General features: G+C 45.9%; 3 protein-coding genes across 3 annotated transcripts; 2 read left to right on the forward strand and 1 right to left on the reverse strand.

Annotated features, from left to right (window-relative positions):
* LOC8057110 (transcriptional corepressor SEUSS) lies at window positions 32,954–41,131 on the forward strand. The gene is made up of 10 exons (XM_021461154.1): window positions 32,954–33,294; window positions 33,740–35,058; window positions 35,157–35,276; window positions 35,422–35,470; window positions 35,548–35,762; window positions 35,852–35,920; window positions 36,033–36,127; window positions 38,619–38,712; window positions 38,947–39,016; window positions 39,424–41,131. The coding sequence occupies exons 2-10, from the start codon at window positions 33,874–33,876 to the stop codon at window positions 40,341–40,343; spliced, it is 2,817 nt and encodes a 938-aa protein (XP_021316829.1). The 5' UTR covers window positions 32,954–33,294; window positions 33,740–33,873; the 3' UTR covers window positions 40,344–41,131.
* Window positions 43,069–47,570, reverse strand: LOC8057111 (F-box/LRR-repeat protein 12). Its single transcript, XM_002450476.2, has 2 exons — window positions 47,271–47,570; window positions 43,069–44,801 (listed from the first exon to the last, which is right to left on the reverse strand). Exon 2 carries the CDS (start codon window positions 44,443–44,445, stop codon window positions 43,285–43,287), a length of 1,161 nt encoding a protein of 386 aa, XP_002450521.1. The 5' UTR covers window positions 44,446–44,801; window positions 47,271–47,570; the 3' UTR covers window positions 43,069–43,284.
* On the forward strand, window positions 47,445–50,697 carry LOC110435872. Its single transcript, XM_021461958.1, has 4 exons — window positions 47,445–47,534; window positions 48,494–48,840; window positions 49,223–49,319; window positions 50,176–50,697. Exons 1-4 carry the CDS (start codon window positions 47,445–47,447, stop codon window positions 50,215–50,217), a joined length of 576 nt encoding a protein of 191 aa, XP_021317633.1. The 3' UTR covers window positions 50,218–50,697.

Here is a 71,690-nt window from a genome sequence, read left to right on the forward strand (position 1 = left end):
TGCAGGTAGCCGCCCACAGAAGTACCACCAATGTCTAATGTTCCAGTGTTTTATATAACTCCACCAACCACAAGAGCCAAACAACTCCTTGTAAACGACCTTTGCTTTTGACACATTGACTTTTTTTTAACACAATTCTAAATGTTGAATTGTGAAACATCCAAAGACCTTGGCACTAGTCTCCGGCAGGTACATCAAATGGAACCTTGTACTATTTTGGGGTTCCAGATGGGGATCCTCAAATTTAAAGGATACTGTACGTGTATAGCATCTAAGAAATTAGAGGTTGGTTGGGGGGAGGGATTTAAGTAGAGGCTGGGCTCCACATAAGGAATCCAGTCTGATCTGTGATTACTGATTAGTGCTCCTAGCACACAGTAAGAGGCATTAGCGTACGTGTAGCATTAATTAACTATGAAATAAACATTTATATTCTTGGTACTGGAAGACGTGGCACACCGCATGTTTGGAATATCATAATCTCTTTTTTGGCTGTTCCATGTGGGCATAACTCATCCACACCCATCCGGAGATAATGCAGAGGTACACAAGCTGGTACCGCGCATGTTCGCTTCTCTTTGCAGCGTATTTTTTCTGTCAGCCAGTAGTATTTTCTTTCATAATAAATTAACTAACAGTAATTTCAGCTTTGATTTTTCAGATCATAGCTTTTGTCTGAATTAAAATAACACTGTCGAACACGAATGCTTAGAGTGGTTTTGAGGGTTGGCTTTGACTGAGATGTGGCATCTGGTCCGCACACATCTTCGGTATTTTTAGTCATGCCATATGTCGGCGTCTAGACTCGTGGTCTAGACACAAACGAGTATACGTATGCGTGACTGTCTAAGCCTGGATGCTGATGCAAGTGGAACACAGAGGGTTTATACTGGTTCGGGCTAAGGATGCCCTACGTCCAGTGAGATCGAGGGTCTGTATTGTCTTGCACCCAAAGGTGCTTGTAGTAGGGGCGTACAAGCAGGTTGCGAGAGAGGGTTAGGTCCCAAGTCTCGACTTTGTGGTGTGGACAAAGCGCCGGTCGCTGCTCTGTGGGTGGACTAGCTTGGAGTCGTGGTGTGTGTATGCTGTGTGTTTGGGCTTGTTGGTGAACCGGTCTTGGCTATGAACCCTGGCTCCCCTTTTATAGCCTCAAGGGGAGGCAGAGTTTTACATGAGTGATTGGAGATTTTCCCTGCCGAGAGGTGGATCTACAGTCCCGACCCTACAGAGACTCGCCCATCCCGTCCTCGAGGTTTGGCTGACTGTGGAGGGTTACCGAGCCCTGTTGGAGTCGTGGGGGTCGGGTCGGCGATACTGCAGCCTGTCATGTTAACAGTGAGAGAAGACAACAAATAGTGATGTTGATTAACCTCTCCCATTCCTCTTTTACTGTGAGGCGGTGCACCACAGTGAAAGAGGTAAGGCTGCACAGTGAAAGAGGGAAGGCTGCATAGTGACCAGGGTGGTTGGAACAGTCGCCACCATGCTCTGCTGCGATATGGGAGTCACTGCGCCTGTCACGTCGTGGTACGGGCGCCGTGCGTTGGAAGCCTTGTCCGGACCGGGTAAAGCGGCGTTGGCGCCCGAGCCCTGGAGGGGTCGGGCGAGACGGAACTTACGTCCGAGGCCGAGGGGGTCGGGCAAGGCGTCTGTGTCCGAGCCCTAGGGGGGTCGGGCGAGGCGGAACTTGCGCCCGAGGCCAAGGGGTCGAGCGAGCCGCGATTTGGGGCCGAGATCGGGGAGACAGATATGCTGGGGCCCGTGTCACGGTGATTGCGGATGGTTCAATCCGTCTTTTGCGATTTTTATTGCTCTGATTTGGGTATACCTTTTTATGGTACCCAACAGTAGCCCCCAAACCTTTGGAGAGGTGAGTTTACCTCTTCGAAGGTTCTCTTTTCGGGAGCTTTTTTATTTCCTCCGGAGGGTGCACGCGAGCGCACCCGCCGGGTGTAGCCCCCGAGCCTTTTGGAGGAATGGTGTTTATTCCTTCAAAGGCTTTTACCCCTAAGCGATATAGTCGGGAGTATAGAGGGGTAGGTTGCGTGTTCTTTACACGTAGTGCCTATCCCCTTTGTGCGTGGAAGCCCCCGAGCCCTTTCCCCACTAGGGTCGATCATGTTCTTTCTCGTCTTTGTAATTACGTCCCTCATTCATCCTTTCGCTCGGAGGAGGGGTGGGTCGCGCCGCACTACCCTCGATGGGCGAGTATCGACGCTCTCCGGGAGCTGCAAGCGGGTAAATCCAAGTGGATGTCCGAGCCCTATTCGATAAGGGTCGGCTAGTGGCCTTATGGGCACATCTCAAAAATACCTGAGGGCAGTCACGCTGGATGTCGGAACCGTTCGCTAGGTTCCGAGGGCTCGGTGCCTCCCTCGATGGGATCCCACTCGCGTGACACCCGTATGGGTTTTGGATATGACTGGTAAAGATGCGCCGACTCCCTGGGGGGCTCGGACCTTGGCCTCTATTGTGCTCATCTTCAATCACCCCTCGCTCAGTCATCCTGTGGCGACTGTTCGAACCTGTTTTTGCAGGTCAGTCTCGCAACCTCTGGAACGTAGGTGGCCATAGCCTGGGGATTTGGGCCTCGAAAGGCTTTTTGGGTTTGTTTGCAGTATCGGGGTCGGGCGAGACAGAATCTGCGCCCAACGGGAACCGCCTTGCGATTTTTTGCTCGGGGTCAGTAGGGGGTCAGGCGAGACGGTAGCCCACGCCCTACGGAGACCGCCTTGTGACCTAGGTCAGCAGGGGGTCGAGCGCCGCTTTCCCTAGAAGGAACCGCCCTGACATAGCTCTGCGGGGCGCTCCTTTTGAGGCGCGGCGCATGGGGAGTTGGAACGGCCGTGCCGTTGTACCCTGACCGGACAGGACATTTCACCTACGAAATCAATGTGCGCGTGCGGCAGGCGTGAGAACCGGAGAGAGCGGGCGCTTCGAATTTTTCACCTGGTGGGGGAGCGGGCGACGGTTGCTCTTTTTTCCCCTTTGGTCTTCTGCGCAGGCGGTGTGACCGTGGCGTGCTCCCTCTATAAAAGTGGCCGCAGGAGACTCGGTTTCTTTCCTCCTGCTCTTGCGCAAACAGCTCTCGCCTCCTGCTCTTTCCGCCGTCTTCTCCTCTTTTCTTCCAAAAAGCCCTACTCCGCTCAAAGCCATGGCCGGCGATGATGTGTGGCCGCCCAGCAATGTTACCAGGTTCGCGCTGGATGCTCAAGTGAAGGCCGGGATCCTCCGTCCCCTCACGGACGTCGAGTTGCCGGAGTGGATCGTCCCCCTAGCGAACGACAGGGAGCCAAACCCGCCGCCAGGCTATGTGGTTTGCTTCCTGTCGTTCTTAGACTGGGGATTCGGGACTCCAGCCGGTCGCCTGATCCAGGTGATTCTTCACTACTACGAGGTGGAGCTGCACAACCTCAACCCCAACTCGGTGATGCAGGTAGCCGTATTTGCCACGGTATGCGAGGGGTTCCTCCCCATTGGAACCTCTGGCTTCATCTCTTCAAGGCGGATATGGTCGCCCGCTACGAGGGGGAGAAATTTCCCTTGCGGGTTGGCGGTTGCACGCTGCAGCTCCGTCAGCAGCGATCTTCCTAGTATATCTGGAGCGTGATGCCTACGTCGAACCGGGGGTGGCAGAGCGGGTGGTTCTACCTTCGGAATGACGGCGGGCTGCTCCCGGCGTACACCGGGAAGATGGTGACGGAGTGCCCCCAGAAATGGGTGTGGGGCGCCCCTTCGGAGGAGCAGAAGAGGCTCGCCCCACTTCTTGCGGGGCTCGAGAAGCTATGCGACGCCAGGGTCACTGTGGCCACGGTGGCGATGGCGTTCCACAAGAGGAGTCTGCTCCCGCTCGCGCAGCGGAGGGCGTTTATGTTCGAGATGACCCGAGATGTCCCTTGGGCTGGGACGAGGATGTTGGCGGAGCCGGTGTCGGCGTCCGACATAGCTGCCCGGGTCGCAAAGACCACGCACCCGGACCTGAAGAACTCCCGGGTGGTGCCGATGCGCCCTGAAAAGGGCTACATTTCTCTGGTGAGAGGCTATTTTTGTTTTGTCTTCTTGCACTGGTTTCCTTTTTTCTCCTGTCTCAATCCCTTTTTTCTGCCTTACAGAAGATGGGGATCGTCAGGGATTCCCTGCCCCCAGTCCTAGAAGACAAGGAGATCCGGGCCAAGAATCAGGCCCGGAACGAGGAGCAGAAGAAGGCCAAGGAGGACAAGAAGGCGATGGCCACGAGGAAGGCGCAGCGCCGAGAGATCTCCGCCAAGAACCACCGCGAGGCCGAGAAGGCGGGATTCCCTCCGCTCGATTCTCCTGAGACATCGGTCTCGAAGATAGAGGGCGGAGGAGACAACGTGCACTGGCTTGACGAGCTGGTGACGGAGGAGGACGACATGATTCCCCCTGTCGACGGGGGGATCGAGATCCCGTAGGGGTCGAGGGCCCGAGGGGGGTCGGAGGCCCCCGAGGGGTCCCAGGCGCCGGGGGGCGGGCAGACCGTCCCCCACATTATTGTAGACGACGATGACAGCGCCCCTCAGGAGGGCTCAGTCCCCGTGGGTTCCCAAGAGAGGGAAAAGGCATCGGGGGGCGAATCCGAAGTGCCCCCGCAGCCGATAGCGCCGGAGGGCCCATCTGAGCCTCGCCCGGCGTCCGGAGCGGAGGCCGGCGACTCGGTGGAGGCGTCGCGGACCGAGACCATCGTCGAGGTCCTTGCGCCATCCGCTGGAAAGTCGGGGCCCCGGCCAACGGCCCCTGGTGCTTCGGGAGGCCCCCAAGGAGCTCCAAGCTCCTAGAAGAAGTCTGCCCCCCGAGCAAGGTACGTATATGATTTCTAATCTTTCTGCTGATTTTTTGTTTTTCTTTTTCTTCTGAATTGCGTTATCTTTTCAGCCGGAAGCAAAAAGCGGCGCCAGTGGCGCTGGCCCCCCTAAAGGCCGTAAAGAGGGGGGCGCATTCGACCCCTGGGTCGGCGAGGCCCAAGTCACCGCCCCCCTGAGCCGCGAAGAGGTGGAGCCCCGTCGGGAAGGAGAGGGGCAGGAGATGGGGACGCCGAGGCCCCAAGGGCCGGAGGAGATGGCCCTTGCCCCCGGGGCTACGCCTCCTTCGGAGGATGCCGATCTGGGAGGCGCGGTTCGTTCCGTGCTGATCGAGGAGGGCCGGGCCATCGTGGCGTCCCTCGGGGACCTGCCTAACCTGAGGCTCCTGTGGCTGGGGGAGAAGGCGACGCTGCATGGGGCAAGAGCCCCGTGTTCTGGCCCGACTTCGATAGCGCAGAGGGAGGGGCCAGATTTGTTCTGGACGACCCGTCGGAGGTTTACCTGTGGCAGGGTCTAGACGCGTGCGGGCGTGCCAGCGTTGAGGCCATCAACCGAGCCTCCGAGCTCGTGAGCCGAGACATGTATAAGTTGGCCCAGGTGAGGCTTCCTCCCGTGTTGTGAGATGTTCTTCGCTCTATTTTGCAGTACTGACTCCATGTGCGACTTCTGATTTTGTAGGCGCTCAAGGCTACGTCCCTGGAGAAGTTAGTTTTTCTCCGCAGGGAACGAGACGCCTGGGCGACCTGCGAGAACGAGAGGGCTGCTAGGGAAGCGGCTAAGGGAGAGCTCGCGAAGGAATGCGAGATCTCTGCCGAGCTTCGGCATAAGTGCACGGACCTCGCAACTGAGGCTCGGGAGGCCCGGGAGAAGGTTGCCCCCTGGAGAAGAGGGTCGGCGACCTTACCTAGGAATCCAAAGAGCAGAGGGCGGCGGCTGAGGGGTACAAGGGCGAGGTCGCTCGGCTAGAGGCTCTGCTTGCCGAGAAGGATCTTGCCCTAAACCAGGCCCAGGCCGTCCTCTCCGCAGCTCAGAGTGAGGTGGTCCGCTGGCACCGGAGCTCGGCGGACAATGAGAGGCGGGCCGAGGGTAAGAATCATGTCTTTTCCTTAGCTCTTTTTACATTTGAATTGACTTTCCTGACTTCTGTGTTGTTTTTTTTTGTTCTGCTTTTGAACAGAGTCAGAGAAGAGGGTGGCCGAGGTTACTTCTGCCGCCGATGCCTTGCAGAGGTCCCTTGACGCTGAGGTGTGTTGGGTATTTTAAACGCAAACAGAAAAATCCGCAAGCGCACGGATACCGATGTAGCTTTCACCCGGGAGTATTCCAGAGTATCGATTTTCCACAGGAAATGTGAGTGTACTAATTAAGACAAACATTCCTTGTGGAAAATCGATACTCTGGAATACTCCCGGGTGAAAGCTACATCAGTATCCGTGCCCTTGCGGATTTTTCTGTTTGCGTTTAAAATACCCAACAAGCTTTCTGGAGCCGTTGCCGGGGAACGGTAGCTGTGCTAGTTTCGAACCAAGTCGTCCGTGTATCCTTTTTCTTTTCCTTTTTTTTACCACACTCACCTTATCATTTTCACCATACCACATGGATTTCGCTCTAAGCATTAATGAGCATGGAATTTATTTCATAGCCACTTCATTTACTCCATGCTCATATGCAACATCTTCACAATCCATTGGTCTCTCCAACATCACCACATTCGAGATCTCCAGCCCCCTCATCCTTTCTATTTATAAAAACTTTAAAAGGGCGGTTGTCGATGGATATGTCTATATTAAATATTGCAGATCTCGTTGAGTTGATCTTGATATAGGTCAGCGTTGGAGGGGAAACCACTTCGCAGACATAAATTGATGGTTTCCCAAGGACAAGCTTAGTGTCCTAAAACAAGCACTGTTTAGATTGTAACATGAGTTTTTAATTATTTACAACATTACCTTGTGTGTTGAGCATATAAGGATAATTGTAGAAATATTCCTTTGGGTATTCTTGTCACTAACCTTTCTAGGATTGGAGCAAGAAGATCGGATGAATGACAAGCACAAGGTATGTCCAACCAATCATCATACAACATTGAATTAAATTCATCCAAACTTGAATTTTGCAAAATTCAAGCTTGGGGGAGTACTTTACATAAAAACATCCTTTGCCATGTTGCTATGTTGGTTGTCCCTACCTTTGAGACAAGCTCAATTTGTTAATACTAATCACACTACTTCATCTCCACTTGAGTAGATCTCTATTAATGCTCTCATGCTACCTTTATTTGCTTTAGTATATGTTTAGGTTTGGAGTAGTTTCATTTATCTCTTATTTAAGCTTGGTGCTTAGTTTAGGAATGATGATCTTACTTCCAAGGGGTTTTAAATTAAGCCTGGTGCTTAGGTTAAAATGCCCTCCTAAAGCAAATTAGACATGGTGTCTAGGTTGATCTTTGAGCCGATAGTATGCTATAGTAGATATTGGATATTTTGTTGGACTAACCCCTGCAGGAAAACTTTCAATATCGACCTGGGAAGTCCTAAGATAAACTCACATTGGAGACAAAGAGAGAGACACATGAAGTTTAACAATTTGCACGAGGAAGGCATAGCTCACAAGAGATGATCCATGGAGGGTGCCACAAACACGATGCACAACCGCTAAGAAAGGAAAGCTTCCACAAGGAGATACTGTACCATCACTCTTCAAGTAAGGTAACATCTTAAGGTACTTGACTATCACTTTTATAAGCTTCTCCTTGGTTCTGACGTTCACATGAGTAAAAGAGACAAACATGTATGATTTACAACTCCAGATTAACCAACCCAGCTGATTCAGCATGTTTAGTCCTTTAATCTTTGTTTGTAGTACTACCTTTGTGATCCTACACTCTTATTCATATAAGCTAAAATATTGCACATTCAATCTCTGGAAGATATAAACAAAACATAAGTATATATAGATTATCATTCCATTAGGTTGAGCGATGTGATGTGACAAATGTTTTAAATGTTACACTCATGATCTTATTATCCATCAACTTTGTCTTGCACAGTATGCTTAAGGATAGAGAAGAACAAATACACTTTTGGTTTTGTTGGTGTTTCCCACCAACAGGGCCCATGCACTTGATCTCTACCTTGTCTCTATGAGCAGGTACACTTTGAGCAAAATATGATGGACTTTTACAACTCCTAGACTCCAACAAGTGAAGAACCTAGATCTACGAGCACAAACACACTGGAGATACTAGACACTCAGGCAATCACTGCCCTGAGATGCCTGAGGACGTAAACTACATCAACAACTACTACTACTACTACTACCGTCCTCAACAAAATCAAGGTTGGAATCAACAGAGGCCTAACTACTCACCTTGCAGATCAGACACTCAGTTTCCCAAAGGGAATATTGAAGAACCTCTACGTCCGAGTTGGTACCTTATACGCTCCAGCAGACTTCATGGTGATAGAGACTGATACTGATAAGAGGGCACCCATCATCCTAGGGAGGCCATTCCTGAACACCTCAGGAGCTGTCATCTACGCTAGTGCTGCCAAGATCAGTTTCTACATCAAGGGGATGAAGGAGACGTTTTCCTTCAAGCACAAGACTACACAAATCTCAGAGCAATCCCGACATGAACCAAGGAAGAGGACCAACAGGAGGAACAGGAACAAGCAAATGTGGACCAAGTCAGTTAAGATGGTCACTACAGTTCAAGAAGGTCAAGATCATCAACTTAAGTCACCATTCCTGACCAAAAAGGACGATCCAATCACCTAACAGCTCCTATTCGGAACCATGCCCCTAAAACCGACATACATTCAGCTCCAGACGGCACATCAGACATGCCAAAAGGTTGAAGGTTATTGACAGGGAAGAAGACGAGTATGATCCACTCATCATTCTTGGGAGACCGTTCCTCAGCACCGTTAAAGCAATCATCTACATTGGAACTGGAGAAGTCCACAAGCACTTCCCCTCTAAGAAGGTACGCCGCTATTTTACTGACCCAAACTATATAATTGAAGACTCTAAGCAGGTCAGGGCAAGAAGAAGACGACACAACCGCGACCAGAGGAGGCAAATCATCAAGGACGGATGGGCAGACTATGAAGGAGAAGTCGTAAGGTCTGAAGACATACAGCTTGAACAGAACTGTCCTGAGGAGACCATAGCACCGAGTCAGGTGTGGAGAGAGAAGATAGTTATACACGAAGAAGAAGCATCGCCGGAACCACCGACTACGCCATTCAACGAATCCCAGGACGACTGAGAAAATAGAGAGTCCAGTTCGGAGGACTTAAAAACACTAAACGCCTTGCCAAGAGGTAAACTTGGTAGTTATCTTTTTCCTTTCAATTATTTTAAAATAGTTTGCTTAGTTAATCAGGTTCATATCATCTTGAAAAGAAAATAAAAATGTTAAAAATAGTAAGCCCCATGTGAGTATCCTCATGGCATAAAACCCATAAGTACATTCACTGTGGTGGCATAAAAATAAAATAAATATATTCCTATCCTATAAAAATGAAAATATAAAAATAAGATTATGATCCTAGTAAAGAGAGTAACATTTATTGAGGACGCTCAACATGATAAAGGCTAGATATTTATGCTAACACTTAACTAGTTCCACAAAGCTTTGTTGTCTATTTGAGCTTCACAGAATTCAAGGATCAAAGAAGACTAGCAGACGGAGGACATCCTAATCGCTGTCAGGGTACTGCCGACATTCAAATACACCTCCACCACCTACAAGCTACATCAGAAGAAATTACGTCAAAATCCAGCTTGGGGGAGAGCACCCCCACTTATCCAGCTAAGTGTTTTTACTCGCGTTTATACTTTACTCAAATAATAAAAAGATGCATAATCATAAAAACCTAAATAAATATTTTGTGCTTATATATATCCTTGCTTAGTTTGCTAAATAAATAAATAAATAAAGTTAGCCATGAACCCTCATGATAAGCTCTCACATGGAAATGATGAATAGTTGCTCTACCATGACTAGTTCTCAAAATTGAAATCTCTCTCAAGTTTAGGCATGACTGTTATTAATTAAGATTTGCTCTAAACCTGAACTTGTGGGAAGAGTACTTGATCTAAAGTCTAAGTCGTTAACGTATATGATATGAGAAGGTTGAGCTGTTGTTTATCTGTTCCTAGAGATGCTAGAATTCTGGAGAATTTTATCTTTGAAAATCTTTAAAATATTGCATGATGAGTTTCTGTATGATGAGAGTTTAAATTCCTACCACAGCCATATATACATGCTTGCTAGACTTTGAGCCACACATTTACTTTTTACTGCTTATGAGTATTGAGTGTGATCAAGCTGTGTAGACCCTTAGGAGCTTGTCATGTGGTTAAGTCAAGATTCACTTGCACGTTCACTCACACATGCTGCTTCTACTCCGAAAGTACGCATCCACATATATCCACCCATTTCCATCTCCAGAATCACCTAAAAATATTCTACTCCTAATCCGGGAGAGAATAGCCAAAAACATTTCTGTTTTTCCCTATGAAATAAATGCTCAAGTTATCTTGGTTACTACCACTTGCTATATTATTTCAGGAGATGAGTGCTCTAAAAAAAAGAGAAAAAAAAGATACGAGAAAATAAAAAGGGGCAAGTTCCCGGAACCTCGAAAGAAAAGAAAAAAAAAGTGAGACGAGAGGTAAAAATAGACAAGTGTCCGACAGTAGAATTAGGGGTACAAGATACCCATCTGAGAGAAAAGAAAAAGAAAATATAGAGCATCTCATTCTCTCCAAAAGTGTCAAAAGACCAAGAAAGGTTTGTATCCTCTCAAAAGAGCAAAAGTAGAATTAGACTTTCACCATTGTTATCACCATCATTACCATACACCATTCATTCGCCACACATGCACATCTTGATTTGACTTATTGACTTGTTCTTCTGGATCCATGGTTTGACTATGCAATAAATGTCTTGTAAGTATGTATTAGCTGTCTCCCACCTATGAGCTCCAGATATCAAAAGCCTTATTAGAGTAGGGAGAGAAGGCAATGTCACTATGCCTCATACCAAAAAAATACCACATACTTTGAGAGAAGGCATATACCATTACTGCCTTGATAAGGATCCAAAAATACCACAAAAGAGAGACTAGAGAGAGTCATACAAGGAATCTCTGAGTTTTATTTGAAAATCTACAAAAACTCCAGAGCTATAGTTAATCAAAGAACAAGAGACATGGCGCTTGACTAGACCGTTCTATCTTTTAACTGCCCAAGACACAAGTGACGATTGCAAGCCCCATGGTGGAAGGTAATATGAGTAAGTTTAAATTTTAACAATTTACCCTAACCCAGAGATGACATCTTGTTTGAACGCATGTGTATCTTTATGGCATGAAACCATTGCAGAAACTCTTGAGTTCATCTTTGCTCAGGGACGAGCAAAGGTTAAGCTTGGGGGAGCTTGTTGACGGTCCTTAATGCTCATATTTAACCATCAACTAATCATGGAAAAGGATCCAAATGCAACCAACACCTAGACTTAGGGTTTTATCTGACAGAATTCCACGAGTTTTGGTGTTTGTCTATTTTTGCAGGGGGTTATCAGAAAATACGGAGGAAAGGCCCACACGTCGGGTTTACATAGAGATATTAACGTGCCGTGCAATTTTCTATCATCTAGAAGACTCCAGAAGCCACGGGACCGAAGTGGAGGCCGAGAGGACTCAGAGACAGGGCGCCCGCCCAAGTCGTGAGGGCGCCCGCCCACCTGTTCTGCCCAATCACGTCCAAACTCGCGGATCGTGCTCCACCGACCTAAAGGATCAAGGATAACCGTTCAATCAATGTCGGTTTGATCCAACGGCCCATATTCACTTGAACGGACTATAAAACCAGACCCCCTGGCCCCTGGAGATCATACCTCTTCTACAGAATCAAAGCTAGGGTTTCAATTCTTCATCCAAGTAGAGAGGATCCCTCTAGTTCTTCTAGTTCTACCTCTAGTTCATCTAGATCTAGTTCTAGTTCATCTAGTTCTAGTTCTAGTTCCTCTAGTTCTAGTTCTAGTTAGTTCTAGTTGTAATCTAGAAAATAGGGAGAGAGAAGAGGAGAGCAGAGGAGGAGCCGGATCTGTCGGATCTTCCTCAACATTATACTTTTGCAGCAACTGGTTCGTTCTTCATCGTTCTCCAAGTTCTTCAATTCATAATTCCTGAGTTCTTTAATTACTTTTTATTTACATTCAAGTTATTTATTGGATTGCCGCTTGCATCAAGTGCTCTAGTCTTTATAACGCTAGAGTAGTAATTAATAGATTAGACGTGGTGTTCAGTCTTGCAATTTCCTGGAATTGCACCCAATCCTGTGGATTGTTGTGGTAGCCTTAGGGTAGTGACAGCCCTAACGGTCGACGTATTCCACCACGTTCGGATTGGTGTTTGTAGGACCGTAGTCAGACCTTCCTAGCCCCCTTCTCATCTCTTTCTGTGGTTAGTGCTCTGATGTCCCGATATAGATAATCTTGAAGTAATTCTTGATTCTTAGATAAACTAGAGAACTCTCAGGAAACTTCCTCTCTTCTCACTAAAAATAATTATATAGTTATCCTTGGGCGATCTTGATTCTTAATTAGTAGACTCACGTTCCCTGTGGAAAATTGATACTATGGAATACTCCCGGGTGAAAGCTACATCGGTATCCGTGCGCTTGCGGATTTTTCTGTTTGCGTTTAAAATACCCAACAAGCTTGTGACGACCTTTGTTGCTTTATCTAAGCCTTAGCACCAAGTTGCCGACTTGAAAGGCCCGGCCTCAGACTCGTCGCGCGTGGTATCGGCGGAGGGCCTGCTGGTATTTGGCAGAGTGTAGGAGGGCTACGTCTCTGGCTTCATCCAGCTGGTACAGCGTGTCTTCTTGGAACATCTTGCAGCTATTTTCGTCATAGGCTTGTACTCTTGGAGACTCGTACTCGAGATCCGTGGGGAGAACGGCTTCTAACCCATAAACCATGAAGAACGGGGTGAAGCCTGTGGCTCGGCTTCGGGAAGTCCTTAGACTACAGACCACAGCCGGTAGCTCTTTGAGCCACCTTTTTCGAACTTGTCCAACCGGTTGAAAATCCTGGGTTTCAGACCCTGGAGGATCATGCCATTGGCACGCTCCACCTGACCATTGGTCTTTGGGTGAGCCACCGCTGCCCAGTCCACACGTATGTGGTGTCTGTCGCAGAACTCCAGGAATTTTCGCCCGGTGAACTATGTGCCGTTATCTGTGATTATGGAGTTGGGTACTCTAAACCGGTGGATAATATCCATGAAGAACAGCACTGCTTGTTCGTCCTTGATCTTGGTGACGGGTCGGACCTCAATCCACTTGGAGAACTTGTCGATTGCGACAAGCAAGTGGGTGAAGCCCCCGGGCGCCTTTTGTAGGGGCCCGACAAGGTCGAGGCCCCAGACAGCAAAAGGCCAGGTGATGGGGATCGTCTGCAAAGCCTGGGCGAGGAGATGGATCTGTCGAGCGTAGAACTGACATCCTTCACAGGTTCGCACGATCTCGGTGGCATCAGCCACGGCGATGGGCCAGTAGAAACCTTGTCGGAAGGCATTTCCTACTAGCGTCCGAGGCACGGCGTGGTGGCCACAAGCCTCTGAGTGTACGTTCCTCAGAAGCTTGATTCCCTCCCGGCTGGGGATACAGCGCATAAGGATGCCCGAGGGGCTGCGCTTGTACATATCTCCATCGAGGAGGACGAAAGTCTTGGCGCGACGAGCCACACGCCGTGCCTCTGCCTGGTCTGAAGGCAACGTGTCGTTGACGAGGCGTTGCAGCAAGGGGTAACGCCAGTCTGGCGAGTCATCAGGGGCAGGGGGCTCGGGCTCGATGTCCATGGCCTCCTGCTCCTGAGCGGTGGAGACCTCGGGGTCGGGACCTGGGTCGCTTGGGCGCTCATCCGAGCCCCCGTCGTCCTTGTAGTCGACAGAAGGCTTGTAGAGGTCGCTGACGAAAACATCCGGGGGGATCGTGGCCCGCTCGGACGCCATTTTGGCGAGCGTGTCGGCGGCCTCATTGTATTTCCTTAACATGTGGTTAAGTTCAAGGCCGTCGAATTTTTCCTCCAAGCGTCGGACTACTTTGCAGTACGCGTCTATCTTGGGATCGTGGCAGCTAGACTCTTTCATGACTTGGTCGATGATGAGTCTAGAGTCGCCTCTGACGTCAAGCCGTTTGATCCCAAGCTCGATCGCGATGTGGAGACCATTGACGAGGGCCTCGTACTCCGCCGCATTGTTTGAGGCGGGGAAGTGGAGTCGGATTGCATATCGCATCCTTACCCCGAGGGGTGAGATGAAGACGAGGCTAGCGCCGGCCCCGGTTTTCGTCAAAGACCCGTCGAAGTACAAGGTCCAGCACTCGTGCTGGATCTGTGGTGGAGGGAGTCGAGTCCCTATCCACTCAGCGACAAAATCCGCCAGGACCTGGGATTTTATAGCTTTCCGAGGCTCATAGGTGATCCCGTCACCCATGAGCTCTATAGCCCATTTGGCAATCCTACCATTAGCCTCGCGGTTCTGAATCACTTCCCCTAGAGGGAAAGATGACACTACCGAGACCGGATGAGACTCAAAATAATGGCGGAGCTTGCGTCGGGCCAAGACTACCGCGTAGAGTAGTTTTTGGATTTGGGGGTATCGGGTCTTTGTGTCGGATAGTACTTCACTAATGAAGTATACCGGTCTTTGAACTGGCAGGGCGTGCCCTTCTTCCTTCCTCTCGACCACGATAGCTGCGCTAGCCACCTGATCAGTGGCTGCGACATAGAGAAGCAGTGGTTCCCCTTCGGCGGGAGGTACCAGAATGGGAGGGTTGGTGAGCAGAGCCTTGAGCTTGTCAAGGGCTTCCTGGGCCTCGGGGGTCCAGGAAAAATGCTCGGATTTTCTAAGTAACCTATACAGAGGTAGCCCTTTTTCTCTGAGGCGGGAGATGAAACGACTTAGGGAGGCAAGACACCCCATGACTCTCTAAACTCCCTTTAGGTTACGAACTGGGCCCATGTTTGCGATCGCCGAGACCTTTTCTTGGTCTGCCTCGATCCCTCGCTCAGACACAATGAATCCGAGGAGCATGCCTCGGGGGAGCCCAAAAACGCATTTTTCGGGGTTGAGTCTGATCCCTGTTGCCCTGAGGCATTGGAATGTTCCTTCTAGGTCAGCAACTAGGCCGCTTGCCTTCCTGGATTTGACAACAATGTCGTCTACGTAAGCCTCTACCGTTTTGCCTATGAGGTCCCCAAAGACCTGGAGCATACCACGCTGGTATGTAGCCCCCGCGTTCTTAAGGCCAAATGGCATGGTTACGTAGCAATACATTCCGAAAGGGGTGATGAAAGAAGTCGCGAGCTGATCGGACTCTTTCATCTTGATTTGGTGGTAACCGGAATAAGCATCAAGAAAAGACAAGATTTCACATCCCGCGGTGGAGTCAACTATCTGATCGATGCGAGGTAATGGAAAGGGGTTCTTAGGGCATGCTTTATTTAAACTAGTATAGTCTACACACATACTCCACTTCCCATTTTTCTTTTTGATTAGTACAGGGTTAGCTAACCACTCGGGATGGGATACCTCCTTGATGAATCCAGCTGCCAGCAACTTGTGGATTTCCTCCCCGATGGCCCGGCGCTTCTCCTCGTCGAGTCGGCGCAGGCGCTGCTTCACGGGTTTGGAGCCGGCTCAGATGTCCAAGGAGTGCTCGGCGACTTCCCTCGGTATGCCAGGCATGTCCGAGGGACTCCACGCAAATATGTCGGCATTTGCACAAAGAAAGTCGACGAGCACCACTTCCTATTTGGGGTCGAGGCTGGAGCTGATCCTCAACGCCCTACCCTCAGAGGTCCCGGGGTCGAGGAAGACAAGCTTGGTCTCCTCCGCCAGCTCGAAGCTCCCGGCGTGCCGCTTGGGGTCGGGGACGTCCTGGTCACCGTCGCCGAGGCAGGTAAGAATGGCCAGAGACTCAGCAAGGGCCTCGGCCTGCTCAATGCACTCGACGTCGCACTGATAGGCATGCTGGCTGGTCGTGCTGACGGTGATGATGCCCTTTGGCCCTGGCATCTTGAGCTTGAGGTAGGTGTAGTTGGGGACGGCCATGAATTTGGCGTAGCATGGTCGCCCCAAGATCGCGTGGTAGGTCCCTGGGAACCCGACCACGTCGAAGGTGAGAATCTCGCGTCTGAAGTTGTCGGGGTCCCGAAGCAAACGGGCAAATCAATCTGCCCGAGGGGGTGGGCACGATGTCCTGGCACCACTCCCTGGAATGGTGATGTGTCGTTCCTCAGCTGAGACTTGCTGATGCCCATGAGGGCCAGAGTCTCGGCGTAGAGGATGTTGAGGCCGCTACCTTCGTCCATCAGCACCTTGGTGAGACGAGTCTCGGCGATGATGGGGTCGACGATCAAAGGATAGCTCCTGGGATTGGGGATCCGATCCGGGTGATCGTGTCGGTCGAAAGTGATCGCGCTCTCGGACCATTTGAGGTACGAGGGCGCGGCGGTGGTGACTGCGCAAACTTCTCGAAGTTCGCGCTTCCTCTGACTCGCGGTGAGGCGAGCCGCACGTCCCCCAAAGATCAAGAGACAGTTCTTGACCTTGGGGAAGCCTTCCCCCTGAGGGTCGTCGTCCTTGGGGGGCTCTTCAGCGCCCTCCTTGGTTATAATGTCGGTGTAATACCGACGCAGGACAGTGCACTCCTCGAGGGTTTGCTTGGTTGGTCCCCTGTGATAGGGGCATGGCTTCTTCAACATCTCGTCGAAGAGACCGGGTCCAGCAGGAGCCCGCTTGGGGTTCTTGCGATCTGCCGCGGCGACTAGGTTGTCGTCCGACTGACCCTGCTTCCCCTTGCGACCCTTCTTCTTCTTCTTGGGGTCGTGTGAGCCCGAGGCCTCGATTGCCTCGGCCTTCTGTTTCCCCTTGGCGGTGCCGTCGGAAAAAACGGCACCAACTGCCTCTTCGCCTGAGGCAAAGTTGGTGGCGATGTCGAGCAACTAGCTAGTGCTCGTGGGGGTCTTGCGACCGAGCTCGTGTACCAGCTCTTTACAGGTGGTACCGGCGATGAAGGCTCCGATGACGTCGGAGTCAGTGATGTTGGGGAGCTCGGTGCATTGCTTGGAGAATCGCCTGATGAAGTCTCAGAGGGACTCGTCGGGCTTCTGCCGGCAGCTCCTGAGGTCCCAGGAGTTCCCAGGACGCACATATGTGCCCTGAAAGTTCCCGACGAAGATCTTGACCAGGTTGGCCCAGTCGTGGATCATGCGCTCAGGGAGATGCTCGAACCATGCTCTGGCCGTATCGGCCAGGTGCAGTGGGAGGTTGCGGATGATGAGCAGGTCATCGTCCGCTCCACCTAGCTGACACGCTAGGCGGTAATCTACCAGCCAAAGCTCAGGGTTGGTTTCCCCTGAGTACTTGGTGAGGTTGGCGGGCTGTCGAAATCGCGCTGGGAACTTGGCCCTGCGTATGGCCTCGCTGAAGACGCGGGGGCCCAGAGGTTCTGGCGACGCGCTGCAGTTGTGGTCGGGGTCGTACCTTCCGCCTCAGCGCGGTCGATAGTGTCGAGACTCGGCCTCATCCCTATCACGCCGTCTGGCCTCGAGGGTGGCCTGGACGTCTGCGTCGGCGCCGACGTGTTCGTGGACAGATGGGGCCCTATTGCCCCCTTGCTGGTTAGGGGGCGGCGGACCTTGCACCGTTGGCACCTTGTTCGGAGGGGGTCGATCCCCTTGGCGTCTCGTGCTGTGGGACTGTGATGCAGAACTTTCTGCGTTCTGCACCACGGCTTGCTCCAGGAGGCCACGTAGCCCCTGGCGCACCCTTCTCCCCTCAGGATTCGACGGCTCGGGCATCGCTCTGAGGAGGAGCGTGGCAGCCATCATGTTCTGGTTGGCCGTGCTGAAGACTGGGGGTTATCGCCCCCTTCGTCCTCGATGATGCGTCGGTTGACGTCCCGGGCACGGCGTCTAGCCTCGCCCCCGTCCCCGCGGCTGGACGGATCTTGGACCAGGGTCTCGCGGAGCTGGCGGAGGCGTACGCGCTCTTCTTCAAGCCTGGCTTCCAGCTCATTGAGCTGCTCGAGGTCAGGGCGCTGTCCTCCAGGCGGGGCCGAGGCTGTCCCGCGGGCTCCGGGGTGGATCCCGGGAGTCGGGTTGGGAGGCGGAGTGGCGTTCCGCTGCGTGGAGGGTCCTGCACCCCCTTGAGCGTGGGGGGGCGCTCCTTCGACCTCGAGGTTGAAGCATTCTCGCGACGGGTCGTATCCGCCGTCGTCAGAGTCGGAGTAGCCGAGGCAGTAGTTGCTGGCCTCCAAGAAGCGCATGAAAGTTTCCAGGTCGCCGCACCCAGAAAAGTCAGCGCCAGCCCACTCATCGTCGCCTGAGGTGAGATCCTCTGGGTACGATGAAACGGGCGGTGTAGCGATAAGGTCCAGGGTAGACCTCAGGTGGTGCCCTGGGAGGTCCGCGTACGCACTTAACGAAGTGCTCACGGAAGAGGCGTAAGTGGCGGTTGTGTTCCTAAGCCCAAAAGAGAGCTCGGGAGGTGCCGCTGTCTCTCCTCCATCCGTAGGTGGAGGGGGACGAGATGATGAGGCCCCTTTGTCCCCCTTTTGGGGAGCGGGCGGGAGCCGTGCCTTCCCCTTTGATCGGGGCGGAACAGGAGGTCGTGATGATCCCCTGTTGGTCCAGGGAGCGGAGCTTGATGCCCCGCGATCCCTTCCTCAAGCGCCTGTCGGGCCAGAGGAACGGGCGATCTAGTGAGGAATATGCGGGGGGAGGACCGGACGGACCCTCGCCTCAGTGGTAGGGTCAGAGATCCTGGACCTCTAACGCCCCTGCCGGGCAGCCCCCGCATGGTGTCCCGAGCGCCTCCCACGCACTGACTGTGGTGGGATCGGCTCGGGGCGAGGCTCGACGTCACCACGTGGCGGGAGGAGGACCATGTCATAGCCGGAGCCGAGAGACATGAACTCCAAACTCCCAAACATCATGATGGTGCCGCGGCGGAGCGGGTGAAATCCGTCTGCCATCGAGGCCTTTTCCAGTAGGGAAAGATAAATGCCACGCAAAAGGCCCCTACCTGCCGCGCCAACTGTCGGCGTCTAGACTCGTGGTCTAGACACAAACGAGTATACGTATGCGTGACTGTCTAAGCCTGGATGGTGATGCAAGTGGAACACAGAGGATTTATACTGGTTCGGGCTAAGGATGCCCTACGTCCAGTGAGATCGGGGGTCTGTATTGCCTTGCACCCAAAGATGCTTGTAGCAGGGGCGTACAAGCAGGTTGCGAGAGAAGGTTAGGTCCCAAGTCTCGACTTTGTGGTGTGGACAAAGCGTCGGTCGCTGCTCTGTGGGTGGACTAGCTTGGAGTCGTGGTGTGTGTATGCTGTGTGTTTGGGCTTGTTGGTGAACCTGTCTTGGCTATGAACCCTGGCTCCCCTTTTATAGATTCAAGGGGAGGCAGGGTTTTACATGAGTGATTGGAGATTTTCCCTGCCGAGAGGTGGATCTACAGTCCCGACCCTGCAGAGACTCGCCCATCCCGTCCTCGAGGTATGACTGACAGCATGGATGCTCCTGTGGAGGTTACCGAGCCCTGTTGGAGTCGTGGGGGTCGGGTCGGCGATACTGCAGCCTGTCATGTTAACAGTGAGAGAAGACAGCAAATAGTGATGTTGATTAACCTCTCCCTCCTCTTTTACTGTGAGGCGGTACACCACAGTGAAAGAGGTAAGGCTGCACAGTGAAAGAGGGAAGGCTGCACAGTGACCAGGGTGGTTGAAACAGTCGCCACCATGCCCTGCTGCGATATGGGAGTCACTGCGCTTGTCACGTCGTGGTACGGGCGTCGTGCGTTGGAAGCCTTGTCCGGACCGGGTAAAGCGGCGTTGGCGTCCGAGCCCTGGAGGGGTCGGGCGAGACAGAACTTACGCCCGAGGCCGAGGGGGTCGGGCGAGGCGTCTGTGTCCGAGCCCTAGGGGGGTCGGGCGAGGCGAAACTTGCGCCCGAGGCCAAGGGGTCGGGCGAGCCGCGATTTGGGGCCGAGATCGGGGAGACAGATATGCTGGGGCCCGTGTCACGGTGATTGCGGATGGTTCAATCCGTCTTTTGCAATTTTTATTGCTCTGATTTGGGTATCCTTTTTATGGTACCCAACACCATATTTCATTGGATTCCTAAATGACCTCCACACAAAATTGTTGAAATTTTGAAAACATAAATTCTATAATAAAAATTAAAATAAATACTTGAGCATCTAAACAATCTTAAATAAAAAGGTTTTCAACTAAAAAGTTGTAGATTTCACTGAGATTGTCTAAAACTTTGGATATACCATGTAAATATCCAATGTCATTTGGATAATTCAAAAATATTTTTTTTAAATATGAGAAATTAAAATGGACATTGGGGCATCTATTTATATAAAAATATTGTCGGCTACAGATTATAGATCACACTTAGAACTACAACATTGGTATTGGCCATGTCAACAACCTAGGTTGTTTGAAAATTTCAAAACTTTAAATTTCAAAATATGATAACTTAAAACAAATATCTGAGCTCTATAGTTTTGATATAAAGTTTATATTCAACCTTACATGAAAAAGTTGTGAGTTTTTATATATAAGACAAAAGAGAGACTACTTGAAATGTGGGACACACCGCTGCGTTAACAAAACCACTCAAGAAACCACATTGAAATGATCGAGGGGGATATTTTTATCTAGTTGTGAAAGTTAAAATGCTGTCATCTAGTACTAAAGTTTGATGATGCTTTTCAAATGTAGTCATCGACCTATATCTAGGCCTAGCCCGAAGCCCTTGACTAGGAACACAAACCAACATTGAAATACATCCATCCTAATAAAGAAAGATGTAATTCTAGATCTGGTCCGAATTAAACTATTTTAAGTTTGACTAGATTCAACATAAATAAAAAGAAAATATGTCTCATGCCAAAAATCTAGCGGTAGCTATTTAATTAGTTCAATAAGTGTTAGTATTTTCTAATTTAAATTTATCAAACTTAGCATACTTTAACGTAGAACTATGCTACTTAGGCCAGTCTCAGTGGAGGTTTCATCAGGATATCATGCACATTTATTAGAGCGTCATGTCAGCAAAACTGCACTTTTTGTATGAAATGAAGAGGAGAGAGAAGGAAGTAGTTTCACCATGGTAAAACTCCACGGGCGTTGTTTCCCACGCGGTGAAACAGGATGAAATCCCCACTGAAGGTCAAATCGTTTCACCATCTTGCATGTGATCCAATCATTTTGGAGCAATTAAATGCTTTGCTTAGCCTTGGAAACAATAAAGTGAAATGTTCTATTGCTGGGGTTATTTCATAGATGGTTTCATTTCAATCTCGATGACGTGTTGGTACGTGAAACCGTGCAGCGACGCTATCCATTGAGACTGGTCTTGGCACGGACGGAGCGTGTAATGGGAAGATCAAACGTCCATAGCTGTAAATAATGAGCAAGCAAGCAAAGCAAGGGCAGAAGGCTGATGACTCGGGTTTTGAGTTTCCGTGACGTTTCCGTCATCAGATTAAGGCCTTGTTTAGTTCACCTCAAACACCAAAGACTTTTCAAAATTTCGTGTCACATTAAATATTGTGACACATGCATGGAGTATTAAATATAAATAAAAATAAAAACTAATTGTATAGTTTGCCTGTAAATCGCAAGATGAATTTTTTGAGCTTAGTTATTTCATGATTAGAAAATATTTGCTAAATATAAACGAAAGTGCTACAGGTCTCGAAAATAAAAAATTTTGAGAACTAAGGGCCTTGTTTACTTCAACCCAAAAACCCAAAATTTTTCAAGGTTCCTCATCATATCGAATCTTTAGACGCATGCATAGAGTATTAAATATAGACGAAAATAAAAACCAATTACACAATTTGATCGAAATTTACGAGACGAATCTTTTTAGCCTATTTAGTCTATAGTTGAACAATAATTACCACAAACAAACAAAAGTACTGCATAGTCGCGAAATTTTTCCCCTCACCATTAAACACTGCCTAAACAAGGCCTAAGGAGCGGCCAAAAGCCCAACCCCGAAAAAGTAGGGCCTTGTTTACTTCCCAGAAAAATTTGCAAAATTTTTCACATTCTCCGTCACATCGAATCTTTAGACACATGTATGGAGTATTAAATATAGACGAAAATAAAAACTAATTGCACAGTTTGGTCGAAATTGACGAGACGAATCTTTTGAGTCTAGTTAGTCTATGATTGGACAATATTTGTCAAATACAAACGAAAGTGCTACAGTGTCCATTTCCCAAAATTTTTCGGAACTAAACAAGGCCCTAGAGAAAACACTAGTAGAAGCCTTGCTAAATTCCGTTTAACAGTCCGGATTTGACACCCGTCCATCCGACTCCAACTGGAGCTGGAGTGTGACTCCTGGCACACTGGCAGTGAGTGGCAGTGGCATAGCAGGGACCTGGGCCCGGCACGGAGCACGACACGGAGAAGGCAGCCATCCCCCCGGCCGGCGACGTGAGTGAGCTCCTGTACGTGTGCGCGGTGCACCTGTGCCGAGCCGACGACGACGGATCACTGGCCGGAGCCGGATCGATCAGGCCAGGCCGGGGTGCCGCCACGCTGCGCGGCACCCGGCGCCAATACGAAGGTGGCTTTTTTTTCCCATGGTATATATCTTTATGTTATGTTAACACATATCTTAAAATAATTTTTATATTGATATATGTGTTTTTAAAACGAATCTAATGGATAGGAGAATAACCATATATGTCCTCAAGAACGACATGAACTTTACCACGCCAATACTATATGCATGCATGCGTGTGTGTCTGTGATATGATATGATTTGGAAATGAAATGACCCGCGGCCAACTGCACATCGATCGTGTCGTCATCCTGTTGTTCATCTTGGCTCGCTCCGCGCTGCGTTGCATTTGCATGCATCAGTTTGTAATAACCGGTTCGGACATTCGTGTCCGTGCAACCTGGACTAGCCATCTCTCACGGCCACGCCAGTGCCTGCTGTACTAGTACTCTAACAGGGATCGTGCCGCTTTGTGACCAACAACTTCGTGACTGTAAGAGCATCTCCAACGCTTTACCATTCTAGTTTGGCATTTGTGTTTTTTGGCAAAAAGGTAAAAAACACTCCTTCAACGGTTTTACAAACGGGTTTGCCATTTTAGTAAACTTAGCATTTGAGAGGCTCCTCTTGGCATATTTGCGAGTTGGCTTAGAGCATCTCTAAAGGCTTTGGCAAATTGACTTGGCATTTGTTGCTATTTGCAAACTCCCATAACAAAATGCAAAGGATAAAAATGTATCATCTCCAAGGGAATTGGCATTTGGACTTGGCAAAGGATAAAAATAGAAGGTCTCCAGGCGCGCGCGTTTTTCTCGCGCGTGACTTTGCTCGCGCGATCGGGTTTGCAAAGTCGTCCACAGCTTGACACTTTTGTCAAGTTTGCTCCCTCATTTGCCAAGTTGCCCAAATTGTAAACTCCAAATGCAAAACCGTTGGATACCTCTTTTGGAATTTTTTGGCAAATTACTCAAATGCAAACCTCAAATACAAAACCCTTGGAGATGCTCTATTGGTTTGGCAAACACTCGCGTCCGGTTTTCCTGCACCAAATCCGTACGCGGCCTGGTCTCTTTGGCGTCGTTTCCATCGTAGGTGGGAGTCCTCGCGCCAATAGAGTTCGCGCCGCCCTTCGTTTCCCGCGATTGAAAGACCAAATTGAGTAGAGTTCTGCGTCGTGGGAGACTGCGAGCGGCCAGAAGACGCGGACACGAACCAACGCCGGTGCTCCTCCCACCTTCGCGCGACGGACAGGAACTTCTCCCTTCGCGCCGGACAGGATCGTCTACGACCGGCGGCCAAGAACGTCTACGAGCGCCGGACAGGAACGTCTACGAGCGGCGGCCCCTCCCTTCGCGCGACGGCAAAAACGTGCGAAGAAACAGCGGCGTGGGACAGAAAGACGCGGGCAAAGATTTTGTCGGGTCCACTAGGTAATTGCCAAGTCAAAAATGCCAAACCCTTGGGGATGAACATATTATTTCTTTGCATTTGCAATTGGGAGTTGGCAAACAACATCAAATGCCAAACCAAAATTGCCAAACCATTGGAGGTGCTCTAATAACCAACTCTCCCTTGTGTAGTTGGCAAAAAATTTTAATTTCAATTACTATAGCATTTTTATTTGTATTTAATAAATATTGTCTAATTATGAACTATCCAGGCTTAACAGATCTGTCTCGCAAATTATAGGCAAACTATATAATTAGTTTTTATTTTCGTCTATATTTAATGCTTCATACATATGGCGTAAAAATTTGATATGACAAGAAATCTTGAAAATTTTATGTACTGTTTTTGGAACTAAACAATGCCTGTGTGTCATCGGTGGAATGGAACTGTGTGTACTGCATGCTTGCGATTGTTGTAATAAAAACAACATTTCCCTCACGCTGCCATCCCTGTCTCTCGCTGGAGTATTGGAGCGAGGCTTTGTTTAGTTCATTCCAAAAACTAAAAACTTTATTTTTCATCGCATCAAATTTTGTGGTACATATATGAAGTGTTAAATATAGATGAAAAAAAAATAATTATACAATTTACTTGCAAACCACGAGATAAATCTTTTAAATCTAGTTAGTTTATAATTAAATAATAATTGTAAAATAAAAATAATAGTGTTAAAGTACCGAAAATCCAAAAAAATTCGAAGCTCTTGTTTAGTTCACCCCAAAAACCAAAAACTTTTCAAGATTTCTCGTCACATCAAATCTTGCGGCACATGCATGAAGCATTAAACATAGTCAAAAACAAAAACTAATTATACAGTTTGCCTGTAAATTGCGAGATGAATTTTTTTAGCCTAGTTAGCCTATAATTGAACAATATTTGTCATAAAAAACGAAATTGCTACAGTGCCCTGTTTAGTTCCTCACCTAAAAAATTTCATCCATCCCATCGAATCTTTGGACACATGCATGAAACATTAAATGTAGATAAAAAATAAACTAATTACACAGTTTGGCTGAAAATCGCGAGACGAATCTTTTAAGCCTAGTTAGTCCATGATTAGCCTTAAGTGCTACAGTAACCCACATGTGCTAATGACAGATTAATTATACTTAATAGATTCGTCTTGCAGTTTCCTGACGAGTTATGTAATTTGTTTTTTAATTAATTTCTAAAAACCCCTCCCGACATTCTTCTGACATATCCGATATGACACTCGAAAAATTTTCATCTTCAATCGGCCCTGTTTACTTCCAAAATCTTTTGCAAAATTTGAATAGTGACACTTTTGTTTGTATTTGACAAATATTATCCAATCATAGACTAACTAAGGTCAAAAGATTCATCTCGTCAATTTCGACCAAACTGTACAATTAGTTTTTATTTTCGTCTATATTTAATACTTCATACATGCGTGTAAAGATTCGATGTGACGGGAAATCTGAAAAATTTTGCAAAATTTTTTGAAACTAAACAAGGCCCCCTAGACAGCGAACTGCCCAACGGGGAGGAGAATTCGCGATGGGATTGGGCACTGGCCACTGGCTACTGGCTGGTCGACGAATGAGAATTCCTCTGCACTGCACCACCAGCCAATCCTCACGACTACGCGAGGGGAGGTGGCCCAGCGGCAGTGGCTGCGGCTGGCGAGCCGAAGAACACCTGTTTACTTTTCAATTCCTACCGTGCCAGTCAAACTTTTTAAAATTTAACGAACTTTATAAAAAAGAGTAACAACATCTATAATATAAAATACACATTATATGAAAATATATTCTATGATGAATCTAATAATATTAATTTGATATTATAAATCTTAGCATTTTTTCTAAAAAATTAAGCAAAGTTTAAAAGTTTGACTTAGAACAACTCTAGAAATTGACTCTTTCATGGACGGAGGGAGTACTGTTTATTATTTTTTTATAAAAGAAAAATACTGGTAAATGAATAAGTTGCCCATGCTACCGGGCTCTGTGTTTCAATTTAATTAATTGTAATTAAAGCTGCCACATCATACGGCCGGAACTCATCTTGAGGTGCGGAGATCAATTTTTTTTTATTTTGACACCGTAGCACTTTCGTTTTTATTTGAAAAACATTATCCAATCATAGAGTAACTATGCTTAAAAGATTCGTCTCGTGATTTACAGGTAAACTGTGCAATTAGTTATCTTTTTTATTTATATTTAATGTTCCATGCATGTACCGCAAGATTCGATATGATGGGAAATCTTGTAAAGTTTTAGGTTTTTGGGTGCATCTAAACAAGGTTGAACACGTTTCAGCTCAAAGGTACATAAGAGCAAGGTCAGTAATAAAGTCAAGTGTTTGGCTATAAATCAAGTGATGAGCCAAATTATACAATAAATTGTCTTATATTTATCTCTAAAATATTTTCTCTTTTCTATTCCTTTTCACAACACTTACTATTCGGGCCCCACCGTCACCTATGTATCTGTGCCCAGTTTGGTGCTTAGATAAGAGTCAAGCTATCATCTCTCTCCTCTCTTCTCTCCTCAACATCAGCATTAGCTTGGCTATAAACTCATTATTGTACCTGCTCTAAGCTACTCCAAAGCTATTTTCTCCCTTGAGATATGTGTCGACGAAAGCTAGTCGGCAGTCTACCTTGGGGTATATCCACGGTAGTAGTTTATCGGTTGACGGTGCGCAAACTACGAACTCGATGGTGACGGACAAGCTTTTTATCTAGGTTCGGCCGCCGAGTTGGCGTAATACCTACGTCCTGCGTCTGGTTGTATTGATTTGTGTTGAGAGAATCTGATGTATGATGTGTCCTCTAGGGGACCCCTGCCCCTCCTTATATATCGTGAAGGGACAGAGTTACAAGCAAAGTATCCTATTTGGTACAATATCTTGTAGCCTTGCGGTGCACGCCGACTAGTCGTGCGCCGCACGTCTTCATCCTGTGGGCCGAGCCACCTCTGATGGTGCGGCCCATATAGGCCCATGAGGGTATAGGGGTTTATACCCCCACAGCTGTCCCCGAGCACCATGTATTGTGATGTAACACGCCGTCTTGAGCTTCTTCGATCAGTGAGGCTTGACGTCTTCAATAAGTAGGAAAGTCGCCCAAACAGTTGCAACGGTATTTTGACCAACTCAAAAGACAGTTGATCAACATTGACATCGAAGAAGCAGGTTGTTCGAAGAATGCATGGTGCTCTTAATTAAAAAAGATTTCTTTCCTGGTGAAGTGTGCTCACTTTACTTTTCTAAAAAGTATAGACCTCAAAAAAGCAAGCATATTCACCGCAAGGTGAAGTGTGCCCACTTAGTCCCCGAGCCTGGTAGTAGGTGACGTAGGCACGTGGTGCCAGGGTCTAAAAAGAAAATCATAGAAATTCTAAAACTGAGATGCATCGCCAGATGCATCGTACCGATGTAGTCCCCGAGCTTGCTGGAAGGCAAAGTATGAGCCTTGTAGCAAGGTCTAAAAAATTGAATTTACCAGTCCCCGAGCATATCATGCTCGTCTGCAATTGAATAGACTAATCGACCAGTCCCCGAGCATATAACGCTCGGTGGTCGGTATAGTCCCCGAATTCTCAAATTGGTGGGCTGGTCGACCAGTCCCCGAGCGTATAGTGCTCGGTGGTCGGTGCAGTCCCCAAACTCTCAAATTGGTGAGCTGGTCGACCAGTCCCCGAGCGTATAGTGCTCGGTGGTCGGCACAGTCCCCGAGCACGGCGTAGGAACCGGTGGACAAGTCCCCGAGCGTGGTTGGGAACGTAAACGTGCTCGGTGGTCGGCACAGTCTTCGAGCACAACATAGAGAGTAGTCGACAAGTCCTCGAGCGTGGTTGGGAACGTAAACGTGCTCGGTGGTCGAAGCAGTCCCCGAGCACAGCGTAGGGAATAGTCGACGAGTCCCCGAGCGTAGCTTGTCGACTGGGCCAAACTCCTGAAAAATAAATATAAAGAATAGGTAGTACATGATGTATAAATAAACTTTAGATAAAAAATCAGTACTGAGATAAGTTTTGGATTTTTTGTTATAAAATTAGCACAAGTAGTTAATTCATCCTAGAGCCTGTACCAGCTCTGGTCTAGGCAACAATCAGCATGAGGTGCGGAACCTAGACACGCGTGGGATTGCCAGCCTCGCCTGAGAGCTACTGCCGACCACCCGAAACGCAGAGGACGGATCTCATGCACGTGTAGGGAGGAGTCGGAGACAGTACCGGCTCTGGAAAACTCGTGTAGGAGAAAAAAATAGTCGGCTAACCAAAAAGTTGTTTTGAAGGATAATAAAAATATTATGCCAAAAATAAATAAAATATTTGAAGTGAACTTATCTTTGGACAAAAGTCTGGTCGGAGGTGACAGAATTGTCTGGCCCTCGAGCTTTTTGACTTGCTGTCATGTCGGTGGTCGCGGTTGTCGTAGCGCCGTTCTTCGCGGCGATTATTATTGCGAGTCGTGGTCAGAGCAAGTAGTCCAAACAACTTGGTCGATAGCCTGAGCAGGTCGGTGTCGTCGATCTGCCTCCCTTTGTAGCAGAGAAGCGGCGACGCGTTGTCGGCGTGGTCGGAGACGTTGCTGGTGTGGTCGAAGCCGTAGCCAGCGTGGTTGGAGCTGCAGCCGACGTCGGTGAAGAAGTGGTTGGCGCAGATCGGATCTACACCTCCTCTGTGGTCATGGCGGTGAAGTTGTTGAAGCTGACGGTGAACGTGAAGTCGCCCGCCATGGCCGCGAAGTCGGGGATGATGGTCATCTTGTTCGTCGGGAGAGCTGTACGCACACCCCCTACCTGGCGCGCCACTGTCGACGAAAGCTAGTCGGCAGTCTACCTTGGGGTATACCCACGGTAGTAGTTTATCGGTTAACGGTGCGCAAACTACGAACTCGATGGTGACGCAAGACACGGACAAGCTTTTTATCCAGGTTCGGCCGCCGAGTTGGCGTAATACCTACGTCCTACGTCTGGTTGTATTGATTTGTGTTGAGAGAATCTGATGTATGATGTGTCCTCTAAGGGACCCCTGCCCCTCCTTATATATCGTGAAGGGACAGAGTTACAAGCAAAGTATCCTATTTGATACAATATCTTGTAGCCTTGCGGTGCACGCCGACTAGTCGTGCGCCGCACGTCTTCATCCTGTGGGCCGAGCCACCTCTGATGGTGCGGCCCATATAGGCCCATGAGGGTATAGGGGTTTATACCCCCACAATATGACTACTTAATTAGTTGTATCCGTGAAAGCCCTAGTTTGGTTTTGGATAATTGATGAAACCCTAATGCTAACCTCTATACTAAGTGTGTGTAGACTTAATGAGGTTGGTACATGCCAAGTGATGGAGCAAGTGATGATCATGGTGATGATGGTGATGACCACGAGATGATCAAGTGCTCAACTTGGAAAAGAAGAAAGAGAAAAACAAAACCCTATGGAGTTCAAGGCAAGGTTATTGCTTAGAGTTTTGGTTTTGGTGATCAAGACACCATAGAGGGTGTGATCACATTTAGGATAGATAGCCGTACTATTAAGAGGGGTAATCTCGCTGTGAAAACGGTTGTCTAAGTGCCACTAGGTGATTGGATTCCTTGCATGTGCATTAGGACCTCGCGAGCTTTTTAAGTTAACCCTTGAAAACTGTTTTTGAAATATGCTAACACACGTGCACAAGTGTGGAGACACTTTGGTGTTGGCACATGGAAGCAAGGGAAGAAGTTGAGGATCTTTTCGTGCAGCGCGTTCAGGTCGGACGCGTCCGGTATGAGGTCGGACGCGTCCGAGTTGAGGCACCGGACTCAAGAACAGTAACCTCGTGGAGTCCGGTGTATTTCGTCCGGTGAGATCGCTTCTCGGTGAAAACTCTCTGAGTTTGCGTCAGACACCGGACGCATCCGAGTTAGCGTCTGGTGCAATTTCTTCGTGCGAAGCTCCCTGAGTTTTCGTCCGGTGCACACCGGACGCGTCCGGTGTGTGCGTCCGGTGTGACGACCGGTGTTGGGTCAGTTTGCGACCCTTCTTGAGTTTTCGTCCGGTCGCTCGTGAGACCGTCTGGTGCTTGAAAAAGGTAGAGTCCGGTGCCCTGTCAGTGTCAGAGGCAACGACTACTTTTCTAACGGTCAGGAGCACCGGACGCTGGTCTGGCTCATACCGGATGCGTCCGGTGTGAACTAGGACGTGTCCGGTGTGGACGCAGACTGTGGGGTAAACTGCCAACGGCTAGTTCAAGGTTGGGACTTCTATAAAACGGCCTTGGCCGGTTCTTGCTCACCGTCTTGACTCTTTAACTTGTTGATACACCTTGTGAGCATACTCCCACACATCCCACTCACCTTGTTCAAGTTTTGTTCATCCAAAGTGAGATTGGGAGAGATCCTAGTTGCATTTGCTTAGAGTTTGAGCATCTAGTGGCACTAGTGATCGTTGAGCAGCGGGTTTGCTTGTTACTCTTGGTGGTTGCCGCCACCTAGACGGCTTGGAGCTGCGAAGGAGCTTTAGCACGAGTTGGTGATTGTTCGTGGCCATCTCCCGGTGATTGTGAGAGGTTTGTGCCTACCTCGGCAGAGAGCCAAAGGCAACATTAGTGGATTGCTCGTGTCTTTGAGCTACCTCACTTGTGGGTAGGCTCTTGTGGTGTCCTAGTGAGGACGAGGTTCGTGCTACACCTCTTAGCCACCGAACCACCAAGTGTTGGTCTACACAACGGGGACGTAGCGTGCCGGCAAGCACGTGAACCTCGGGAGAAAATTGTGTGTCTCTATTGTGATTGTTCATTGGATTTCTCCCGGTGATTGGACTCCATTTTATTGATTGGTTCATCCCCTCTACGCGGCGGTATAAAGATCAAACCATCTCTTTTACATTCCCGCAAACTAGACTAGCTTACTTACTTGTATAGAAACTTTATGTAGCTCTCTAGTGTAAGTAGTGACATAACTCTTGTGTGTCTAGAGATTATATCAACTAGAATTGTTGAATAGGTGGCTTGCGAACACCCCTTTAGAGCTAGAGCAAAAAGCTTCGCTTTGTTATTTACTAACCTCTTGCTCTAGTGAGTTTGTAGAATTTTTAAATAGGCTATTCACCCCCCCTCTAGCCATATTAGGACCTTTCAATCCATCTCTTTAGAGTAATCAAAGATTTGAATATAAAAACAGAGCAATATTATAATAACGTAAATAAAACAAAAGAAAAAAAACAAAGCCACAAGTTGCCACTAGTTTTGTACAGGTCATATCCGTCAAATCTATCAATTAACACCTCTCGACTTATAGAGCGAGACTCATCGAGGTCTACTTGCGTACAGTGGCGGATATGGGCCTAGGCCTGCTAAGGCTATGGCCTAAAAACTCTACTTCCTCTCTCTAAGAACGGATGGCTCAGCCCATCAGAGCACAACTAGCAGCGAGTGCCAATACATTGAGTGGCCGGTCCTAGGCGTAGATTTCTGTCCCACTTCGCGCAAGGCTTGTGTGCTCGGCTCTATCTACATCATCTTCTTAGCTAACCCCTCTCATCAATCTTTAACCAATTTCGTCGTATCTTGTTGCCATGCCTATCTATTCGCTTACTTGCCATGTTTGACCTTTGCCACACTACACGACTTAATTTTGCTTTCGTGTCTGACCACCTATTCTCTTTTGCACTGACCTATTCTTCTACCCTATACTTGCGATATTGTGTAGATTTTTAGTAGAGATGTTCCTAAAAAAGATTTTCATAGAGATATATCCAAACTCAACGAAACAAACCAATGTGCATACATTCTAGTTAGGTAATATGCGTCCGATCTAGCAATTAATACTGCTTAACTCTTAACTTTTTATAATTTTTTCATATCTACATGTCACCATGTTGCTTCTGCAATGCGGGCCTCGTTGAGATCTAGCTATGTGCCCACCTATCCGCTTATTTGCCACGCTTGACCTTGGTCAAACTATACAACCTCGCTTTCACGTCTGACCAACTATTTGTACACTTGTCATATTCTCGTTTAGATTTTTGTAGAGATATAACTGGACCCGATGAACAAAAACCCATAAGTATACTCAATAACCATAACTGATATCAATGTGAGATATATATATCAATATCTACACATTGATCCGTATTCGGCTCTTAGATCCGAGAAAGAAATATGAGATAGAATTCAAGATATTGATCTGTATCCGGCTCTTAGATCCAAGAAAAAAAAATTGACGCCAATTATAATCAAAACAAGGCCCTAGTAATAACCTAATCCACAAGGCTCAAGTAAGTTGCCTCTTGTGTAAAAAAAAGAACAACCGCAATTCGCAGAAAAAAACACTCTGATTACAAATCTTGTCCAACAAACATGTGGTATACCACAAAGAAGTTCACAACTAGGGTCTTGTTTAGTTCACCCCAAAAACAAAACACTTTTCAAGATTTTCCGTCACATCAAATCTTACGGCACATGCATAAAACATTAAATATAGATGAAAACAAAAACTAATTGCACAATTTGCTTGTAAATTTGCGAGACGAATTTTTTAAACCTAGTTACTCCATGATTGTTTATAATATTTGTTAAATAAAAACAAAAGCGCTACAGTGTCAAAATTCAAAACCCTTTTTAATCTAAACAAAGTCTAGCATAAAAAAACATAAAAAAAATACACTATTTGGAAAAAAACCCCTAAAAAGTACACTACTTGGAACACAAACAAAGTAGACCTAGACCCGGAGGGCAGAGTCCCCTCCTGCCTGCTGCCATACCATTGCCAATTGCCATACCAGCGGCGTCGGGGTCCTCCCTGCTTCCTTTCTGACTTCCTTTCGCGACCCCGGCACACAGGAATATTAAAAAACTAATAACAATAAACAAAACCCGAGCAGCAAAAAAATAAATAAATCCAGCCTTCCTAATCGCACCCTTCCCCCCACGCACCCACTACCCGCCACCCCCCCCCGTCTCGCCTCCACGCGGGCCCCGCGCAGCCTCCTGCCCCACTCGTCAGCCACCGGTGGGCGGGTGCCGTGCTGGTGCGGCCGCCGCCGCTCTTAATCAAATCCAATGGAATTCTGACGTCCGCAGGGAGGGAGGGACAAAGTCGCTGCGTTTTCTCCTCTCTCTCTCTTTCTCTTTCTCTCTCCTCTCGCTGCTGCTAGTAGGCAGCCGCTTCTTCGGCTTCTCTCTTCCTCCCCAAATCCCATCGCGAGATAACAAAAACCAGGCCAACGGATTCTTTTGGCTGTGGTGGCCGGTGGTGGTGGTGGTGCCCAGGCTGTTGCTGTGCCGCCGCCGCCGAGTTCCCGCGGCCTAAACCCTAGCCGGGAGCCGGGGCCGTCCGGCTGCTGCTGCGTGCTAAGGCGGGCGCCCCGCGGCTCGACTGTCTCGGCGCGCCGCTCGATTCGCCGGATTCCGAGCTCCGGTGCGACGGGGAACGGGCCCGTGCTGCGGCCAGGTGAGTCTGTTTGTTGGCAGTGGAGCTGCTGCTGCTGCTGCGGCGGCGGCGTTCTGTCGCGTGGTTTGCGGACGACGGCGTGGGAGGGAGGGGGGCTTAATTTCGCTTAATTTGCCGTCTCGGGGGGTGTTGGTGCGCTCGGGGTGGCTGCAATTTGGTTGCTATCTGGTGCTCGGGGGCGAGTTCATGGGTGGATGGATTTCGCGGGTGTTGCGTTGCTTGGTTGCCGGGGGGTGGATTTGGGGGGAGGGAAACTCCGCTCTCGTCTCGCTGCTTCTTCGCGCTGCCGCCCTTCCCAGCTGGCACTGGCAGCGCTCGACTCCGGGGAGCGGTGCGGGAGAGACGAGCGTGTTCTCGCCTAGCAGATTTGCGCTGTGGGGGGTGTAATGGCGTAGATCCCACACTTGCGTCGCTCGCTAACTTGCAATCTCTACTTTGCTCGCAGGGGATGCTCCGGACACGTCCCTGCTAGATTCCCGCGGATCTCGCGGGCGTGCTGGTTTGGGGGGTGAAACGATGGCCAGGTGAGTACGATCTCCACCTAGTGGTTGGTGCGAGTGGTGGACGACGACTGCCAAGATGATGCCGTCGGGCCCGCCGAACCCGATGGGGCCTGGGCAGCCGGTGGGCGGCGCGGCGGCGTCGCTGCTCCGGACAAACTCTTCCCTGCTCAGTGGTGGTGGCCAGCCGGGGATGATGGGCGGCGGCGGCGGTGGTGGCGGTGGCATGCTTTCTTCGCAGTCGCCCTTCTCCTCCCTTGTCTCCCAGCGCACGCAGTTTGGCAGCAATGGTCTGCTTGGAGGCGCCTCGAATGTCTCCTCGCTGCTGAACCGGCCGCCGTTCGGGAGTGGTGGCCCTATGCAAGGTCCAGGGTCGATGCAGGGTGGTGGGATGCAGATGAGTACGCTCCAGCAGAGAGCTGGGCTGGATGGTGGTGGCGATTTCATTAGTGCGGGAGGGTCGGATGCTCTGTCGTTCCCATCTTCCTCACAGGTCAGTTTGGGCAATCAGATGGGATCAGATAATCTGCAGGCGACTTCGCAGCAGCAGCAGCAGCAGATGGATGCTGTGCAGGATATGCAGCACCAGCAGCTACCAATGTCTTACAACCAGCAACAGTTGCCACCTCAACATTCGCAGCAGCTCCAGCAGCCACAGGCTACAGTGAAGTTGGAGAATGGAGGAAGCATGGTTAGCATCAAGTCAGAGCAGCAGATGGGGCAACCTGACCAGAATGGTCCTGGGGCCCAGATGATGCGAAGTGCTAGTGTCAAACTTGAGCCACAACAGCTGCAAGCCCAGATGATGAGGAGTTTAAGTTCAGTCAAGATGGAGCAACAGACGTCGGATCCATCAGCATTCTTGCAGCAGCAGCAACAGCAGCAACAACAACATCATTTGTTGCAGCTGACAAAGCAGATTCGAAATTGTCCAGACCTTGTATCAATGGGTGGACCAAACACAATTGCAAACCCTCAAGCTGCTGCGGCTGCTCAACTGACCCTCTTACAGCAGCAACGGATCCTGCATATGCAACAACAGCATCAGCAGCAGCAACAACAACAGATTCTTAAGAACTTGCCTTTGCAGAGAAACCAGTTGCAGCAACAGCAACAGCAGCATCAACAACAGCAGCAACAGCAGCAGTTACTTCGTCAACAAAGTCTGAACATGAGAACTCCAGGAAAGTCGCCTCCTTATGAGCCAGGAACCTGTGCAAAGAGATTGACTCACTACATGTATCATCAACAAAACAGACCACAAGTAAGTTTTTTATTGTGTCTTGTTTGAAGGAGTAATTTAGTGCTCCAAGCGAAGGCCAGGTACTGACAACATAGTATATCTCACTTGTTCTGATTCAGGATAACAACATTGAGTACTGGAGAAACTTTGTCAATGAGTATTTTGCTCCAAATGCTAAAAAGAGGTGGTGTGTCTCGCTTTATGGAAGTGGTCGTCAAACTACTGGAGTTTTCCCTCAGGTCTAGTGTGCCTGTTCCCATGGAATATTTGTTTTTTTTAGAAAAAAAATTGAATCTTCATTATTGAACCTGGGAATGGTCTAGCATCTGAAAGCTTTGCCTTTGAAGTTATTTTAGATTTTTTCATACAGCTCTTATCTTTCAGGATGTATGGCACTGTGAGATTTGTAATCGGAAACCTGGCCGTGGTTTTGGTAAGGTTCATAATCTTTGGCAAAGCTGTCTCTTAATTCTCTCATGCTTTATTTTGATCATGTATTGCTTTTGACAGAAACAACGGTTGAGGTACTACCGCGATTATGCCAAATTAAATACGCCAGTGGTACACTGGAAGAACTTTTGTACATCGACATGCCACGTGAGTCCCAGAATACCTCAGGCCAGATTATTTTGGACTACACGAAAGCAATCCAAGAGAGTGTCTTTGAACAATTGCGTGTCGTACGGGAGGGGCATCTAAGGATAGTTTTTAATCCAGACCTTAAGGTATTGTGGTTCTGCTTTCTAGTTTTTTTATATATTATTTCAAATTAGTACCTTTTAAGCTAAAACAAATTTTGTTTCCTATATTAAAGATTGCATCTTGGGAGTTTTGTGCTAGGCGTCATGAAGAACTTATTCCACGGAGATCTATAATACCACAGGTAAGAAGTATTTGAGGAATATAGACACATCAGGTCATAGTTCTTGTTCACAGTTTTGGATTTTGGTAACAAGAGTTTTCACAGACTTTGGCATCCTGAACTTTATATGTAGGTTAGTAATCTTGGCGCGGTTGTACAAAAGTACCAGGCTGCCTCCCAGAACTCAACGAGTTTGTCTGCTCAGGACATGCAGAATAATTGCAACTCGTAAGTAGATTATGCGTGCTGCATACTTCATTCCATTCTTGCTTCTTTGCTACCATCAAATTGCTTTCCACCATAACAAACATCCATATCTTGGTTCTGAAACTTAGTCTCTCAGTGTCTGCCCTGGTAAAGATGTCGATTTAAGGGTGGAACTACTTCTAGACTTCATTTACGTGTATCTCTAGTTGCATTAGCCTACACAACAATTGATTCAGATTGTATTCAGCTTGACTGTAGGATATATTAGTGATATAGGTTTTGGGTGTTCAAACCCTCAACTTCCACCTTCTCTTTGGAACACAAGGACATGCAGCAAATGGACTAGTGGGGCAAATTGTCATTGTGGCGGGTGCTGGTGATTTTTATTCTTGCACCCAGAAATTATATGTTCATCTTGGAGTATTATAATATACTCCCTCCATTCCAAATTGTAAGTTGTTTTGGCTTTTCTAGATACATAGCTTGCTATGCACCTAGATATACATTATGTCTAGGTACATGGTAAAAGGTACTTCCTCCGTCCCCCATTGTGTGTCGTTCTAGCAGATGGCTTGGATGTCCAGATTCAACTAGTCTCCCATTCATCTGTACACAGTTTAAGTCCAGGTACAGAGAATCTTTCATGCACTTCTTACAAAGCTAAAAGCCTAAAACGACGGACATTGGGGGACAGAGGGAGTATGTATTTAGAAAGCCAGAACGACTTGCAATTTGGAATGGAGGGAATAGTATATTTTGATACGTAGGATCAAATTAACATATGTCTAAACATCATCAAACCAGCTTCTGGATCAGAATAGTGTTATCATTGTTGTGAAATGTTGATGCATCCAGCCAGGCACCCCCTATCCAAAGGTAGAGTAGATAAGCCCAATTCCCTGGTCTTGTCATACTAATATATTTATTTCTGGAGTTAGCATGGAACATTCGTAGTGGTTCTAGACTATTATTATTGTACTAGTAAAGTATTTGAAATGTCAAGTGGCTGTATAAGTGTATAGATACTGGAATATGAAGGGTAGCTGTCCATAATGTAGAAATCATACCTAGGTGACTGTTAGCAACTTACCCAATGCCCGTGTATGTAAATGCATTTGCGCTGAAAGTGTGCAGCCCTTCCAAGCATTACTGGGACATCGGCTTACAATTGGGCATCACACCACTTTATGCTGCAGGAGCTGCTCCAAGAATAGTTCCACTCTTCGTTAGGGTAATATATTGTGTGCTTCGGATAGGATGAGGCACTCTCAACCCAACCCAAGGTTAAATGGCTCACCATATAGTGTGTCATTGATAACTCTTATGATTGTCAACTTCCATTGTTAAGTTGGTACCATATTGCCACACACTATAAAGTAGTTACCATAGCCCTTACTAGTCTGTTGGACTACTGAGTACTAGTATTTACTCCAGCGAAAGCAATGCACAGAGGTAGGTAGCTACAATAAGAACCTCTTATTTAATTAATGATGTACTAGATGGTATGTGGATACAAGTGAAAAATGGAGTATTATGGCAAGATCTGTGAAGTGCAAGTGTAGCAGCAGCACAAAGGTGCTGAAATTGCAGGTGGGCAACAAGTCTAATCGCAAAAAAATAAGATAGTTTGTTGAGCGTAAACATACTTTCTCTGTGTAATATTTTCAAAATGCACTTACCAACTCACCTAAAGGCTTATGCAGCATGAAGAATAGTAACTTACTAATATCTGGCAGCCGTGCTTTCAGTCAGTATTAAAACAAGAAAGCATAACTCTGTTAATCATTAATTATATGCCTAATTTTGGAGCATCTTACATCCTGGATAGATTTGCTTTGTGGACTTGTGGTATTTGGATACACTGTAATGGATTGGATTAAATTAATACATCGTGGATGCTGGAACGAAAGGAGTAATGGGATTCTGGTTGAAAATCATGGTGTTATGGAATAAATAGAGAATGCCAATGATAGCATTTTAGTTGAATTTGAAATATTATGTGTGTAAACTCAAGCAGACGTAGTACCTCCATCCCAAAAAACTTGTCATTCTAGTTTTGTCCTAAGTCAAAATATTTTAAGTTCGACCAAGTTTGTACAAAATGATAACAAGTATTACCAATATGTATTATTAGATTCATTATGGAATATATTTCCATAGTATATACCTATTTGGTGTCAGAAATGCTGACAATCTTCTCTATAAGCTTGGTCAAACTTCTTTAGTTTGACTAGGCCTCCTCTGCTGTATTTAATGTTAAAAAAAAGACTAAGGACAAACCTAGAATGTGGAGTTTTTTATTTGGGATTTACATGCGATAGAAAAGATGTCATTATCTTTTGCTTCAACAATCATAACTTGTGTCATATCTGGGTAGAGGTATCCAGGCTTCTTCGTGTAGCTCATAAATTGCATACATACTTCTCTTGCTGACTTTTTGCTTGCACCAAGTCATCACAGTTTTCAAACTTTTTGTCTGTACAAATTCTCTTAACCTAATCTTGTGTTTTAGGTTTGTTGCATGTGCCCGTCAATTGGCCAAAGCACTGGAGGTTCCTTTAGTAAATGATTTAGGGTACACAAAACGATATGTTCGCTGCCTTCAGGTAACCTTATCTGGAACGGTTTATATTTGCGCTTGTTCTTAGTTTATCCAATTGAAGTTAATATTGCATTGTCTGCAGAATTTGGAATTTGGTCCATATGACGATTCTGATAAATAGTTGTTGCATATGATGATTTCCATTTTATTTTATTTTGCATGTTAGCTTATTGATCTTATTGAGCTCATTTTAGGATGCTGACTTTTATTCTTGTCATCTTAATGCTGGTTCCTCCAGATTGCCGAGGTCGTAAACTGTATGAAGGATTTGATTGATCACAGCAGGCAGACTGGATCTGGACCCATTGGTATGATGTTTTGATATTTTTTGTGAGGACAATCTCATCCTATACTTTTACAATATTTCCATTAAATGTTTTGGTGCTGCTTTGGATAGTAATGATTTTTTTTTTTTTGTGTGTGTGTGTGTGTTGGGGGGGGGGGGGGGGGGGTGTTGGATAGTAATGAATTGTGCAATTCAAATTAGGAGAGTTTGACCATATTAGGTGCCATTCTGAACCAGTAACTGGCCACATTATGGTGTATTTCACATGCGCTCTTTACTATGTATTTAGACAGCATATATCTAGGTGCATAGCAAAAGCTACGTACCTAAAAAAAAGTCAAAACGACCTATAATTTAGGATGGAATAGATTCTAGCTGTATGGTATGCTTTCATGCTTTTTTAACATTCACTGTTTCTGTTTTTTTCAGATAGCCTGCATAACTTCCCGCGGAGGACTCCTTCAGGGGTCAGCACTCTTCAACCACAGCAGCAGCAAACTGAGGAGCAGCAGGCTATTCCCCAGAGTTCAACCCAGAGTGGCCAAAATTCTGCTCCCATGGCTGGCGTGCAGCCTTCTGCCTCTGCCAATGGTGATGTGACATCAAATAATTCTCTCAGTTGTGCACCTTCTACATCCGCGCCTTCACCGTCAGTTGTTGGGCTCTTGCAAAATTCAATGAATTCTAGACAAGATCATCCCATGAGCAGCACTAATGGTGGTCCATATAATGGAGGCAATGCTGCTATTCCGAAGGTGAACTCTACAAGCTCACTACAGTCAAATCCATCTACCTCTTTCCCTTCCCCAGCACCGACAACATCCAATAACAGCATGATGCCTGCTCCTCAAAATACAAATCAACTAAGCTCCCCAACTACATCATCAAGCATCCCTCCGATGCAGCCACCTGCTACTCGACCTCAGGAGGCTGAGCAAAGTGACTCGCAAAGCTCGGTTCAGAAGATCTTGCAAGATCTGATGTCATCACAGATGAATGGTGTTGGTCACTCGGGGAATGAGATGAAGACACCAAATGGACTAACCCATGGTGTTAATGGGGTTAATTGCTTAGTTGGCAATGCTGTCACGAATAACTCAGGAATGGGAGGAATGGGATTTGGCGCCATGAGTGGGTTCGGTCATGGGATGAGAACAGCAATGGCAAACAATCCGATGGCAATGGGTGCTAGGATGGGAATGAATCACGGTGCACATGACCTATCGCAACTGGGTCAGTTACACCAGCAACAGCAGCAGCAGCATGACATAGGAAACCAGCTGTTGGGCGGATTTAGATCAGCAAACGGCTTCAATAACATTCAATATGACTGGAAACCCTCACAATAGAGAGCAACCAGAAAGCCATAGAGTTCAGTGTGATGATGCATCTGCCCTTGCTGGCAATGCGTGTGGAGCATCCACATTTATGGTGCCAAATCCTCCCCTTGGCCCAATAGTGTTTGGGCTTTTGCATTAATGCTGCCATGAAAGGGTACCATAAGCGATAGCAAAGCATCCCGGCTGGTACATGTAAGTCTGTAACTGTCAGTTTAGCTGTTTAGCTATCTCCTTGTGTGTTACTCCCTCAGTTTTACAACATTTGTCCATTTTACTGGGAGTTGCAATTCCACATGTGTCACATTGTTTGTCCACTCTTTACCCCTTTAATGCTGTGAAAAAAAAGGTTAAGTAGCTGTAGCATTTTATAATAGGTATATGTGCGGCTATTAGCTCTTAGATTAGTGTTTCCTTTGTCTATTCATATGGTCATCGTTGACACATAGTGTGGACTAGAGAGCCAGGCCACTAAAATCGGTCTGAGCTGGGTGCTCGTCACTTGTTGCTTGCTCCAGAGAAAGATACCCTGAAAGAATTAAGAGTCTCCCTGCACCTGCTACCATCTATCAGCTCCTATTGTGCTTTGTGGTACGAAAATGAAGTTGTCCCTCGCCTTTTTTTTTTTCTCCTTGTTGGATGACATGTATCTTATGCTCTGTAATTTACCACCGGTCTCAACTTAGGAAAGCTACTGGTGCTGATGTCCCCCTCTATCCTCCCTTGTGGAGAATTTCTCTTTGTAGCTTTACTGTGCTGCACTGCTTATCTGTATAAATTTTCCCACTTGCAAGATCAAAGTGCCACTATGGAGGCCGTTTGCTTTATATGATTGGGAGGGCTCGAGCGCTTATATTTAGGGATAAAAATAGTACAAATATTTATTGGACCGTCAGCTGAATGAATGTAAATAGCTATTTGGACAATTATTCAACATTCAGAGTTTTTTTTAAAAACAGATGTAATATCATCACTACCTGTCAGCTACTTGGGTAGTTATTCGGACATCCAGACTTAAAAAAAACAAATAAAATATCATCAGTACCTGTCAAGTATGGGATATCGGGAATCCGGGAAAAAAGTTTCAAAATTCAGAGATATCCGACCTAACCATGGCAGATATTAACCGGATAACATTTCTCAGCCTTCCCCTCGCGTTACGTGATCAAGGCCATGCGCCTTCATGGGCTTCCCACGCCTCCTATTTTCTAGCGTAACTGGACACCACAGCTATGCTCTGCTAGCAAGGTGGGGCAAATCCTTCTTGCGTTGCATTGCAGTGCAGACTCTAGCAACAGCTTGCAGCTAGTTTTTTTTTTTCATGCGGCCCAATAGACTTTGGCTCGGCCCAAATCCATTGACCTAGGTTCAAATATGTAAAAGAAAAAAAAAATTTCACATCACCTCCCTTAACTTTTGCGAAAGTATGCTTTTTTCCTCCTAAACTTTTAAAACCGTTCATTTTACCTCCCTGATGAGTTATAAGCGGTTTTCAAAGATGGTTTTATTTTTTTTACTTTTTTTTTATCAATTTCGGCTGAATCTTTGATAAATCATAGAAAATTTGTAAAACGGAAAATCTAATTTGTTGGACTCTACTACACAGCAAACATATAATATGACATGCTTTAGTACAAATTTTTGTTGTAGTTTTAGGTTTATGCTTTTACGTAATTAATTCATATTTGTAGTTTCTACGGTCTAATTGTGGTGAATTTTTTATGATGAGATAATTATTGTATGCTTAAACTATAGTAAAAATTTTATACTTATTAGATAATGTATAACTTAGTTATAGATACAGTAATTAGCCAGCATAAAAATTTCATCACAATTAGACAATAGAAACTGCAGCTATGCATAATTATGATCTAATTTATTGAAAATTTACTATATGTTTTAATATAAATATTTTGTTACAAATCTAATTTTATAGCGCTTAACCTTATCTACTCTTTAGCCTTTATCTAGATGGATTTTGGACTCTCAGAGTGATGTAACAGCTAGTGCTCCTACGATATATATAAATATCGCTTTACTCGATATCCTGATAGATTTTTGTTTCCAATATTCTCTGAATCCGATTCATAACGTATTTGATACTCATTACTCGTATCCACAACTGAAACAATCCATATTCATATATGTACTATGTCTGAATTCGAATAGAAATATGAAAAAAAATGTAATATCAATGATATCTGTTCTTGTTCGATTCATTTTCATCCCTACCCATGTTGTCTCATCAAGTTGGTGGCCAATAAAATAACTAAAGCATTACAATCGAAAAAAAACTGGTGTTCTGAGCACAAAAGGGTATCTTGGCAGCAGATTAAATATTTGCCAAATTCTGTCAATGCTACCAAACTTTGTGAAGGAAGGAATGGCAAATATAGCCTTGAAGCAAATAGCAGCTTAATGAACATTCAACCTATTTGGAGACGATGGCACTTAGCAGCTTAACGAACATTCAACCTATTTGGAGTGGAGATGATGACATTTTAGCTGTCAAGACGAAGTATGGGCAAGGGTCATCTATTGCAGGTTCTGCTACAGGAACTTTCATCGCTAGGTTTTGCCGTCTTCAGACAGTTCTCCACAAAATTGTACTTCGTGGCAAAAAAAAAAAATAAAATAAAAAAAAATAAAAAAATCGTGTAGCATACTCAGCAGACGGAGCTGATCTCAGTACTAATCCAATTGAAAAAATAAATAAATAAATTCGGAAGCAATCTGCTGCACCAGTAAACCAGAGCCAGAGCATATTACTAACAAAAGTAAACCTACATAAGTTCAACCCATCTGTATATTTATGGTTCACTATTGTTATCTTACAATAAATATGCACCAGAGCAAACACAATCCACATAATGGCTGAAGAACCAATCACCCTGTAATGGGATGGGCTATCAAACTTTTAACCCCAAACTCAAAATCTAACTACAATTTCTTCTCAATGCATCTGGAACAAATTCTCAATGGAAGGGCCAATGGACAAAACTTCATCCACCCTTAGGTTCACATGGGGCCTGGAAATGGTAAATAAAGCCAGGCCGTTATTGGTGATCTTGGCACAGCCATTTATATGCAGAACTTCGAGGCGTGGACAGCCATTGCCGAGGGCCAGCAAGCTCTGGTCACAGATGTGTCGGCAGCGGTTCACATGCAGCACTCTTAGCTTATTGCAGTACAACCCGATTGCAGACCATCCAGGTAAATGGACCCCATGGCAGACAGCAAGGTTCCACTCCTCAAGCAATGGGCACCCACTGGCTATTGCTACTACGGAATCATCTGTGAGGTAGCGACACATCCTGAGATTCAGGAAGCAGAGGCTTTTAGCGAAAGCAAGGTTACCCAGGCCATCCAGACCAGTTGAGCTTCCTAACTTGTGCAAGTTCAGGTACTTGAGCCCACTGCCACTAACTACGTCCAACAAACCATATGGAGAAAGCATGCAAGACTCAGCTTCAAGGTAACAAAACGAACTTGAACAATCTCTGAATCCAACACCAGACAGACGCCTGCAGCCTGTAATGATTAGTGTGCAAACGTTTGAACAATTGCTAAAGATTGCAGAAACCCCTTGGTCTGAAATGCCCATGCAAGAACCAATGTTTACACTCTTCAAAGCACGGCAGCCTTTTGAAAGACTTTCCAAACCAACATCTGTAATATTAAAGCAGCTTTGAAGTTCAACAACCACCAGATTAGGGCACCCAATTGCCACCTGTGCTAAACCATCATCTGTTATACCAGAACAGCAGTAGAATGAAAGGGATTTTAGAGATAATCCAGACATTCTCAGTGTGCTCAAAGCTGAGTCAGGTAGCTCTGTGAGCCCAGCAAGGGATATCCGGTTAAGACAAGGTGAGTGAGCCAATATCTTAGGGATGCACTTGGCATGCTCCTTGTCTATTGTAGGGTTAAAAGAACAATGGAATGTTAGTGATTTCCGACCAAGGTTTCGAATTTTGAACCAATTCTTGCAAGTTAAACCAAAAGCACTCCTCTCTGACTCGCTTTCTAGCTTGTTAAATATAGAAAGCAAGCAATCATCAGATAGGTAACTGATGGAGTTCTCTAAGCTGACATCTATTGTCTCTCTTTCCATATTTCACTTACTGAGTCCCGTCTGAAGGTTGGAGTGCTTGGATCTTTATTAAATACTTCTGGGATGTACTGGAGGAAGATGAACTTGCTGGATCAAAACTACACAAAACAGCTGGCTCACCGTATCCGTAGCCAATAGATGCTCCACATTTTCTGCAGAGAAGCTTAGTTTTTGGCCTGTAACTACGCCAGGCAAGGGGAAAGCAAGATACCTCGTCCACCTGAGTAAATCGGCTGAGATCAACAGATATGAATGAAATCAGTCCTTTCTTCAGAGACTTCTTATATGAGGATCCTACTTCAGATGTGCTTCGGTTAGAAGATGAAAGGTTTAGAGGGTATCCACAAGATCCACAACTGTCAATACAAATGTAATTGTTGTCAGAGCCTGCAGAACAGACAGAGTAGCGGACATAGATACAATACATGGTATCCAGAAGAAGATATTGCATTAAAGAGGTGTTTGACCAATCGAGCTGATACTTAGGGCACTCACAATGCAAGACTCTATCACAGAGTCCAGGACACTTAATTACATATTATTTATGGTATTTTCCTGATGTGGCACCATATTTATTGAAAAAAGAGGTAGAAAAAATAAGACTCCAAGTCTTATTTAGACTCCAAGTCCACATTGTTCGAGGTAATAAATAACTTTAGACTCTATGATAGAGTCTGCATTGTGAGTGCCCTTAGGAGACAATGGTATTACATTGAACTCATCTTGCTATCAGTGATAACTGTATCAAATAAAATAAAAACGGCATTTGAGGGAAACAACAACAACAAAAAAGGGATCATTAATGCCATGATGGAGAAAAAAATTAACAAACAGTTCACCTATCTAAGGAAATATCAGTCCACTTGAAGATTTTCCTTGTTAATGAGGAAAGGGAACGAGAAATGAATGCATTTTATCATCTTTATACATTAGATAGCAACCATAATGACATTTAAGATTCCAAATATTATCAATGGTTGAATCCTAACAAGTTACTACCTCCATCCTGCAAAGAGTGACGTTTTGATTTTGTCCAAAGTCCAAACTATCTCATGTTTGACCAAGTTTATAGAGAAGATTATTAACATTTATGACACGAAGTAGATTTACAATGAAAACTATTTCATGATAATTTAATGATATTTATCTGGTATCATATATATTAGTATTTTTTTCGTATAAGCTTAGTCAAACTTATAGATTGTTTGACTTAGGACAAAACCAGAACGACACTTAACGAATGCAGTATATAATACATGGGGGAGTTGTCCAGGGTCCAGACTTCTATGTATATAGGATTTTTCAATCAGTTGTGTAAACAAACTACACTGCAGTTGACGATGAGCATCAAACCAAAATAGCTTACGCCAACGCAAAACCCTTGTAACGTCCTTTATGTTCAGTTTCAAGGAGCAGTGCCACGACAACACAAACTCTAAGTTTTACAAGGTCATTCCAGCAAGCCCACATGTAGCATGCTCACACGGCTGTCCACAGGAAAGGATATTGCAAGGTGAATCCCGACAAATCTGGACATCACATGAAACTGTTGTATGGATGAGCTCACTACTGGAAATTAGTGTAGTCCCCCAAATTCCAGCAGCATGACTCTTTTTTTGGCAACAAATAGATGACCATCAAGTTAGCCATTCTAAGTAACAAATATCGTGGGTGCATGTGCATCACCCAAACAAACTGTACCCTAGTTGGTAAATCAGCTAAATTAGACTAATGATTACTTCATCAGGCCAAAACCGTACCCAATTTCTGATCAGACATTTTTATGATATTTATTTGGTATCATAAGTATTGGTATTTTTTCATATAAACTTAGCCACACTTATAGATTGTTTGACTTGGACAAAACCAGAATGACGATGGAGGCAGTACATAAATACATGATGGAGTTGTCCAAGGTCCAGACTTCTATGTATACGTAACTTTTCAATCAGTTGCGTAAACAAACTATGCCACTGCAATTGTTGATGAGCATCAAACCCAAACAGCAGACGCCAACACAAAACACTTGTACGTCCTTTTATTATGTTTCAATTCAAGTTTCCATTGGACAACTGTAATCCGACAACGGATGACATCTACCGTGCAAATGTACCTTGCTTTATGTTCAGTTTCAAGGAGCAGCACCACGACAACACAAACTCTAAGTTTTACAAGGTCATTCCAGCAAGCGGCCCACGTGTAGCGTGCTCACACGGCTACCCACAAGAAAGGATATTGCAGGGCGAATCCCGACAAATTCGGACATCACACAAAACAGTTGCACGGATCACGGATGAGCTCACTACAGCTTCTGGAAATTAGTGTAGTCCCCCAAATTCCAGCAGCATGACTCTTTTTTCGGCAACAAATAGATGGCCATCAAGTTAGACATTCTAAGTAACAAATATCGTGGGTGCATCAGCCAAACAAACTGTATCTTGGTTGGTAAAACAGCTCAATTAGACTCAGGATTACTTCATCAGGCCAAGACCGCACCCAATTTCTGATCAGGCAGGTAGAATACAGTATACAGAATCGGTAATCGCACACAAATCAAACCAAGCACAAGGGTTACGGATTGTGTATTTCCGGTTCTTGGTTCAGAAACACTAGAACAGGACACCAAGATTCCCACTCCAAATTCTAAAAGCAAGGTATCATCCCCAGGACAGGTATAAGCAACAATCACCCAACAGCATCCATCCATGGCTCCACCCCGATTCACCCGTAACTACAGGCAAGAAACCGGACCCAGACTCCTCGCCTCCCACCAGACGGACCGAAGAATGGATCAATTGACGGTGCAATCGAGGGGTAAAAGTCACCTGTAGTCGACGTCGCGCTGGGACATCCTCGGGCCGCAGGAAGATCGGGAAGTCTCATGGATCTAGGCGACGGCGTCTGGGGTAGTGGGCGCCCGGTCAGGCGGAGGCGGCCATGGTCGTTGAGACTTCTTGTTGGTTTGCAGGGGAGGGGAGGGGGCCGCAGGGGAAAGGAATATGGGGGCAAATGGCAATGACTTGGCAATCTTGGCTGCTTGGGGGCGGGCGGGCGGACGGACGGACGCGCGGGCGGCCGGCGGCAGACGTGTATGCGACTCTCCGTTCTTGGTCGGCGGCTGTTTCTGTTTGACTCTACCGTTGCCGTTTCGGGTTGTCATATTAAAGTGGCTGATGCGTGCAGGGGACTATTAGTATATTTTTTTTTATTTTAAAATGTAAAAGCTCCTTTTTCTGTTCTATAGACAAGTGGTCTCTTGTGAAATAAAAATGACTTTAAAACATGTGGTGTTGTAGTACTGTTGTAGATTGTGGTGACCTTTTTTTTTTCCTATCGAATCATTACCAACAAATACGATGATAAGTTACTCGTTTGGTCTAAAAATAACTATACATCTTGTTTATTTTCCAAAAGTCAAACTTTTTAAGTCCAGTCAAATATATAAAAATATATTTGTATATCTATAAACAATTTTCTTTTTAAAGAATCTAACCTTTTTAAGTTCACTCAAACATATATAAAAAATATACTAATATTTATGACAAGTAATACATATCATATCATTAGATAATAGTGGATTTTTTTCAGAAAATGAGATGTGCAGTTATTTTAGGATGGATAGAGTGTATAATGATCTAATAACATCTTCCACGACTAAAAAGACTAAAGAGTAGACATTTTGTTGGTGCGACAATTGACTTCGGCTCTTCGTCCTGCCTCCTACGATCTCCCACCCCTCGCGTCTATGCCCCTTGCCTCACGAAAAAGGAAGAAACCTCGTTCGTCACAATCCCGCAATCTCGCGGAACCGCACCCCTTGCGTCCCCCACAGCGTCACAGCGCACCTCCACCACCTGCGATCGCCCCACGCACCCGTGACCACCGTGGGCACAGCTAGGGGTGCAAAGGGGTAACCTTTAGGTGCACCTCCAAACCTCTTTAGTTCAAATATTTGTACTACTTCTTAATTTTTTTGGAGAAGTAGTATAAATATTTGAACTAAAGAGGTTTAGAGGTGCACATAATCATCACTCATTTGCAACCCTAGGCACAGCCCGCCGCCGCCCAGGCAAGACCTGAGGCCACCTTCCCGGCAGCAGAGCCGGCACCTCCAATGCGACGCCGATGCCGCTACTGCGTTACATCGAAGCAAACGCCGACGCCGCTCATGCACCCTAATCAGCGCCACCAACCATCCATGTCCACGACACCCTGCTGGTCCGCCGCTAGGCACGCCTCCCCGGTATTGCGACGTTCATCGACATCCGAGATACCAGAGCAATGGGCCTTCGTAGCCAGCCACGCGATCTCCCTGCTGCGCGTTCATCGTCTTCGTTACCAGCATGGTCGCTTAGCGTACCTAGCCAGGCCAGCGGCAGTCCGTTTGGTACGAAGGTAACCTTCTCATATCTGATCGGTTTTAGATCCCGTGAGGAGATCCAGGGTTCATACTAATTTGTCCATGGGCAACCTTCGGCTTCAGATCCACTAGTGGTTTGATAGTCGTTGCGAGTTGTGAGATTGTTTGTGCTGTGTGTGGGGAAAGTAGTGATGTCTGTTGACGCATCTAATGTTGCAACTGATCTTATTGCTGAATTTGTGTTTAGGCCCACTGTTCATCATCTCAATAAAATTCGACCAATTGCTTGAACCATTTGCACTTGCATCGCATCGATCATAACATTATGGTTGACCCTGTTTGCTTTACAGATTTGGACTACATTTTTTCACTGTATTCCCACAAGCTGTTTTGACGTACATTCTTTTTTCATTTCAGAATACAAGTTCCATTCCCACAACAGGATGGGCTTATTATGGTGGCATTCATGGATGATCACTATCCTGTATGGACTGCATTTTCTCTCCTGAATAAGGTACCAACCATTATTTCTGAGATTTGGATAGACAGTTCTCTTGGAGCCATTAACTTTAACTTGGGATGGAACTTTGGATAGATAGTTTGTATCTTCAGGGATGATAATATTTTATAAAATGATTGAAAAGTTACCGTACCAGAAACAGTATGCGTTCAAAAATTGGCCGATAATGGTTGGTAGCAAATGAATTAGTGACTTCTGTTTGAGAAGTCTGGATGCATCTTTTAGCAACCAATTGCTTCTCCTCTTTGTCACACTGTTCCTAGAGAAGCCGGTGGTGCAGCAGTATAGAAATGGAAGACAAGAAAGTCAGTGGCATCGGAACAATTGAAGTTGTCCTAGATTTCGATGAATATCCAGCCCTGCTCCTTCGATCGACACCACAATGTGGAACATCCAGCCCCATGTCTAGTATTTTGATTTTTCTTTTGTTTTTTCAACTGATGCACATTTCTGGATCTAATAGTTCAGAGCTTTGGACCAGCGGCATGAGTCTAATAATTCAGAGCTTCAGAGCTTATATTGCAGAGCTATATTTGCATCCCTGAGTGGATTCTTGCTTGCACTAGATGGAAGTTATCACATTATCTGGATTATACTCTCGGAGCTATTGGTTAATGCAATACAGAGTTGGCCTCTGTCCTGTAACGTCGACTACGACGATGACGCAATAGTGGTGATGCAGCAGCAACAAGATTAAGGCTCCACGAGGGTCCTAATATTTCGTCATACACGACATTGCCACTCCCACGTTAGCTGAACCATCCATACACTTTTTGTCAACTTTACTTCTCTGCTGTAGTGAATAAATATTTGTTGTTTCATCATCTATTGATTTGTTGATTCTTGCTAGACATGGGACAAACAACACATCATCTACCAGGTTTTGGCATGATAGGCCACAAAGACGGTGATGCTGCAACTACGGATGATGCCGCCGATCTGACCCGAGAAGCCCCTGACGACCTCGTCATGATTGAGCCCTGCACAACAGCTTTGCTAAGCCGAGGGTGCCTGCTGACGCAACGACACGACAATGCTCTCGTCTGAGCCCTTATACCCTGCCGATTCCTCCACAATGTTCATGTCAAGCCGCGACCAAACCTCGGTGATTTTCACTTATTTTTCTTTGATCCCTGAGCCAGTATATTTTTGAGTTATATGCATAGGTCAGAGGAGCATGTTACCATATGCATAGGTCCACAAGCCGGAAGGTGAAGGTCCCATGGTTACACAATATTGCATACGTGAGTCAAAGAGGCTGAAAAATAAAGACGGTAAAGAGTCCATGGCTACACATTATTTTTAGTAATACAACACATGGTCAAACTTTAATTGTTATGGTGTTATATTTTCTTTTTGGATCAACACATGAGCAAACTTTGCCTTTTGAATTAATTAGTTTTAAAATATTGTTACCTTATTGTGCTGTGTTTTTAATATAAAATTTTAGATGTCCCACGGGCATGCTACCTAGTCTAGATATAAAGAAAAAGAGAGAGAAAATATGAGAAGCACCGTGAACTCTACAAAGTGGCTTTAGCAATAAGATGGTGTCAAATGCGGAGTGTCCAAAAGAAAGAAGCTAAAGAAAATAGAATTTTGGGTTGTAAAAAGAATATTAGGTGGAAAAAACCCAACTTACTCTAGGAGTGGTCTATATTTAGCGTCTAGAAGCTTCGGGAATGACACGTATCAGGTGAGCCAACTTAATTTGTGGTGGGTTATATGCAAATATGCAATGAATAATAGAATATAGAGAAAATAATATAGAATTTCTTGGTGGGGTTGGGGGTGGGGGTTGCTTTTTTCAAAAGGTGGAGATCTTGCCATGGTAAGCGGTGGCTTTGTTGGTTGTTTGACAAGGCCCTTAAGCAGTGGCGGAGTCATGATTTTCAACTTGGATATTCCCACCTCCTAAAATAAAAAAGGTCCAATTTATAATTAAAAATATGCAGTAGGATTCACAACATCATCTTCCACATCATCTTCAACACACAAGTCATCACAGACCTGCTCCACACCATGGATCTGAGGCAGTCCTTCAACCATCTGTTTTGACGCCAAGTCTTGCAATGCCCTGAAATTCAGGTGACCGTATCTTGCATGCCAAAGCCATGCAGTTTCATCCATCTTGGACAATAAGCAAATTGGTGATGCTAACTTCACCTTCATCACATATAATCTGTTCTTCCTCTCAGCTCGGATCAGAATGTTGCGCTGCCTATGCGCAGCCTGCTTTCGTTCAAGCACCTCCATGACACCATTGTCGATTTCAACACGGCATCCAGCCTCCTCGAGCTGTCCAAGACTGACTATATTGCATTTCAGTGAGGGAATGTAATATACCTCGGTAAGCACCCGATGTTCTTCCTGCCTCCCTGACAACACAACAACACCTATCCCCTGAATTTCCACCATGGAGCCATCGCCGAATCGTACTGCTCCTCGTACTGTATCATCAAGACTTGCTAGTGCCTCACGGCACCCCGTCATATGGTTTGTGGCCCCAGTATCTAGGATCCAAGCTCCTTCATGATATTTAACTGGGAACACGCGTTCCTGATTCAGGAACACACCTGGTACCCCTTCTTGTGCAGACTTCATCACCGTGCATACTTGTGCCACCAGCAGTGCTCCTGTCTCGACATCGGCCGCCGCATGATGAACGACATCTTGCTTATCATCCTTCGGCTGGGTCTTGCACTCCTTCGTATAGTGCCCAAAGATATTGCACTTACGACACCGTTTTCACCGAGGAGTTCCCATCAAGGTCAGCTTTACACCAGAGTCACGTGCATCACCGCCGCCACGTGGCCCGGTCTTGTCCTTGCGGACATGGCGATTGCCACCGGCCTTGTGGACCGATGATGATGACTCAGAGATCATCCTACTCTTGTTCTTCGCCATCCATTCAGCCTCCGTCAGTAGGAGACTGCCAGCCTTGTCAGAGACTTTTTCAACTACTGGTTCAAATCGGTCTTCGGTTGCCCTCAGCCGACCAATTAGTTCTTCAATCGAGAGCATGTCTAGGTCGCAAATCATTTCAATTGCGACTGCGATCTGGTTATACCGTGTAGGTACAACCCTCAGGAACTTCCTGACAACCCTCTTGTCATCAACACTATTCTCTCCAAGCCCTTTCAGATCGGTTGCTATCTTGGTGATGCGAATAGCGAAATCTTCGATTGCCTCTTCTGATTTGAAGGTAATCGACTCAAACTCCGCTAGCAACTTCTGTGCACTGACCACTTTGACGCAATCAGCCCCGAGACGCATCGACTTGATGGCCTCCCAAGCTTCTTTCACCGTCTTCTTGTTCAAGAGCATGGCGTGCATGTCTGCTGGAACGCCGTGCAGCATGGCGCCCAATGCTAGACGATCTCGACGACGTTCCACCTTTTCATCGGTGACTGCATCCCAGAGAAACATTGCCTCCAGATTGCACTGAATATGGGATGCCCACTCCTGATAGTTCGTGCGCAATAGCATCGTCCAAATAAGGTTGCCAGCTGCCTGGTTCAGCGCCCGCTCCAGGACATCCTTCTCTCCCGACGTCGAACCCATCTACGACGACTCCGGCTTCTTCTTCACCCTTCCTTCTCCGGTAGATTGAACCACCGCAATTCCTCTCCTCCTTCTCTGGACCACAAGGATCCCTCGGCTCCAATACCAATTGTTGGTGCAGGCTTAGCCCTGCAAGCAATCGAGTTACCGACGACGATGAACGCGACGGCGTGGTGACTGCGAACAGGAAGTAGATGGAACACGAAAACAAGGAAATTGATGCTGCCAGATCTCGCAGCTTGCTCGGTCCTTTTCTTTGCTATTTATATGGATACAAATTAGGGATCGCAGAACATGTCTCCATGTATCCCACGCCACGTTACATGCCGTGTATTGCGCCGTTTCACCGCGACGAATACTACGTGCCGCAACACGCTCCGTGACGTCGACTCCCAATGCAACCGGGCTGTGTCATGGCATGAGCACGCCTCCATCCATGCACTATCCGCTAACCTGACCAAGCTAAACTCTAGAACAAAGTTTCTATGAAAACTTAGCTGCAACTATTTAGCCAACAGAGAGGTCGGATTTGGAGAAGAGAAATTTTGAGTGATGGATTCGTCCAAATCACTCAAGTGAGGTTAGCTTTATTGTAAATTAACTAGTTGCTTCAGGATTAGTGCTGATTTTAGAAAGGGGGTGGGTTCCAGACTATTTCCCAAAGCATAGGTGTTCTTGCTCCACACAATCACCGATTGGGTGGCAGCAGACATGACGCAAACATCAAGAGGAGCAGAGTGGAATAGTCAGAAAATCTGCTAGATATCATCGCTGACTCCTTGCTACCGTAGTCACTGGACACTAGAGGAGCTCCGAACTATGTTGAGCATTGCCCCCTCCCCTTCCTAAAAGCTTGGATTCTGGATGAGTCCTCGTGACATCTATAGGGGCTTCTTAGGTGTGCCGCTGACAGCAGCGGCCATTGCGGTTGCATCGTCGCCGGTTGCCATAGCCTGCCTCCTATCTTCGATAGTGGTGGATCTTGCGGGTATGGTACCACTGATCACCATGGCCTGACATCGATCTCCTATTCCTCTATAAGCATTGCTGTCATGCGCCTAAATAACCAGAGGCCCAACATCAGACTAAATGGCTACGAGGAGCCCACAGACCCATGACCCTTTGGTGCGTAGCAGCAGGGGTGCACGACAAGGGGGGGGGGGCGCTACCATCGCTACTCCCTACTCAGAACCTCCAATATCATGAAAAGGGAAAGTTGGAAACGACAAGAAAATAAATGGAGGGACTATATAACATTTCAATCTTAAGCAAGGCAATAAACTCTTCCCCTACCCCTTCCTCTCTATGTGCGCTACCCTCTGCCCTAGCATCGCCCCCTGCTATCATGCCGTCGCCCCTAGTGGCGCCCAAGTCGCCCACGCCCCTTCCCTTTGGTCGCCCCTAACCGGCACCCCCGAGCAAGGTTATGACTAAGGCTAGATAACGAGCCAGCTCGGCTTGGCTTGACTTGTTCTGGCTCGTTAGGATAATGAGCTAGCTCGACCTGGCTCGTTAAAAGCTCGAGCTGGCTCGTTAAGCTCGTGAGCCAGGTATAAAAAGTACATAAATTATAATATTTGTATTCTGAAGCTTAAAAATAGTAATAATACAATAACAATATATCCAATAGTTTTAATTTCAACAAAATATATTCATATGAGCTAACATATCAACCGTTTATAAAGTGTAAGACATGAAGTAATACAAAACTAATGCAAGTTATGATGATTTTTCCTCTAATATTGTACCTCGTTTGACTCGCGAGCGGCTCGCGAGCTAGCTCAAGTTGGCTCGTTATAACTAACAAGCTAAAATCTTGTTTCGTCGAGTTAAGCCGAGCCAGCCACTAGCCGAGCGAGCTAACAAGCTTCGAGTTTTTTGTCCAACCTTAGTTGTGACAACTACATTCATTCCCTCTCAACAATGTTGCATGCATTAAAATTAAGTAGTAACACATTTTACAATTGTTTAAACTTGTTTGCAAGGATTAGGGAAGCAGCCAGCACCAATAACCTATGTTGTAAAAGTGATCATAGCCATCCAAAACAGCCACTTAAACAGACAGTCTACAGTCATTTCGAGGTACTGTATCAATTCCCTACACACAAATAGTCACAACAAGTACACACATGAAAACGCCTCCAAGATACATGTACTGGTGGGTGCATTTGGTTTACTTTGATTTTTAATCAAGTTCAGCCTCTGTTTGATAGATGAATGCAAGCATGCATGCAGATATCATGTGTTTCCATCGAAGCAAAAAGTCAGGCCTGTTTGGATGGCATCCATAGGTGGCCATGCCGCAAGTTCGGCACGCCCCAGTTACTTAGGCAGCTGTTTGCTTTCCAACCAGACACTTACAACGTGCCAAACTTGTGCAGCTCTTCCTTTAGTTCATTTTGATGCTGTTTCTTGCCATAAGTCTAACGTTGAAAAAGAGCAACGTACTTTGGACACCACTAAAGCCTGGGTGTGGCTAACTCTGGAAACGAAGTAAACAGGCCCATACCTATTGATTGAGCAGTGGCCTTATAGAGTCCATCTTGTCTGTAATTTTGTGCTTGGTTTTCTCTGTCTATTCTCTGTGTTTTTTGAGTTTAGTTTATAACATGCGGTCCTGCCTTGATCTGTCAGCAAGAGACCAAGCTAGCTTTGATACCAGAACGGGATGTGATCTCCTTTCTTGGTATAGATTTTAGACAACTCATCTCCCTTCTTTTTTTTAGAAAAGAATTCATGGCATGAAGGTTGCCTGGTCACCAACAAGTGGATAGTACACCACTAATCTGTTTGGGTCCAATTTGCTATTGAAGATGATTTAACCTGGTGGTTCAGGGGAATATATATGGTCCACATCAAGACAGTGAGAAGGTTGCTTGATGAGCTCCGGGAAGTCAAAGCCTTGTGCATGGGCCTTGGTGCTTATGAGGTGATTTTAATATGATCTATTCTGCGGAGGACAAGAACAACAAGGATCTCAACAGAGCTATGATATGGCCTTTTCAGTGATTTGTTAATGATTTCGAGCTCAAAGAAATCCCGCTCATTGGGAGGTGGTATACCCAGTCAAACGAGAGAGAGGCACCAACTCTTGTCAAACTCGATCGAATTTTATGCACTGCTGATTGAGAAGCACTCTATCCTGAGTGTATTTTGCAAAGTCAGGCAACTGAAATCTCTGACCACTGTCCACTTGTGCTTGGCCTCACGGAGGGAATTCATGGCAAGCGGAGATTCCATTTTGAGTGTTTTTGGACTAAACTCCCAGGATTTCATGATGCGGTTGCGGCTTCTCGCCATAGAGCGCGTCTCACTCAAGATCAAGCGCCTCACCCGTGCTCTCCAATCTTGGAGTCAACGACTAGTTGGCCATATCAAAACTGAACACGCACTGGCCCATGAAATTCTCCATCGACTGGAGATTTTTTTTCGCGACCGGTGCCCAGGATCATGACAACTAACATGGGAGGAGAACTGGTTGAGGCACGAACTAAAGAAACATTGCTCGTCTTGCATCATTGGAAAGGACAATAGCTCGTTTGTGGTCACGAATCAGATTCTTGAAAGATGGAGATGCCAACACTTCTCTTTTCCATAGACAAGCTGGGTTCTGTAAATTGGAAGAATTTCACTCCAAAACTGTTATATGAGGATCAAGTTGTCACCGGTCAAGAGGAAAAACAAGATGACATGTTCAATTATTTTGATGGTCCACCCTGGACCTATCCTTCTTCCATGAGCAGACTTTGATCTCTCAGTACTGGATACACCTATCACGGAGCGTATGGGACACGATCAAAACTTTGCCAGCTGATAGAGCACCTGGACCTGATGGATACAAGGGCAGGTTCTCTAAATCATGCTGGTACCTGATCAAAGAGGAATTCATGGCAGCGATCATTACCTTGCAACATGGAGATGCAAGAAAGTTCAGTTGCTAAATTCAGCTTATCTCACTTTAGTCCCAAAGATGGCCAAAGCTTTGTTGCCAAAAGACTTCCGTTCTATAATGTCAAAACTTGGGCGGGAGTAGCTTCTGAAAGCATAGGAAATAACTCTGAGTGTGTGAAAAATGATAGGTGCATTTTGGAATATTAGGGGCCTCAATAAAGAGGGTCGTCTTCAGTGCCTAGCATATTTTGTTAAAGATAATAGTTTAGATTTTGTTGGTATCCAAGAGACAAAAAAGGAGATTTTTAATGAGTCTTTTCTTTCTTACATCCATAAGAATTTCTTTTGGCATTCCCTACCGGCAACTGGTTCTGCCGGAGGGATTTTGGTGGGTTTAAATGATAGAAAATTCGAAGTGTTGGCTTGTATGAATGGGGAGTTTTGTGTTTCGGTAATGTAAGAACTGTGCTGACAAGTTTGTTTGGAGACTAATTGTAGTTTATGGCTCTCCATATGAGGATGGAAATTTGAGGTTTATTCAAGAGTTGGAAACCTTTCTAGTTAAATGGGATGGCCCTACTGTTATTGGGGGAGATTTTAATTTGGTTTCTTGCTATAAGGAGAAAAATAATGGCATAGTGAATGTTAAATGGGTAGATTTGTTCAATGATTGGATTAATAGGAATGGCTTGATTGAGCTGAAACCTTCAAATAGAATTTATACATGGACTAATAATCAAGAACAACCAATTATGGCTGCAATTGATAAAGTTTTCTGTTCTAGTAACTTTGAACAAAAATTCCCTCTTGCTTTTGTTTCAACTAGGGCTAGGGGACATAGTGATCATGTACCTTTGCTTTTGAATCTGAATTGTAGTGAAAGGAAGAAACCTAGTATTTTCCGCTTTGAAAAATGGTGGCTTGAGCAACCAGATTTCAAGGAGTTGGTGGTTAAGGTTTGGAATACCTCTTGTGCTTTTACTGATCCAGTGGATGTGTGACAATTCAAAATAAGGCTCCTTAGAAAGAAAACAAAAGGTTGGTCCTGGAATAGGAATGCTGAAGTAAAGAAACTCAAACAACAACTCCTTAAGGAGTTTGAGAATTTAGATATTAAACAAGAAAAAGGGGTTTTAAACCAGTGTGATAGGGATAGGATGCATAGTATTAATAAAGACTTAGAGGCCTTGTGGAGGCTAGAGGAGATTAAAGTGAGACAAAGATCTAGGGAAAGAAGAATCAAGGAAGGAGATAGGAACACTACTTACTTTCAAGCAGTAGCCAATCAAAGACATAGGAAGAAAAGGATTCTAGGATTAGAAAGTCCTGAGGGGTGGATTGAGGAGAATGAGGACATGCTTAAGCATGTAGTGTCTTTTTATAAAACTTTGTTTGGGAAGGAAGAAGAGAATGGAGTTAGACTTAGTCATGACTTCTGGGATGAAGGTGAGAAAGTTTCTGAGGAGGAAAATGTTTTGTTATAAGCTCCTTTCTCTGAAGCTGAGGTTAAAGAGGCGGTCTTTAGTTCTTATTCTGATGGTGCCCCTAGGCCAGATGGGTTTTCTTTTCTGTTCTACCAGGTGTTCTGGGACACTATTAAAAATGACTTAATGAATTTAGTTAAGAGTTTTGAAGATAACATGTTAAATCTGGATAGACTAAACTTTGCTATGATTACCCTTATTCCTAAGGAACCTGATGCCAGGATCCTTAAGAAATTTAGACCTATAAGCCTCCTTAATTGTAGTTTTAAGATTTTTGGAAAACTTTTGAACAATAGACTGATCAAGGTTGCAAATTGACTGATTGCCTCTAACCAAACTGCTTTTATTAAAGGTAGATACATTTTAGAAAGTGTGGTGGCTGCCCATAAAATAATTCATGAGGTACATAGGAAGAAAGATTCAGAAGTTATTCTAAAACTTGATTATGAGAAAGCCTATGATAGAGTGAGTTGGGATTTCCTTGAGGAAATGTTAAAATCCAGAGGTTTTGGTGATAAATGGAGGTGGTGGATTTCAAAGTAGTTCGCAGTGGGTCTATATGCATTAGGATTAATGATGAAAATAGTTTCTTTTTTAAACCTGGGAAGGGGTTAAGACAGGGAGATCCCCTATCTCCCCTCCTCTTCAATTTAGTTGCAAATGTTTTTACCAGAATGCTCATGAGAGCTACTAGAAGAAATTTGATCTCTGGTCTGCTTCCACATATTGAGCCTGGTGGTATCTTGAGTTTACAGTATGCTGATGATACTATGCTATTCCTTGAAAATAGTTTAGAAAAAGCAGTGAATTTGAAAATTTGTCTGATATGAAGATTAACTATGATAAGAGTGACCATTTGGTGTTAGGTATTGTTGACACCGTTTTTGGGCACGTGTCCAGGATGGCAGGATAAGATGACAGTATGTGGTTTACAGGATGAGTTGCCGATGAGGATGGTTGCCGATAAAGGAGAGGTTGGACGTGACTAAGTTTACAGGTGATGATGTGTCTGTGCCGATGACTATGATGAGGAGGTCTGCCGATGACCATGGCAAAAGAGTCTGCCGATGATACAGAGGGGGAGTCTGGAAGCTGCTGATCGGGTTGTGGAAGAGTTTTGATTTGTCACGAGGGATAACTGAGTTATTTCCTTATTTGTTTAAATTGTTTTGTATGCGGATTCCGTGTAATTTGGAATTTGAATTCTGGTCGTGTTTAGTTATAGCTCTTCGAGCAGGGTATAAATATGGACCCTAGGGCTTTGTAATGAGACATCTATCAATCAATCAAACACACGTTTTTACTCATATTCCAGCATCTACTTTTTGACGACTTCGTCATACTTTTTCCCTTTTATTACGAGTTCTTAGGAATTCGTCGACTTAAGCTCGGCGTGTTCTCAAGTTCCGTGTGAGTACCTCTTAGCCGTGACATCCGGGTGCATCGCTGTTGCCAGGACTAAAGTATTCGAGTTATCACCTTTGCCGATAGTAAGGTCAAATCGGCTGGCACGCCTTAACGTTTGAATCGGGTATTAGCCCTTTGTGTTTGCAGATCTTTTTGCACCAACACATCTTTTGGCACGCCCGGTGGGACCAGATTCAAGATCAAGATCAACATGTCGATCTCTGACCTCGATCAGGAGAACGTCATCCCCGTGACGGAGGCCAATCTCAAGGACGAGCAGAAGCAGGCTATTGCCCAAGCCATGGAAGAGTTCAAGCTGCAATGCCTGAGGTCTTTCAGCATAAGCAGGAGCGGCGAGGTGATTCAGAAAGATGCACTGCCGGCACCACGACAGGTCACCTTCGAAGCCAATCCTGGCAAGCTTCAAGATATGGTTGACAGTGCTATCAACCGAGCTTTGATCAACCAAGCCGGCGTACTGTCTAATACGGTTTTCAATGCCGTGGCAAGAACTTTCAAGGAAGGACAAATCCCACCAGATTATGTGGGCCCCTCTCATCATCAGCCAACAGCACCAGAGGTCACGGCTCCATCGGCTGCTTTGACGGCTGCAAGTGCACAATCTGCCGTCCCTCCAAGTACATCGGGAGCTACTGGTGCACTATCTGTGCCGATGACAACCAACCCACAAACTTCAAGTGGGCAGAATAAACTGACAACAGATATGTTGGCATCGGCAATGTCAGGGTTGACTCTTCCTCCTAACTGGTGGGGTTATGGTATGCCTCCAGAATTGACGCCAGGAACATCGCAGATAACCGACATGAGGGGCAAGACTCCTATGACATCGGCGCTTCCCAATGTGCCGTTGAACCAGAGTCCCCGGTATACAACAACTACTACTGCAAGGCCTCACACTGGGAATCCTCAAGATTCAATGTTCCAGGTGCCTAATGCATCGGTAGATTCAATGCTGATGCAACAGAGGTCTATGGCCCAGTCACGATATGTCAATTCAATGATGGTACCCAATTACCAATCATCGGCAGCGCCTATGCCGATGAACGCTAATAATGGATGGCTTGGACAGCAAGTCTTTCCACAATCGCCCCAACAAAGTTACCAGGCTACGGGGTTCCAGCAAGGACAGATCTATCCCGGATTCCAAAGTCAGGGGATCTCCAGCCAGCCAATGAATATTGGACAGCAACTCGGGGGACAGCAAGTCGGTGGACAGCAGTTTGGTGGTCTGCAGATTGGAGGATAGACGATCAATCCGATGCTTCGTGCAGATCACGTCCCGAACAGACACGTGGAGGTTCGCCACCAAGTGTCGGACCCGCAGCCGCCTCATCGGCAGGATGCCGATGCATATTGGGCCGATAAAATCGCTGAAGTAATGAGGGAACAATTTGGGATAAAACCCAAAGTCAACACTTACTCTTATCGGACACCGTATCCTCCTGCATATGATTTGATCCCGCTCCCACATCGGTACAAGGTACCGGATTTTACCAAATTTTCCGGGCAGGATGACACGTCAACCATGGAGCACGTCAACAGGTTCATCATTCAATGCGGAGAAGCTGGTAACAGAGACGAATTGAGGGTTCATCTATTTTCATCATCATTATCTGGATCGGCCTTTACTTGGTTCATATCATTACCTCCCAACTCAGTGATTACTTGGGCCGATCTGGAGAAACAATTCCACAAATACTTCTTCTCCGGGGTTCATGAGAAGAAGATCACCGACTTGGTCAAGTTGAGACAGCGCAATGATGAATCAGTTGAAGGTTTCGTGCAGAGGATACGGGAAGTTAAGAATAAATGCTACAGTCTGGTTCTAGATGATCGGCAGCTAGCCGATTTGGCTTTCCAGGGTTTATTGCCACACATCAGGGATAAGTATGCTTCTCAGGAGTTTGAAAGCTTAAGTCATTTGGTGCAGAGGATTTCTGATCAAGACATCTAGCCTTTCGAACCCAAAAGAGCATGGAACAAGAAAGTATCATTTGTTGATGAAGCAACGAGCTCCGATTCTGATGAGGAACCAGTCATCGGCTTAGCAGAGTGGGTCAGAAACAAGAAGCCGATGTCTTGTCCTTTTGGGCAGAAAGAACCAGAGAAGTTCGCTTTCGACACCGCTAAGGCCGGTAAGATATTTGATTTTCTACTCCAGGAAGGATGAGATATTGCAAGTGACATAATGCAACTTCTCATGACACTAATGAATGCAAAGTGTTCAGACAACAGCTGCAATCGGCAATAAGTGTGGGAGGATTAAGTTTGACAGTTCCAAGACCCAGAAGCCGATGAAGATAGACCAACATCCTTTCCCGACAAACATGTTGGATGCCAAGGGGAAGGCCAAGGTCTTAACATCGGAAACAGCTGAGAAAAGCGCATCGGTAGATCCTCAGCATCAAGTTACTACTGCCGATGCAAAAAGTAAGGGCTTAGTCCAGGAAGGAACCAGTTCGGGTAGGCCCCCTCGGTCTGGTATTGTTATAACTCATAGAAGACCTCGAGAGAACTGGCAGCAACGGGAAAATCGGTATCGGCGCCAGCAAGAAGATTATCGACGGGAGGAAGAAAGACGCTGACAGGAGTGGAATCGGCATAGAGATCATTGGAACTGCCCGTTCTTCATCCATTGTTGGGAGGAAAATATTAAGCTTCCTACTATCAGAGACTGCCCTGAGTGCAATGGTTATGATCGGTACGACAGGACTGATCGGCGTTATCATGATGACGACCGGCGATTTGATGGGCCGATCAGAGGAAGAGCATCGGTTCATGATCGGCTAGGGGGCAGGCTCAGCGTGCACGATAGGCTTGGCAATCGTGTGCAATATTTTACCAGAAACCAGGAAGAACTCGAGGAGATGGCTAATGCACGAGTTCCCGATGACTTCATATTTTGCAGGGATGCTAACACGCATCGGATAGAGTCAAGGGAGAATCGACGCCCAGCAGTAAGGCAGAAGCCACTTCCTCTATGGTGTCCGGAAGGGTTGACCAAGACACAGAAAAGGAGATTGCAGCGTGAAAGGCAAGAGGAGCTAAACAAGGGCGAGAACTCTGGAAGTCAGCAGCCATCAGACACCAAGAGGGAAGGTCCATCGGCGGGAGTTAACATGGTTTTTATGTTGCCGATGGAGTTTCTTGCACCATCCAGTGATGATGAGTTGGAATTTTCTGATCAGATAGCTCAGCTGGCTCTGGATCCGATGACAGCTATCTTTGAGAAACCTGCCGATGACGAGAGACAACATCTTAAGGCTCTATTCGTCAAAGGGAGGGTTGATGGGCAGCCAATGACCAAGATCTTAGTTGATGGTGGAGCTGCTATTAATATTATGCCTTATGCAGTATATTGGAAGCTTGGGAAAGGGGATCAGGATTTGACCAAGACCGATATGATGCTCAAAGACTTTGAAGGAAACGTGTCTCCAGTTAAAGGAGCAATATGTGTGGAGTTGACCATCGGCAGCAAAACCTTGCCGACAACTTTCTTCGTGATCAGTGGAAAGGGTGCTTACAACTTATTGTTGGGAAGAGATTGGATTCATGCTAATTGTTGCATCCCATCTACAATGCACCAATGCTTGGTTCAGTGGATAGGTGACAAGATTGAGATTGTCCCGGGAGATTCTTCTTATGTCATTGCATCGGCGGAGGCGGATACCTATGAGAGGACCAAGTGCATTTCAGGAGAAGTTTGGGAGAAAGATTTTCTCAAAGTTGCCGATTACGAGATTCCACCGATCCAAGCAGTCGGTTCTGACGACGGTTTTTAATGGATAGATTCGCCGATGATGGAAAATTAGGCCAGGGATTCACATCGGCCGATGATTTGGTAGAAGTAGATATAGGTAGTGGTGATAAGCCTAGACCTACTTTTATTAGTGCTAAATTAAATCCTGAGTGTAAGCAACAATTAACCGATTTATTAAAGGAATATAAAGATTGCTTTGCTTGGGATTATACCGAGATGCCTGGTTTAGACCGATCAATTGTTGAACATCGGTTACCCATCAAGTCTGGATTTCGGCCACATCAGCAGCCAGCTCGCCGATGTAATCCTAATATTCTACCTGATATTAAGGCCGAAATCACCAGACTCATTGAAGCTAAGTTTATTCGGCAGTGTCGGTATGCCGAATGGATTTCCAATGTTGTTCCGGTTTACAAGAAAAACGGGAAGCTTCGGGTGTGCATTGATTTCAGGAATCTCAATAAAGCTACGCCGATGGATGGATACCCAATGCCTGTTGCCGATCTGTTGGTTGATGCTGCGGCCGGTCATCGGGTCATTAGCTTTATGGACGACAATGCAGGATACAATCAAATATTCATGGCAGAGGAAGATATTCCAAAAACTGCATTTAGGTGTCCTGGTCATGTCAGTTTATTTGAATGGATAGTCATGACCTTTGGGTTGAAGAATGCTGGTGCTACTTATCAAAGGGCCATGAATTTTATATTTCATGAGTTCATCGGCAAGCTGGTGGAGATCTATATTGATGATGTGGTGGTTAAGTCTGGGGATTTCTCAAAGCATCTTGTCGACTTACAAAAGGTGTTAGAGTGCACAAGGAAGCATGGGTTGAAGATGAATCCCAATAAGTGTGCATTTGGTGTATCGGTAGGGCAGTTTCTTGGTTTCATGGTACATCAAAGGGGGATTGAAATTAGTCGAAGATCTATTGATGCTATCAATAAAATAGTGGCCCCTACCAACAAGACTGAGCTCCAGTCCTTGATCGGCAAGGTAAATTTTATCAGGAGATTTATATCCAATCTGTCTGGTAAAATTCGTGCTTTCAGTCCTCTTCTTAAATTGAAAGCCGATCAAGAATTTATTCGGAGAAAAGAGCAGCAGTCGGCTTTGGATGAAATCAAGAAATATCTAGTGAATCCTCCAGTTCTAGTTCCACCTCAACAAGGAAAGCCCTTCAGATTGTATTTGTCTACCGATGGGACGGTTATCGGTTCAGCTTTGGTCCAAGAATTTGAAGGGAAAGAGAGGGTAATTTACTACTTAAGCAGGAGATTAATTGATGCTGAGACCAGGTATTCGGCCATTGAGAAGTTATGCTTATGCTTATATTTTTCGTGTATTAAATTGAGGCACTATTTATTATCGGCCGAATGCACTGTTGTTTGCAAAGATGATGTGGTCCGATACATGCTGTCTATGCCGATTATGAGTGGCAGGATCGGTAAATGGATTTTAGCACTGTCGGAGTTCGATCTGCGTTACGAATCGGCTAAGGCAGTTAAAGGACGGATTATGGCTGATTTTGTGACTCAGCATTGCGGTGTAGTGGAGGCCTTGGAAATTGTGCCCTGGACACTTTTCTTTGATGGATCTACATGTGACCGGGGGGCAGGAATCGGCATTGTATTAGTTTCCCCTAAGGGGAAGAAGTATGAATTTTCCTTACCGATTGTTGCTACATCGACAAATAATCAGGCTGAGTATCAGGCTCTGATCAAGGGATTGGAATTGTTAAGAGAAGTTCGTGCTGATGCTGTTGAAATTTTTGGGGATTCTATGTTGGTTATAAATCAATTGGCCGGGAGCTATGAATGCCGAAGTGAAGCTCTCGTAACTCATTTCGAGAAAAGCATGCGACTGTTGAAAGAATTTAAAGATTTCCGATTAGAGCATATTCCTCGATTGCATAATGAAGAGGCCAATCGGTTAGCTCAGCATGCCTCGGGATATCAGCCTATGATTAATACAATATCGGCAATCGGTGCCGATGATTGGAGGAAGGAAATTATTGATTATCTAAAGGATCCATCCAAGAAAGTTGAAAGACGAGTTCGATTTCAAGCAACCAAATATGTGCTCCTCGAAGATGAATTGTATTATCGAACTATTGATGGAATTCTTCTCCGATGTTTGGGTGATGATGAAGCTAGGAGTTTGATGGGAGAAATCCATGAAGGGGTATGTGGAGCACATCAGTCGGCTTTCAAAATGAAATGGATGATTAGAAGGAATGGATATTTTTGGCCGACTATACTTGAGGATTGCTTTAAGTATTTCAAGGGATGTCAAGGTTGTCAAAAGTTTGGTAACATTCAAAGAGCACCCGCATCGGCTATGAATCCTATTATCAAGCCTTGGCCGTTTCGGGGTTGGGCTATCGATCTGATCGGCCAGATTTATCCACCATCTAGTAAGGGGCATAAATTTATTTTGGTTGCCACTGATTATTTCACTAAATGGGTTGAAGCTATTCCTTTGAAGAAGGTCACCTCGGCCAATATGGTTGATTTTGTGAAGGAACACATTATTTACCGATTTGGGATTCCTCAGACAATTACTACCGATCAGGGCACTATGTTCACATCGGGGGAGTTTGATGAATTCGCAATCGGTATGGAGATTAAAGTATTGAATTCTTCTCCTTATTATGCTCAAGCCAATGGGCAGGCCGAAGCATCTAACAAAGGGATTATCAAGCTTATTAAACGAAAGATTGAAGAAAATCCTAAGCGGTGGCATACATTGTTAAATGAAGCACTGTGGTCTTGTCGAATGGCTTGTCATGGATCAACCAAGGTGTCACCCTATAAATTGGTGTATGGACATGATGCAGTGTTGCCTTGGGAGATTAAGGCCGGATCCAGGCGATTATCTTTTCAAGATCGGTTAACCGCCGATAATTATGCTACTTTGATGACCGATGAGTTGGATGATCTAGCAGGGCATCGGTTAAAAGCTTTAATGAGTATAGAAGAAAATAAGAAGAGAGTTGCTAGATGGTATGATAAGAAAGTGAAGGCTAAGGAGTTTGTCGATGGGGATTTGGTATGGAAATTAATTTTGCCAGTCGGGACTAAAAGTGCGAAGTTTGGAAAGTGGTCTCCTAATTGGGAAGGTCCTTATCGGATAAGTCGATCGGCTCCTGGTAATGCCTATATTCTAGAAACTCTCGAAGGAGTTGAATTTCCTAGAGCATTAAATGGCAAATATTTAAAGAAGTACTACCCCAGCATATGGGTCGATGCATAAAAGTTTAAATGCCGATAACACTCACATCGGCTGGATTCAAATGTTTAGGGGCTTAGTGTTTCAAAAGATGCCGATAACAGTCCTATCGGCTAGACTAAAAGCTGAGGAAGCAGAAAAGCACAGATATGATGCCGATGAAAACTTTATGTGTTAAGCAGCGCCTGGATTGCCGATATAGCACGTAGCCGGATTTGGTTGGCTGCTTCTATCTCCTTAATATCATCATCGACAGAACTCTCTATCGGCTTTAGTTTCTTCTTCAGTTGAAGTGCCTTGCGACCATGAACGTTTCGCTCGTGTTCAAGAAGCTTGATGGTCTCTGGCAGTTGGCTCTCTTCCTGTTGAGATTGGGATAAGGCGTCCTCCACTTCCTTAAGTTCTGCCAACAAGGATTCTCTTCTTGCCGATAGATCGGATATTTTCTGCTTCAGCGCGTCTCCTGACGATCTCAGGATGCCGATGTTCTTGTGCTTCTCATCGGTCAAGAGCTTCTCTTTCCTCATTTCGTCGGAGAGTTGAGTCTGAGCAGCTCTATCGGCAAGATGCCGAGAAGCTCTCTGGTACTGCAGCTGCCGACTCTCCAAATGAGCGGCTTGGAAAAGGGTTTCTTCGACATCGGCTGGGATTTGGCCTCTGAGAGTTCTGAATAGGGTCTTGGTAGGGTCGGAGTCGTCAACCAACTGCGCTGTGTCCTGGTGAAGGAGAGCTGACAATTCCTCCAGTCTGGTCCTGATCTCTGCCGATGTAATGCCAACTGTCTGAGAAGAGCTTGCCTCTTCGCCTTCTTCTTCAGAGAGATCGATGGCGAAGGAAAACAGGCTGTCGGGAGAATCTTGTTCCTGGAGGGAGAGCAAAGTTAGTTCATACTCGGAGAATCGGCAAATAATGCTGGTAAAGGTTGGGTGGCTTACTTGTTTTAAGGCTATTTCCTGCCTCTGTCTGAAAGATGCCGATGGAGATGCAGGATGATCGGCTACGGTTGCCGATGGGACGATATCGACTGAAAAAGACAGGAAGGGTTATGAGACTAAATGAGAATAAGTTTATCGGCGGAAGTTTTGTTGAAATATGTTACCTGGGGAGGAACAACAGTTGTCTGAATCAGGGGAACCGCCGACGGTATAATTGGACCTGACGGGCCAGTTGTTTGTTCACCCACGTCAGCTGATGTACCTTCTGTTTGAGGTTCTTCCTGCTGGAGTTCTTCCATCTGTGGTGCTTCCTGCATTGGATGGGGAGATGGTGCTTGCTGTGTCTGGACTCTTGGAGAAGAAGGAGAGGACTCCACCGGGATTGGAGACACCGGAGGAGGAGGGAGACTTGCCACTCTCTGGCGCTTTGTTCCAGCCTTAGCACCTTTGGTGCCCTTTCTCTTTGGCTGGCTAGACTGGGGGGCATCGGTACTTTGGCGCTTGGCTTTTGCCGATGCACCAGTTTGCTGCAACAACGAAAAGGGGTTTATAAGCGCAGATGTAGCCGATATAAAGATGGTCAGTGTAAAAGAAAAAGATTTGACAAATTGCCTTGAAAGCCTGCGCCAGAGTGGAAGCAGCTACCGTAGGTGATGTTTGAGCTCTCTTGGTGGTGACTTTCCTGAGGCGCACACCCCGATGCACGACGGAAGCCAGAGTGGGAGCGTTGTGGCCGATTGAGGAGATCGGGCCTGATGGAAACAAGTCGATCGGCTTGCCACTCCTGCTAACCGATGGGGGGATGTTGTCGACCTACAAAAAGAATACAAGGGTGAGCTACCGGTGGAAATAGTATTGAAAAATGAAACATCAGTTTAAAATACTTACAGTGTCATCGGGGACTTCGTATTCGGGGTCGATCATGCCGCGGTATGAGAGGGCCGATCTGCAGAATAGATGCTCTTTCCATTCTGCCCACCATAGCTTGTATGCCTGAGTAATAAAAGCAGCTGGAACCCATTCTGACAGATCTACGTCTGTATCGGCATTTGGTGGTAGTTGGGCTACTCGAATCCATTCAAGAAAGTTGGTGATGGGTTCTCTGGGTTTTATCACATCGGCATAAGGAAGTGCAATCGGCAACTGGCCGAAAGCTAGCTGACGGGCTAAGGCTGATGGATTGTAAAATTCATAGGTTTGGGGAGAGGTTTTTGTGCTACCAAAGAAATTCACTGGTATGGCTCTGGGAGTCACAATTGCCATCATCACCTCATTATCCCTGTCGAGAGCTTCATCAAATGGATTGAAGGTTAGAGGGAGCATGCTGTCTGGGTCATCATAAGCCAACCATGGTCGTTCATCTCTGGCCAATCCCTCATACAGAGTCTGGAAGAATCGGCCGATTTGATCTGGATTACTCCCTGAACCAGGTAGAACTATGGCAGCTTCGCCAAAGTTCAGGGGGGCACGTGTTGCCGATTCCTCTTCGCCCAACACATGATTTTCGGCTATATCTCTTGGGAAATGCTGTATGAACAAGTTGAAGTCAAGGCGCTTATGCAAGTGCAGGTTGAGCCACATGTTAATAAACCACCAGGGACCTCCCAAGTTGCCGATAGACTGACCAAGCAGGAGTTTCTGGGCTACCTGGTGGAGAAGATGGTAGGCAGCGCCAAGCAAGTATCGGCCGAGAGGAAATTGGCCACCGTTAGCCAGTCTCTCTGCTGCCGATAGATAGACAGAAGTCGGTCCTGCCGATCGACCACAGAATACAAACTTGTCTAGCCACATGTTCAGAAAGGTGGTTTGTTCCTTTATGGTGACAGGCCCCTTCCCACGATACTTCTGAATGTACCCCGACCAACCGCCGATAGCGCGAGTCTCCACTTTGGCACTAGGAGCGGTATCAAAGAAGTGGGTGCTATCGGCAGAAGAGACGTCTAGACCAGTGAGCATAGCTACATCGGCAAGAGTGGGAGAAACAGGGCCGTGGCCAAAGACAAAAGCATTAAGAGTATCTGACCAAAAATAAGACGCAGCTATCAACAGCGACTCGTTCTTGTGCATATCGGCAATAGATAGCCTGATGCATTGGGCTAGCTTCCTTTCACCCCACTGGACTTCATTCGAATTGCTGACTCTCAAGAACCAGTCTTTCCACCCTACAGTAGGGCTGGGCCAAGAGCGAAAGGTGTCTTTACACAGATCTAAAGAAAAAGTTTCGGCTCTAAAGGGAATCCTGTTGGTTTCTGCATTGATAAGGTCAGTTGGATCTGGATCCCCTAGTGGGCCGAGACATTGGAGGTGTGGTTGATCGGTGGGGATGACAATTTTGTTGGATAACTCCTAGTGTTTTGGGGAATAAAAATACAAAGAAAAGGGAAAAGGAAAATATTCAGTAAGATGAATTGCGGATGAAAAGGAAGTGCCCGTTCAGGAAGTTGAGGATTTCGAGGAATTTGCAGGAGAATAGGATCGGAGTTGTTTGGATTGAGGTTGTCGGTTACCAGATTAGGAGCATTAATTGCGGGAAAAGGCATCATTACTGCAGAAAATTTCGGAGCATTAATAGTTTCATACTCCAAAATTGGGGGGCATGTGTTGACACCGTTTTTGGGCACGTGTCCAGGATGGCAGGATAAGATGACAGTATGTGGTTTACAGGATGAGTTGCCGATGAGGATGGTTGCCGATAAAGGAGAGGTTGGACGTGACTAAGTTTACAGGTGATGATGTGTCTGTGCCGATGACTATGATGAGGAGGTCTGCCGATGACCATGGCAAAAGAGTCTGCCGATGATACAGAGGGGGAGTCTGGAAGCTGCTGATCGGGTTGTGGAAGAGTTTTGATTTGTCACGAGGGATAACTGAGTTATTTCCTTATTTGTTTAAATTGTTTTGTATGCGGATTCCGTGTAATTTGGAATTTGAATTCTGGTCGTGTTTAGTTATAGCTCTTCGAGCAAGGTATAAATATGGACCCTAGGGCTTTGTAATGAGACATCTATCAATCAATCAAACACACGTTTTTACTCATATTCCAGCATCTACTTTTTGACGACTTCGTCATACTTTTTCCCTTTTATTATGAGTTCTTAGGAATTCGTCGACTTAAGCTCGGCGTGTTCTCAAGTTCCGCGTGAGTACCTCTTAGCTGTGACATCCGGGCGCATCGCTGTTGTCAGGACTAAAGTATTCGAGTTATCACCTTTGCCGATAGTAAGGTCAAATCGGCTGGCACGCCTTAACGTTTGAATCGGGTATTAGCCCTTTGTGTTTGCAGATCTTTTTGCACCAACAGGTATGGATGATGAAAGAGCTAATGAATTTGCCAAAAATTTTTGCTGTAAAAAGATTGAGTTTCCTATAAAGTATCTAGGAGTTCCTTTACATTTGACTAAGTTGAGAAGAGAAGATCTACAACCAGTGATAGATAAAATTATAAAAAGGATAGCTGGCTGGAAGGGCAGTCTAGTGAGCTATGCTGGTAGACTGGTCCTACTTAAGTCTTGTCTAGCTAGCATACCAATCTATCTTCTTTCTATTATTAAGTTTTGTCACACCCAATTTTAAGGATAAAATTGAATGCAAAACCTTATGTGTGCCCAGAGATCAATCACACATAAGCTGACAAATTATAGGGAGTATCATCACAAGTGTTTATTACATAACGATATAACTCAGAGTCTTTACACAAATATAGCGGAAAATAAAAGATAACTCTTGCATCGAAGCTCCATCACATAGGCACGTCAACTGGTTGACCACAAGACTAGAAATCCTCAGGGAAGTACTGATAGTAGTCATTACCCATGCCATCTGTTACCCATCCAGGATTTTTATCCAAATAAAGAAAATAAACAAGTGTAAGTACACCTCGTACTTAACAAGTATAACAGGGGGTTCATGAGGCTCAAAGGCTAGACACTGGTTCAACTGCAGGTAGCTTTTAGTTGCCACAATTTTAGCATAGGAGTAGCATCAAGTTGTCAAGACCCATAATAAACTCATGATCAGGTAAAGTGAGTAAAGAATAGCATAAACAACATATTAACAATAATAACATTAATGA

Source organism: Sorghum bicolor, chromosome 5 (genome assembly GCF_000003195.3).
Source record: "Sorghum bicolor cultivar BTx623 chromosome 5, Sorghum_bicolor_NCBIv3, whole genome shotgun sequence".
NCBI lineage: Eukaryota > Viridiplantae > Streptophyta > Magnoliopsida > Poales > Poaceae > Sorghum > Sorghum bicolor.

Excerpts from the sequence above, each read along its gene's own strand:
- LOC110435872 (XM_021461958.1), top strand. The coding sequence starts at position 47,445 with ATGGGGGCAAATGGCAATGACTTGGCAATCTTGGCTGCTTGGGGGCGG. Across the intron at positions 47,535-48,493 it reads GGGCGGCCGGCGGCAGACGT|GCACAGCCCGCCGCCGCCCA; the intron begins GTATGCGACTCT and ends TTGCAACCCTAG. Across the intron at positions 48,841-49,222 it reads GCAGTCCGTTTGGTACGAAG|AATACAAGTTCCATTCCCAC; the intron begins GTAACCTTCTCA and ends TTTTCATTTCAG.
- LOC8057111 (XM_002450476.2), bottom strand. The coding sequence starts at position 44,445 with ATGGAAAGAGAGACAATAGATGTCAGCTTAGAGAACTCCATCAGTTAC.
- LOC8057110 (XM_021461154.1), top strand. The coding sequence starts at position 33,874 with ATGATGCCGTCGGGCCCGCCGAACCCGATGGGGCCTGGGCAGCCGGTG. Across the intron at positions 35,921-36,032 it reads GGAGATCTATAATACCACAG|GTTAGTAATCTTGGCGCGGT; the intron begins GTAAGAAGTATT and ends CTTTATATGTAG. Across the intron at positions 39,017-39,423 it reads GACTGGATCTGGACCCATTG|ATAGCCTGCATAACTTCCCG; the intron begins GTATGATGTTTT and ends TGTTTTTTTCAG.